General features: G+C 38.5%; 6 protein-coding genes and 1 long non-coding RNA gene across 8 annotated transcripts in view; 4 read left to right on the forward strand and 3 right to left on the reverse strand.

The window, feature by feature from the left end:
* Window positions 1-7,345: 7,345 nt before the first annotated feature.
* Window positions 7,346-10,423, forward strand: baalcb (BAALC binder of MAP3K1 and KLF4 b; the record flags this gene model as incomplete). The annotated part of the gene is made up of 3 exons (XM_079255393.1): window positions 7,346-7,529; window positions 9,884-10,083; window positions 10,259-10,423. The coding sequence occupies exons 1-3, from the start codon at window positions 7,349-7,351 to the stop codon at window positions 10,421-10,423; spliced, it is 546 nt and encodes a 181-aa protein (XP_079111519.1). The 5' UTR covers window positions 7,346-7,348.
* A 600-nt stretch (window positions 10,424-11,023) lies between these two features.
* On the reverse strand, window positions 11,024-14,088 carry nme6 (NME/NM23 nucleoside diphosphate kinase 6). The gene is made up of 6 exons (XM_079255057.1): window positions 13,998-14,088; window positions 13,656-13,748; window positions 12,986-13,088; window positions 12,615-12,654; window positions 11,687-11,847; window positions 11,024-11,211 (listed from the first exon to the last, which is right to left on the reverse strand). Exons 2-6 carry the CDS (start codon window positions 13,746-13,748, stop codon window positions 11,060-11,062), a joined length of 549 nt encoding a protein of 182 aa, XP_079111183.1. The 5' UTR covers window positions 13,998-14,088; the 3' UTR covers window positions 11,024-11,059.
* A 6,232-nt stretch (window positions 14,089-20,320) lies between these two features.
* Window positions 20,321-22,492, forward strand: LOC306767864. The gene is made up of 2 exons (XR_013771645.1): window positions 20,321-20,977; window positions 22,057-22,492. It is a non-coding gene; the product is annotated as an uncharacterized lncRNA (long non-coding RNA).
* Window positions 22,493-24,482: 1,990 nt separating this feature from the next.
* Window positions 24,483-29,751, forward strand: eif2b4 (eukaryotic translation initiation factor 2B, subunit 4 delta). 2 transcript variants are annotated; one of them, XM_079255949.1, is made up of 14 exons: window positions 24,483-24,512; window positions 24,940-24,977; window positions 25,095-25,266; window positions 25,448-25,663; window positions 26,178-26,260; window positions 26,477-26,503; window positions 26,896-26,987; window positions 27,107-27,221; window positions 28,056-28,132; window positions 28,275-28,377; window positions 28,476-28,603; window positions 28,869-29,046; window positions 29,146-29,326; window positions 29,455-29,751. In XM_079255949.1, the coding sequence occupies exons 1-14, from the start codon at window positions 24,491-24,493 to the stop codon at window positions 29,652-29,654; spliced, it is 1,632 nt and encodes a 543-aa protein (XP_079112075.1). In that variant the 5' UTR covers window positions 24,483-24,490; the 3' UTR covers window positions 29,655-29,751. The 2 variants fall into 2 exon arrangements, with proteins under 2 accessions (XP_079112075.1, XP_079112076.1); XM_079255950.1 differs by lacking the exon at window positions 26,477-26,503.
* Window positions 29,752-30,832: 1,081 nt separating this feature from the next.
* atraid (all-trans retinoic acid-induced differentiation factor) lies at window positions 30,833-32,987 on the reverse strand. The gene is made up of 7 exons (XM_079255967.1): window positions 32,866-32,987; window positions 32,596-32,726; window positions 32,196-32,264; window positions 31,652-31,723; window positions 31,442-31,563; window positions 31,260-31,360; window positions 30,833-31,170 (listed from the first exon to the last, which is right to left on the reverse strand). Exons 1-7 carry the CDS (start codon window positions 32,962-32,964, stop codon window positions 31,066-31,068), a joined length of 699 nt encoding a protein of 232 aa, XP_079112093.1. The 5' UTR covers window positions 32,965-32,987; the 3' UTR covers window positions 30,833-31,065.
* A 1,188-nt stretch (window positions 32,988-34,175) lies between these two features.
* On the forward strand, window positions 34,176-59,349 carry snx17 (sorting nexin 17). The gene is made up of 15 exons (XM_079255785.1): window positions 34,176-34,330; window positions 38,871-38,945; window positions 40,746-40,863; window positions 41,989-42,053; window positions 43,521-43,631; window positions 44,746-44,836; window positions 46,223-46,310; window positions 49,088-49,157; window positions 49,719-49,811; window positions 50,083-50,286; window positions 56,870-56,998; window positions 57,353-57,430; window positions 57,728-57,802; window positions 57,912-57,953; window positions 58,091-59,349. Exons 1-15 carry the CDS (start codon window positions 34,271-34,273, stop codon window positions 58,208-58,210), a joined length of 1,419 nt encoding a protein of 472 aa, XP_079111911.1. The 5' UTR covers window positions 34,176-34,270; the 3' UTR covers window positions 58,211-59,349.
* Window positions 59,350-61,063: 1,714 nt separating this feature from the next.
* znf513a (zinc finger protein 513a) overlaps window positions 61,064-70,299 on the reverse strand; it is a 10,435-nt gene continuing 1,199 nt past the window's right edge. The window contains exons 2-5 of the mRNA XM_079255646.1: window positions 68,988-69,100; window positions 67,602-67,733; window positions 63,606-64,385; window positions 61,064-63,480 (exon numbers count right to left, since the gene is read on the reverse strand). Coding sequence (XP_079111772.1) covers window positions 62,522-63,480; window positions 63,606-64,385; window positions 67,602-67,733; window positions 68,988-69,027 — 1,911 coding nt within the window. The 5' untranslated portion in view covers window positions 69,028-69,100 and the 3' untranslated portion in view covers window positions 61,064-62,521. The remainder of the gene's footprint in view (window positions 63,481-63,605; window positions 64,386-67,601; window positions 67,734-68,987; window positions 69,101-70,299) is intronic.

The following is a 70,299-nucleotide window of genomic DNA, read 5'->3' on the forward strand; positions in this document are numbered from 1 at the left end:
GCCATGCTTACTGAATGATTCTGTATTTCTTGTCCCAGGTTTAATTAAACCAATCCTTGCCTCATTACGACATTGACAAAGTAAATACAGTTATCTTAACCCCACTTACTTATTCAGGGCAGTCATCTGTTTCCCTGGAGCACTTTGCACTAATGAAAAGGTGTCATGTTCGCTGAGACCATGATGGATTGAAAGAACACAACCCCTGAAGAGATCTCTGGCACTGCTACGCTTGAGAGAGAGAGGCTGCCCGCTGCCAGTCCGAGGAACGGAGCCGTTTTTCTGCCAGGAAAAGGACTAGAGATGTGATTGATGCCGCTGAACCACAACCTACAAGCTCTATCTGGATGAGCCGTTCTTTGTGGTTCTGGCAGTGCCACTACCAACAATTTGCTGATAGAATGCAGACAAGTAGATAATCTCTTACAATCAGTCCCACTTTTTTAAGAGATGGCTATTTAAAGAGTAAAACAATAAATAGCAGGTAGCTATCAGTTGTAAATAACACGGGTCACTTTCAGCCGGTGTTGTTAGTTTGATGAGTAAATCAGACACTGACAGCAGCTTTTTTGTTTCCAATGAGTCAAGCATCCTTATTAGTTTCCCAGTGCTGTAACTCATTGACTGTCCTGTTCAAATCCCAGAGAAAGTTAGAATTTGACTGCTTCAGTGCAGCACAGCACTCCCTCTCCAAAGAGAAACTGCCAGAAATAAGCTCCCTTACTCTCACAAAAAACTTTGCAAATCAATAGTAAGTACATATTCTCCAGCTGTCAGTCCCTTCTAGCTTTTTTTTTTAATGAAGGGGTTCAGCACACCCCGCTCATGAATTTAAAGCTCATGTAAAAAAGTTTCATTACCTTGAAGGATGGGTATAAAGTTACAGTTTATATACTATGGTAGTACAGTATAGTGTGGTTAGTATAGTATTTGTTATATTTGCTTGTTTGTTTGTTTAGAGGCCCTGTGATGGACTGGCGAGCTGTCCAGGTTGTACCCTTTTGCCCAAAGACTGCTGGGATAGGCTCCAGCTTCCCCGTAACTCTTCATTGGACTAAGCGTTTGGGGTAATAAATGAATGAATGAATGTTTGTTTAGAAATTGCAGAAAGCCAAAACAGTTCAAAAGCAAAAACAGACCAGTAGCAGTAATTTATTTCCAATCAACCGTTCTTGCCTCCATGTTAGATCATATCAGGGGTCCTACAGGTCTGCCATCCTGTGGATGCTTCACTGCTACAATACAATTGACTTAAATCAATGAGTGACAGTCAGGTGTTTTGTAATGAGGAAACATCTAAAACCTGCAGGATGGCAGCCCTCAAGGATCAGAGCTGGTGACCATTATATTAGATAAAGTAAGTTGCTGGTGTTACACCATTCTGCACCTTCACTGGATCTGCAGTGGAAATAGGGATGTGAAACCAAAGCCTTGTAAAGAACTGAATCACCTTGACTTGTCCACCATCAAAATTGACTCATTGCTTCGGAGGCTCAAAGTAAACTACTGATATCTGCTGGCTGTGCATACATGATGCATTTGAAGGGAAGCGTTGAGGTTAAGCTTAATTTTATTTAGGTAACATTTTAAGATTTTGGTGTCAATTAAATCAAAGTAACTTATCTCTAATAGGAAGAGCTTTACTAGCTAAATCATTGTTCTGAATGAGGAAAATTAGGAGAAAAAAACTAGTTCTTCTGTAACAAAGGGTAACGTGCAAATGTACTTTTAAGTTGTAATGTGAGGGATTGAAATTCATTTTAAAACCTTCAGACACTGACGAGTTTAGACTTTTTAAATCCCTGTGAAGCAGCCTAACACATGTCAGATGTGTGTCTAATGTAACTAAGCTTCAGCTGGCCAGATCATGTGACTTTCGGCAGGCTAAAACAATGTATCAAATCAGTTACAACACTGCTTCTTAAGATTCATACAAAACTGAGCAGAGGCATTTGATCATATTACTTTGTGGCTGTGCAGAGGTCTTTGGATAATGGACAGGATCATATGTTCTGATTGGCACAAGTAAAGGTGTGCATAAAGCACACCTGCAGGCTGCAGTAAGTGGCCTGCAAGTAGATCACCACCTTTCTGGCCTTCATAAAATCGTTTGCTCTCTTGTCCTCCTATTTACAGTAACATCATATCAGTCTAAATTACAGTAGACAAATACAGTCAAGTGTTAGGAAAATAGGTATGTTGCTGCTGCCAATATTTTACTTTAATCAACAGAAAACACTTGAGTGTGGCTTCAGATTTATGTATGTTTAATTTTGCTGACTTTTACAGGAGAATATATGGAATTTTGACATATCTGTGAAAAGGTTTTTTAGAAAAATCTCAGTAATGTTGCACTTTATTACCAAGTCAAAAAGTGTGCTGAGACTGAGCAGACCTAAAGTTAGGACTGAGTGACAATAAGTGAGAGTTTACTTGAACTTGAGTATCATAGACTCACAGTTAAGAGAATGCTGTCACATGCATTAAAAAGCAGATTTTTAATATAATTCACTGGCATGAAGCCAAAACCACTGAGAGCGTCATGTTAAACCATGATTCACTCCAGTGTCGAATTTGGCGGTGCACCACATTAATCGCCAGGGTAATGGGAAGACGGGCTTATTGACCAGCGGTCCGATAGGACATGAGGGCAGGACATACAAATCAAAGCAGTCCAGCCTCATATTGACCAGACTGTCCACAGGAAGCAAGATTCATTAGCCAGGTGATGGGCGAATGAGGTGAGGGCAGAGCACAGGAAGTCACAGGGATTTGATTCAACTCAGGACCCCGCTTGAAGCCGCACTAAATAATAGTAGAGTCTGTTTTTAGAGTTTTTTGCATTTCTCTTTCTTTTCTTTTTTTTTTCCTTTTTTTTTTAGGTAATTTTCTGCTTAAATTTGTGTCCATTGAAATGAAGCGCAGTTGTACTATTTAGCCCTTGAATTTTTTAACAGGTTAAGGTTTAGTGATGCAGCAAAGGGAAAAGGGTAACACTACAATAATTGTACATATACTTAAGTAATGTGTAACTCATGATGAACTAATGCATTCATTAATGAAGAATTTATCATTAATTCCTGTTGATCATCATGAACTAATGATGATCTCAATGTTGATTCATGTGTTTACTTGATCTTTAATTGATCATCAATTAATGAACATTAGTTCACTGGAAATCCATCAATATGTTGACATATTTGGCAGTTTAAATAGAAACATATTACTTAATTCCCTTTTACTACTTTTCTTTTTATTTTTATTTATCTAAGACACACCTAAAAGAAGTTCATTTGGGTGAACATGGACATAAAAGCGCCTATTAATTAAAAGTGACTTTTAATAAAGACTGATTGTAGGTTTATTTATTTATTTATTTGTTTAGTTGTTTCTAAAGCAACTATGTATTTGAAATAAAGCATTTCCATATATGCCAGTGTCATATCTTTGTTAAATGTACTGCATTATTACAGTGATTTTAAAACCCTAACAATCATTCTAAGTGCTTTTACATATCCATGTTCACCCAAGTGAACTTCCCCAAGTGTGTCTTGCTTTAAATAAAAATGAAAAAAAAGAAGTAGCAGGGAATTAAATTGTATGTTTGTATCTAAACTGGCAAATTTGTTGACATATTGATGAATTAACATTCATTCATTCGCTATACAAGTACAAGTACTTGTATTTACCATTTAACATTTTACCATTAATTGATGTTCAATTAGGGGTCAAGTAATCAATCAACATTGAGATCATCATTAGTTCATGATAAGCAACAGGAATTCATAATAAAGTCTTCATTAATAAATGCATTAGTTCATCATGAGTTAAGCATTACTTAATATATGATTTGTACCATTATTGTAAAGTGTTACAGAAAAAAGAACCACAAAGTGATGGTGTTAAATCTGCTCATGGTTTGCTGAGTTGTATTCTGTCTTTTTCTTGCCAGTCTCCATTATAGATGATACATTTGGTTTTTGCAAATGATCTGTTTTTATGTGTATCTGAAGAGTTTTGTGCATCGGCTCTTGGCAACATGACAGATCCCTGAGGAAAGTGGTACAGTTAAAGTGGTCATCACTAATCAGCCAAGGCGTACTGTAGCACATTTAAAATTCTTCTCTGAGTGCTTGGTGACAAGAACAAGCTCAGAGCTTCCACATTAGAGAATTGATCCTACAATCTGACCTCCATACTTCCTGCTTTGCTTTGTTTTTGTTGTGATGTGTTTCGTGTCAGAAAACAATGACCATGATTTACAGGAACGGACCTCTCCATCAAAGCAGCTGAACTTTTTACATGCTATCTGCAATAAAGCCCAGAGAGGGATGTGGTTTATTGTTCCCTCAGTACATTGAAGAAATCACACTGACTGCAGCAGAGAACTGTGATGAATGTGCACTTTGCTGGCAAGTGAGGAAGTTCCACGAGCAATCAATAAAATGCAGTTTTGAGAAAGAAGCAGCTGCTTTGTGGTGATGTGAGTTTTACCACCGGATGACAGAATACAAATAGGATTTTCAATGGATAAAAAGCTTTATATATTTATTTTTCCAAAGAGGTTCTCATTAAACAGTGCTAAAAATGAAATCAGTTGACACAATTTTCAGTGTGCGTTCATTATTCACTGGTATTTCATGTTTCACTTTTTCTCTATTATTTGTTCACTTACCAACTCTGAAAGAAGGCAAAAATAAAACAGGGTTTTAAACAAGAGAAACACATTTGCTTGTGCTTGTATGCTGCCCAAAACCCAAATAATTACAGTTTACATTCTTATTTGGTCTCTCGAAATCTCAACAACTAATGACACAATATCTCTATGTGGTCAGTTGGGATGATAACCAACTCTGGTGAGTGTGAACTGGGTAAAAATGGTACAGAGTTTTGATTGATGAACTAATTTGCCAGTGTTGTTGTAAAGAAATGAGCTGGTAGTGTCCCCTGCTGGACAAAGGAGTGAACATTTTTGTAGAAGTACTTCAGAGCATTGGACCCAGGAACATTTCCAGATAACATGTCAGCAAGACATTAACATTACAAAATGGAATAGTTTGTATATTTTGTAATTAAAGCACTATTAAACAAATATGTTTAAGCTTACAAGACTGGGGTGTCCAGTTTGGTTGGGGTACGAAGCAGCAGGTGCCACTATCAGACCGAACAACCTCCTGTCCCAACTACACAAGTTTCTTACTCACAATGCATTATGTGTTTCAGACAGCGTGTCATGTGACAGTTGCATTTTGCTTTACGGCACCTTGTTGCCCACAACTAGGTATTAACACACCAGCTGTTTTGAAAACACATCATGGCTGATACAGCCAAAAATAAATAAATAAATAAAATAACAAGATGACAATCATGAAACAAGAGAGTAAAAAAATTAAAAAGAACAAAATACAAAAATCAACATCAGTCTGACTTTTACTTGTTTGATAGAAGACAAAGAAGAGACTAAATGCCAGATGATGAATTGGTTCTTTTAGGGATGTCAAAATGCTAGAATCTGCCAAAGTCAAGGGGTTTAAAGTAGGGTTTAAACATGTAAACGGTCTCTTTTCACTGCTGCTTTACCAACACATCATTCAGACCTGTTGTCACATTTATGATAAATAGCTTGGGATCATAAACATTGTAAGTACAGCAAAAACATTTTTGCTTATAAATAAAAGATATAATGCCATGGATTAACAAACTGCTGTAACTTTTAATGTAGCAACATGTAAGGGACATTAATCTGATTCCAGCTTCAGGATCAGTTGTTAGCAAATATCTGCAGTTTTAAGACTCTAGTTAATCCACGGTAAATATAAAGAAATGTGTTGAACTCCAAAATGGCACCTGTTTTAGAGAGCTTTTTCTTTTCTTTTGCTCTTCTTTTTTTTTTTTTTAAATTTGAACGTGAGTTGGTTCTTTTGAACTGGTTAGACTGGCCACGCACCAGCACTTCATCGGGTGAAAAAAAAAACCTTCAGAGGGATCACTATATAGTTGTTCAAATTCTACCTAGCAACAGCTGAGGTAATCCTTTTTTTTATCCTTAAATTTAAACCCAGAGAGAAACCCCCCTATTCTTCGTGACATTGAGGGGGATTATTTCTTTTCCTTCCGGATGCCTCGGACTGGGAGAGGATGACTGGTGCTGAAGCTGCTGTGTGTGATGTGTTGTAGATTGGGGGTGTGTCTGTTCTACAATATGTTGGAGTTGTGAGAGGCAGACAAGCAGGCTGGAGCATCCGCGCCGAGGCATCACAGAAACACGGACTTTTCCACCATCTGTAAGCCTCCTTTTCTTCATTTTCAGCTCCCCGTTGGATTTCTCCGCATTGTTATTGTTTTTATTTATTTCACACTGCCACTGATGGGTTTTTATTTCTTATGGCCTATGTAGACGACAGATTTACTGCGCTGTAACAGTGGCGTGCATCGTGCTGGGGGTCATTTTGGCTCTGCAGCAAACTGATGCCACCCATTTGGATCCATCCAAGCATAATCGTCCTGTTTGAGGCAATCAAAGAAGTGAATCAGGCATTATAATCTAATCTTTATAAGAGGCCTGCCAGAGCAGATCAGCGTCAGTATTATCAATAAAAGTCATTTGTCTCTTATTTAAAAGAAACCTGCTTCACTTGAGCTCAATTACTTCTGTTGAACAGATATTAAATTGTGTTAAAAGGGGGATTGATTCATTTATGGCTGCAGGAGCATCTGTATCTGGATGGATGCACAGATTAAATAAACTGGAGTCTCACATTTAGCAGAATAATAAAGCTCAGATGGGGTTAGTCATGATCCTACCAGTTAAACTGTGGTATTAAAATGGCACAAATACTGGGTTTCCATCATTTCTCTAACCCTAACCCTATCTTTCTCTCTTCATTTAAGGTGACTACTTAATCGGTGATTATTGACTGGCTCATGTGTAATATGGTCTCCCTGGCCTGCTCAGAATATGTATTTTAATCCTCCTGAGGAAACATAACTAAATTAACACCAAAAGGACTACTTAATCTGCTCGCTGAAGGACAGAAAATCACCTTATGAGGCCTCTCAAGTTCCGCCGGCTAAGCTGTGAGTATTACACCATTGCGTTAATGTCATCTGAGTGAATAAAGTAAAGATTTAAAGGCAAAAAGTTAATGATAGGAGTGTCTAGCTTGAGTAACTACACTCTATGCAAGTATTATTTTCCACCCTGTGTTGTGCAAAGGTCAACCGAATCCCTCCATCCACACTTTAGCTTGCTGTGATTCACAGCGTTATATGGTGGAACTAAAAATAAACTGTTGTCTCTGTCTGCTCTGAAGAATCTAGCTTGGAGGTGAAGGCACCTTGCAGAGCTATGGGCTGTGGGGGGAGCAGGACTGATGCTCTGGAGCCTCGCTACTTGGAGAGCTGGACCAAAGAGACAGAATCGACGTGGCTGACGAGCACAGACACCGATATCCCCTTGTCATCCATCCAAAGCATTCAGTCTGAGAACTCTGAGGCTGGTTTCGCCTCGGAGAAAACAATCATCCCCGGTAAGGAGACTGGGTCATGCTTGAGTGGATACATGAGTGACTACTTGAATCTCCTAAGGAGCGAGTACTGATGAGATTATTAATGCTTAGGTTCCCTCCACATAATATTTTATACAGGCATCCTAAAGGTGTCCATTATTCGCTTTTATTTACACCAGGTAGAAAACATTTAAACTTGGTGTCCCTCACAATGTAGCTAGTGACAGAGCGAGGTATGCTACAGAGAACGCTGTGGAAATAGGTGTTCTTCCAGTGTCAACTAATACGCTTTGTCCATATTGTCACGCGTTAACGTGAACTGTGGGTGTGTTTTCTTTGAAGCTAGCAGAAGATGAATCAATAAAAGAGCATAATAGACTGCTTCAAAAGCCACTGTGCTCAAACAGGACTTTGCTCTCATGGCAACAGATGGAACTGGTGCTGAACGCAGGTGGAGGAGCCTTGATGTAATTGTGAAGACAAATTGAGCTTGGCTTCACGATGAAGGCATAAAACATATCCAGTACTGAGCAGATTAATTAGCGGCTGTTTTGAATAGAGGCTCCACTTAAACAATAACAAGCTTGTGATTTAAGAGAATATTAATTAAAAAGGCTTTGTGTTTGTACTGGCTTTGCCCTCCCAACAGGTTTTTTTTTTTTAATATCCTGGCACATATGGACACATTGCTGAGATGATACGACGACATATGTTTATCTGTCTGGGAAAACTATATGATATTTCTTGTAAAGACTTTATTCGAAGGAATTTAGGCTATCCAGCATCTTCAATGTTTTCACTGCATTATTTAAACAACTTTTCACTGAATAACAAAAGAAAGTCATTGAATGAAATCTCCACGCATTCACAGATGGTGATTGAGTCATAATCGGGTCATCAGACTGGGATAAAAAAAAAAAAAATATATATATATATATATATATATATATATATATATATATATATATATATATATATATATATATAAAAATTCAGACAGCAAGTTATGTGAGCTGGATTGGCGGTGGCTCAGGTGGTAGAGCCAGTAGTCCTGTGACCTGAAGGTCCTGCTCCCCTCCGCTGCAGCCCTGAGGGAGGACACAAATGTTCCTCTAAGGGTCGGTACCATGACCTGATAGAAGCAGAGGCCTGCATTAGGAAGAGTGTCTGGTGTAAAACATGTGCCAAAGTGCAACCATCCAAACAGGGCTTGTGTACCGGCTTGGTAGATGGAAGTCAGTGATTTGCTGAGACGACTCCTTCAGGGGGATGAGCCGAAAGGAAAAAGCAAGTTATGTGTTATTTTCACACTGTGTTTGAAACCAAAAATGTAAAAATTAACACTTAAAAATAAAAGAATAAGCGGTAATCTAAAAAGAAGTCATTATTTAGCTTATCATAAAAATAGGAGCCAAAAAATTAAAATTTTATGTTTAACTTTAAAAACAAAAAATGTAAAGGCCTGCAAGCTATTGTTTTGTTTTGTTTTTTATTTAAGAGGCAGGGTGATCGACGCTGGTCCTTGGGGGTCAGTCTTCGAAGAGTTAGTGGTTTTTCTTCAACAACACACCTGAGTCAAATCAGCAGGTAATTATAGGACAGGTGCAGAGTTAATTAGGTCTTATATGTGTCAGGTGTGTTGCAGCAGGGCAACTCCCAACACCTGCGGAACTGTGGCCCTCGCTGACCAGAGTGATGAACAGCCAGCCATATGCATTTGCTTTTATTATTAAGACCGATCCAGTGAAAAGAGAAGGCGAACATTTTAATAGCTTTTCAGTCCTCTGGGATTCTGTTTGTTAGAAATAACTTGACATGGATGTCTTCAGTTGGCTGGTTTGTTATACATCCCACCCACCTGGTAGAAAAACCAAACTAACTTCTACAAATGTTTAAATGAAGTCTTCCTTCAGTCTTTAATGGAGTTTTAAAAGCAAATTAATGCAATCTGGCTGTGTGAAGTTATTTCTGTATTTGATCACACACATGTGATCAAATACAAGTTTACCATCCTGCACTGAAACATATCTCCCATTTGAAATCTCTTGCTTTTGCATTTCAAAGTATATATGAGTTTAATGGTCTGCTTTTGGTTATTTATTAGAGTATTTTTGATGTGCTTCCATCTTGTGGCTTTACATCCTTTTCAAGAATTAATTCCACCTCTAAAAGCACATCTCTCACTGGGAAAAATTACGAATTCTGCTTCTTCTGCTTGAGCTGCTCGCACTGAAGTAATTTAAAGCTTTTTCTGCACGTCTTTAAATCAGAAACATTCAAATGTACATTTTCTGCTGTAATGACTTCAGTTTATTCAAGGCTTTATGGAGAAGCTGAGTGATTTGGTTTCTCTGAAACAAAGTTTTGGATGTTAGTTCCAGATTTCTTTGAAGATGGCCTCCCTCCTCCAGCTCAGGCGTACCTGAAGGTCTGCTCGGCTGTGTCTGAAGTCAGCCTGAATGACGTGAAACACAGCAGCCCGCCGTCAATCACGGCCTCTCCACAGCAGGATGTGGTCCTGTCTTCATCTGGAACCACAGTGCAGCGCAGGAGCGTGCTGCACACTGAAGAGATTGTAAGGATGAATTGTGGGAGGCATTTTATATTTATTCAGTTTGAAAACTGAAAAGTTTTTACCGATTGTTGAGGAAATTAATTAAAGTTGCACAGTTATTCACTATTTTTAAAGCCACGTCATACACTGCTGTGTTTGCTTTATTGTCCAATGTGTGACTCTTCTTTATTTCCAGACCAAATGGCAGGATAACCGGATGTCGACCAAGCAGGTGACCATTACTGTTACACAAAGTATCCACCAGGTAGACAAGAACGGGAAGGTGAAAAAGTCCCTCACCACCTACGAGGTCATGAAACCTGTGGAGACTCTCAAACAGGTGGCCAAACAAAACACTTGAGAGCAACAAAGACAATTTTTCTGAAGGATTCCTTTTATCCCCCTGAAAGCCGATGGATGTGAAACGAGTTCAGACGGAGACCAAGGGGGGGGGGGTATCATATTTTACCAGAATTGTACTTTACACAGCATAATGGTTGTGACACTGTTCACCTCAGATGGGTTATCATGTAAATATTGTTTTGATGAGGACAAAAATACAAAGGATGACATTTCACAGTAACGACACCAAAATGAGTATTTTTCTCACAGCAGGCAAGACGTTTTTAAAACAAATCCATTTAAATGTCATAACTATAGTATTTTACATTATGTAAATGTACAGTTCTGCTATTTGGCATTGATAAATGGCATGTGTTTGCTGTTCTACAAGCTGTGTGGCTCAGGAAGCTGAAAATGATCGTCGTGACGACAGTGTTTACTGTGACGGCAGGGCAAGAGTTGTGAAGACAAAAGCTGGCTCGCTGCATTGTCTCGTTTTTACACATTGATGTATGTTTTTTAATAAATAAAAAGCCATATGATCCTTGTTTCGAATTACTTTATGTGATGTGTCGAAGGAAAATCAGGTTTAAAGACATCATACGAACAGGATGGCACATGCGTTAACAGTCTTTCATGGAGAACTGCTCTGAGATCAGCTCGGTGTCGAGAGCGTGTGGGTCTGGTTTTGGTGGTCATAGTGAATCTGTCCTGATCTGAACAATGGTTCATCTTTCTCCATCCATTCCTCCACATGGAAATCTGGGAAGAAGAAACTGATCTCTCTTCGAGATGACTCGGGAGAATCTGGGAAAAAAAAAAAAAAAAGAACACAAATCATAATTGTCTGAGTGAGAAGTAAACACACAACCATTTTCCAGTATGTTACACACACACACACACACACACACACACACACACACACACACACTTCAATAATGGATTTAAATGTAGTCTGTGCATAGTTTGAATGTTGTACTGCTGTTGAACAGATGTTCAGTTAGTTTTGGCTTTAAACAAATAAGCTGCTTTTTAAAAGCTGCAATATTGATGTAATAAGATTAAATAAGTATTACAAAGAAGGATGAATATTTCTGGATTAATTACAAGGTAACAAGTCAGCATTATGACTGCAGAAAAGCTGTGTGAAGCTGACTTCCTTTTAAACAGAGGGAACATCTGTGGAAATGAATTCATCAGGTGTGTGAGGATTACAATCTCAGCTTTTCATGATGACGCCCACCCCAAGCCGTCTAAAAAAATCTCCCACCAGAACATTTACCTGAACCGTGAGTTGTGTTCCTTGTGTCTGTGAGGCCAAACTGAGCCCTGATGGATGCAGGAGACGTGTATCTTGCTCGGAACACTTTGGTTGGCCCCATCAGTTCCCTCCAGTGTCGTATCGCATCTTCTCTGGCTAAAATGTACGCTCGCATAGGCCCGCTGTGGCAAAATGTCAGCAGAAGACTGATTACAGGTTGCTTTCAAATAAAAGAGAGAAAAAGATTAAATTTTCTTGCCAAACTGTTCGGTTCACTTTAACACCTCCTAACAAGAAATTTCAACCAGCTAAGCTAAAAACCAACAGGAGCTGCATCAAGCTTGAATGTCTAATATGATGAGAACGCTCCCCAAGTTCCCAGAACGGCTTCACCACACAGTATAAGGTTGCCGTAGCAACTGTTGTCTCTCTGCTGTGACCACAGAAAAATTAAATGTAATTACAAACACCTTTTCAGACCCAGTGGGAGCTTCTTGCAGGAACTATTGTGAGCAAGCTAAATGGAGATGTTTAGACAAAAGCTCCAGAGATGCTGTGCTAAACGTGGCAGTTTAGCCATGTTTAGCACAACATCCCTGCCGTTTCTTTCTGGTCCCATCATACAGGACAAAAGTCAACAAAACACAAACTGTGGTGCTTAAAACATTACGATTCCATTAAAAATGTTCTAATACTTTGACTATTCGTGACCTAAAACTTGCTGTTACACCTACTCATACCTTTCCACATAGTTTTGTTTTTTTTTCATACAATGAAATGATTACATTTAATTCTTTAGGTTCTGTGAAATCTAGTGTTTTAGGTCACATTTTGGCAAAAAAAAAAAAAAAAGACTACAAGTTCAGAACGTTGAGGAGCTTTTAAGCATAAAAACATACATAGTTCATCTTATGACCTTGCCATCGGTGATGACTTTGAGGATGTTTACCTTGACATGAATTCAACAAGCCTCTGATAGAAGAATCGTTCTAAGAAGAAAACATAAAGGAAGTGAACATTTTTGGCATTTTTTAAACATTAAAGTAATAAAGACACACTCTTCCTCCCTGTTCGACTTACTAGGCTTTTTTTTTTTTTTTTACCCAATTATCCTACTCTTGGTAGCACTCTTTTGTCCTCAATCAGAAACACTTTATACTTTAGCAGCATAATGTGTCACTAATGAGTCACATCTCACACACTTTAAATAGTGTTCAATGTGTCACACAGTATGTGCGACTCAGTTTTGGTCTGGAGGAGAAATTGTGAAAAGACTTCGCTTGCATTTGTAAAATCTTTACAGATGATTTGCATACGCACCTGCATGTTCAGCATAAAACCTCTCCGAGTCCTGTCTTCTCCACACCAGGTTTTTGCATCTGACAATAACAAAGTTATTGTCCAAAATTCTCTGGTGAAGAGCCTAAAAGAGATGAAAATTATTATTTTTTAAATCAGATTTTTGTTCTGCCGCTTATCTACATGGTGCACTGTTCACAGTGTTGAACACAAGCTATAGTGAAGCACAGTGGGAGGGTTCAGAGGAAGGTGGCTGCCCTCTTTCCTCCCTGAGGGGTCCACCTGTATAACCTGCTGTCATACAAACTAACACACAAAGAAACTATTTATTTGGAGCCATATCTATGTTGAAATCCACCACCTCATGCGCATGTACTTTCATTGTTAAACAGTGCAACTTTGTGAAATCATTATCCACTACACCACACACATTCACAGCACTTATGTAACATATGACATTAGGTGCATCATATAACACAACATCACACTGTTTTCTGTCAAATATGCTGATTTTTCTTTGCTTTTTATCTCAAAGTTAGTTCTTATAATACTTTCATTATGTTTAATATGTTGAATAATACTAGTACATAGCTGAATGGCTTTGTTACAGCATCTTACAGAAGACTAGAGTATATCCGCATGGTTTGGGAAGGAAGTGAAAGTGTTGTGAGTCACAGTAAGAGGAGCTGACCTCCAACATCACGGGATGAGCCACAGCATCGGGTTTGATGACCGCCAGGGTGAGCTGCAGCGCTCTGGACAGGCGACAGCTCGTCACTAACATCTGATGAGGGACAGGGATGAGGGACACCATCAAGTTCTTCACCCGATTTAAATGGTTGAAACAACACCAATAAGTAAAATATGATTATACGAGTTCCCGATTAGTCGAATAAACAACAAAGATACACTGCCTGTAATCCCACAACAGTCTCTTGTGATTTGACCGCTGATTCACAACGGAAATAAAGCAAATTCTGACAAGAAACATTGATACTATAAAGTCAGAGCTATGTTTGTGTGTATCACCGACCTCTGTTATGGCTGGTGTCCAGATCGGAGGTAAGCTTGTAAAAAAAACAGAAAGACAAACGACCCCCACAGCCGTGTGTTTATCACCCTGTTCTCGCGAAACAAATGCAACTTGTGCTTCCTATGTAAAATGGGTTGAAGTTATATCGATGTGGACAAAGTAAAAATGGTAAAGTCACATTAAAATGCCATTTAAAGGCTTAACAGCTGTACATTCTGGCTAGTCCGTCCGTTAAAACGGTCCGCAGCAACTTAACGTCTGCAATAAAGTTCCACCAGCCATAGCTAGCTAGACAGACAAACAGACAGACAGACAAACCTATAGATAGATAGATAGATAGATAGATAGATAGATAGATAGATAGATAGATAGATAGATAGATAGATAGATAGATAGTTTTATAATAATGCTTCATTATTACAAGAAAATATATGGCAGAATAACAGTATACTACAGCAGTCACCTAATATTTTTTTCTGTACTTAATACTTTTACTACTACAATCAGCTTGTTCATATAAGGTACTTTCATTGGTATAACAATTAAAATGTAGAAACTTCAATGGTAACAGTTATACTTATAGAACTTTTGCATTTTCATTCCATGCTGTGATATTTTGTCTCAAACACTCATTTACTTATTTTCTTAGCTTCAATGTTGAAGCAATACCTATTTCCAAATAAGGTTTCTAGTAAAAAAAACAAAAAACAGTACTTTGTTTCTTTGGGTTGTTTAATGATTTTAAAAGAAGTGTACCCTGGAGTCAGATGAGTTTAACCAATTATGAGAACAGCAAGTAATGTGGACTGTTTTAAAAGTTGCATCTTTTAAACATATATGGTTGGAAATGCTGTACAGATCAGCAGCTGAGCGTGTCTGGGGGAGAGGAACGGCAGTGACAACAAGCAGGAACTGGGGCAACAGAGATTTATGTCTGTGGCATTTCATCACTGTAGTACACATCAGACGCTACAGTGTGAGACACAAACACAGAGCACATACCAGCAATACAGAAAAAATGACCACACCCTTGAACATAAGAGACCTCTCCAAAAGTGTGTATGCATGTGTGTGTGTGTAGTTTGACATTCAGAGAGACAGAAGAGGGAAGAAAGTGTGTGCATATGTGTGTGTGGAAGGGGGAGTCCATCCTAGGTCTCTCCCACCTGCCCATGTCATGTGACTCAGGGTGAAACCACAGCTGTTACCTCCCATGAGGGGGATGGAGAGAACGAGAAGAGGTATTGGGTGTTTGCAGGGTTAAAGGGGACACATTTTTGGGCATGTATTTCCACCAAGTATAAAACTTTTTTACATTTCTATCTGTTTTTACAACTAATACATAATGTTTATCCTTATTTCATTTACTTGCAGATGTTTATTTGCAAGTAAAATTGAGGAAGAAAGTAACATAAATGTGTTTTCTTTTTATTATCTCACGCTCTGTGGTAAACAAGCTGCTGCATGCGAGTGATAGAGATGAACAAATGGCAGCAGTAATGATCGTAACCAGAGTTACTCACTCAGTTTTTCAAAAAGCCATTGTTCTCCTTTAACTCAGCACAGCAGAGGGATGGATACACACAATAACTTAATATAACTCAGTGACATAGACTTATGACATCTTGTACACAGTTCAGACATGCAAGCCTGAATGGCAGTTAGAAGCAGTAATTACCAGCAGGACAAGGCCATGTGACCACAAAAGAAAAGAGAGAAATAGATTATTAGATGACTTAAAAAACACTTATTGGCACAACTTATGAGCTGAACAGAACACAGTCTATAAATTACTGCTGACTCGAGCTTCAGACATCTTTAGCTGGTTCAGCTCATTCGCCACTCTTTGACCACAATGAACCCTATCTCTGTTGTACCTCTGTGCTGCCATTGCTGCCTCTGCTGCAGTTGTCATTCCCTTCTGGTATAGCAACTGGCTGACTCACAACCCCCCACAGGTACTTGGTGCTTCTGTTCAAAGGCCACTCATTCATAAGTAAGGAGTGAAGGATTGTGTGAAAAGATGTCACATGAGCAGCAGGGAGAAACATTCACTGTGATATCTTTTAACTTTTCAATAAGCTGCAATAAAAAAACAAACAAACCACATCCCCAAATATGCTGGAAAACTGTTTAAAATTTAATAGAATCAGAATAAATGATTATCAATCTCATAAATGAACATTTTATTCACAGAATTAGAAAAACATAATAAAGTTGTAATGAAGACATTTACTATTTCATGAAAAACATTGGCTGATTCTCTTGCTGACCAACAGTCTCAGCACTGTTTTGTCATATTTTGTGTTTAATGATGTACCAAATGTTTCCAGTTGGTCTGGAAGACTGCTGCATTTTTTGCAACAACCTGTCCATGGTGGACCCTCCCTCCTTCTCGCCTGCTAATTGCTGGGAGAGGCTCCACCTTCCCTGCAGTCCTGAACTGCATTAAGTAGTATAGAAAATGTATAATTGAATGAATGTTCACATGTATTCTTCTCTTTGCATAATAGAGCTTTAAACCACCTTTGTGAATGGCACAGAGAAACGTGTTTACAGATGATGGTTTCTGGAAGTGTCCTTGAGTCCATGCAGTGATTTCCATCACAGAATCCTGCCTGTTCTTCCAGGATTACCATCTTAAAAGCAGATTTCCACAAGATTCTCTGGCTGTTTCTGTTTTGTGTTCCTATTTTTTTTTTTCCTTCTGAGAGGTATATAAATGTAGGCGAAATTATATTATTACCACAGAAGCAACAGTGTGTGCATGTTAGTGTAGCTGTTAGAGGTGGTGATGGGTTTATATACAGAGATAACCAGCAAACCTAAATCACGATGTGCTGATTTATGGACTAATATATTTTTGAAGGAGCTGTTGGAAAAATCATTCATTTCCTAAATATAACCCATTAAACTGATTGTTTTTTATGAGGTAAAACATGAGAAACCAAAAAGGCTGATACCAGTTTTAAAAAAAGTAATGCATAAAAAGGAAATGTTTGAGTAAACTGTCTTAAAAGTACTTTCCAAACCACTTAATGAGCCATCTAGCTGACATCTTTGCAGAAAAAAAGCTCCAGTGGGGAACAATCTAACTCATAACTCGTCACCATTACAGCTGTAATTTAGTATGCAGTTTTTGTAGTTTTTATGCCCTGACTGCATGCAGGTGAGAAAAGTCCAGGATGAGTCCTGTTTTAACACCGTTTGGGGTTTCATTATCAGACTAAAGCTTAATAGGAGTACACAGTCAAATGTAGGCCTAATCTTTACAAAAACAGGTCACAGAAAACCGTAACCACTTTTTTTAAACAGATTTGTTGTGTATGTATTATTATGTCATGCTAGTGTTCATTCCCTCTGGGGTGTTTGTGTATATATCTTTTTGTATCTATTCATGCACGTTTTGTGGCCTGCTTATGATTAATTTGCTCATTTTGACAATTTTGTTTACAATTCTCTTTCTTATTTTGTATCTGTTTATCACACCTATAAAATTCTTATCTGATTATCGTTTTGTTTGTTTTTTTCATTTTATCTGACTTCTCCTATTAAATATCTGTTCTGTTGTATCATATTCTTGATGTTTTGTTGTCATTAGGGTCTTATAAAGGTCAGATTTGTTAAGTCTCACTTGTTTTCATCTTGACATTCGGGGATTTATTTATGTAATTTCACATTTGAGTAGCCATTCTTCATCATCTTGTGGTCTTTTTATGTCATTAGGCCATTTTTCTTGTTTGTCTCCTTCTTTTCCATTTCATTTTGGGTTGCTTGTTTTATGAGTTTTTGAAATATATATATGTAGTACTTCTGGGAAAAGACCCTTGTCTCCAATTAAAATCAGCCCACCTCCTCCTCTGAGCTGTGAATCAGTGTGTCGTAGGCTCCTTCCATAATCTGCCCATGTTCATCCCCAAATCTAATGACCTCAGTGCATCCGTCTGATTCCCTTTGTCCCTCTCCGTGAATCAAGTGAGTGAGTTCACTTCACCTCACCATCAGCTGTTCTCTCTGTTCGCCTAAATGCTGCTGACCCTTGACCTTTCTGCTCCATTGCTTCACCACACATGACTGCGCTGCCTTCAACAGCTGTGTCAACCTCGGTCCTGGCAACTGGTGTGCCAAGGGAAGGACAGAGAGTGGCATTAAAGTCAGATCACGTAATGATTCAGCAACATGGCGCTGTCTTGTTCAAAATCAGCTGCTCATGTTTTTCCTTCTGAATGCCAGTATCCTTCTAACATTTAGTCACGAAGAAATCAATAACATTTTGAGCAGATCATCTTCCCTTTTAACAACTTAAACCCTCATATAATCTAAATAGTTAATTTTCCACCACATGCTGTTTCCTGTTAACATGGGGTTAATCTGTGAGCGCTTTCCTGTGCATGTTCAGGACCTGATCTGATATCAGCTGCTAGTTTATTTATACCAATAGCTTTTCACGCCATCTACTTGTGCAGAAACTGTTCTGAGGTGAGTCTTTCTACTTCTACCTGCAGTCTCAAGGGACATCGTTTCACCCTGCCAAGACAAGCATGTTGTGACCTCCCCAGAAGCAGTGGGACAGGGCAGATGGGCATGACAGAGAGGGAACAAAGTGATTAGCAAACGGTGGCCCCAGTATGCAAAAACAGGCTTAAAATAACCCCACTGGCCAAAATGCAGAGATTGAGCAGCTGAGTTGTTCAATCGCTGTGATGTCTTGGTCCCATTTTGGCTCAATTGCTCTTTAGAAGTACTTATGTATTTAAAGGGCATGTTAGGGGTTTGATTCAAATCTTTAAATGATAACCAGACCTTAAAGAAAACAACAAAGTAGAGGCTGTACAAATGAGAAAAGAAGCAGTGAGTAAGATGAGCTCTTTCGTGATGAAGGGGGAAACAGATGATCAGATGAGACGCCTACAAGTGAGTGAATGTGTGACAGTAATCAGCTGTCCAACCAGGAGGAACAGCAGGGTTGCGATTTGAGACTTTACCAGTGTGTCCCACTGTGATGACCAAGAAACCACTCAACAACAATATTCATCGGATACTCCCAGTCCCCAGATATCACCGGCGAAGCCTCGGCGCATAGCTGACATTAATGGATATGTCGCATTTGTGATACACCCTGGCTCTGTGCCACGGGAAATATTGGAACAACTGTCGAATTTAGACAACATCCTGTGGCGTAGAGAAACGGGAGCTACAATGATACGGTCCGGGGATGCTATTTGTGGGTGGTGAGCGCCTCGAAAATAGCGAGAGCATTAGGTTTCAATATAAGCCCCCCTCTCTGAGCTCCAGCTTTCTGTGAATGAGGCCTGGGTTCCTATCACACCCAACCCCTGTGCTGATTTTAGAACACAGGTGTTGACCTTAGTGGAGCGGCTTGTGCTTGCTGCAGAGGAAAATGAACCCCTGAGCTCGGCCCATTTGCCTCTACAGCATTGGTAATTACTGTATGGTCACACAGATGCCTCTAAGTGGTCATACACTCAAAAATGCTCTTCTATATTTTTACTGGATAGATATAGACATACATATTCACCTTTTTGCATTCATTCTTGGGTAATCATGAGTCTTTTCAGTAAAACACACTCTCTCTCTTTCATATTCATTGTAGTTTTGTGAGCGTCATGTTGAAGTGGTCACCTTGACTACTTGAGACGACTTGAGAATTTATTGCTGGTACCAGAAGAACACACATAGCTACTCCCGCTCCTCAGGTATCAATGCTTGTGCTTTGTGGACAGAAGTTTATGCAGTTTATGAGTGACTTTGCTGTATTTAGTGGATTGTGTTATAACCATCACCTGATTACATACAATAAGTCCACTTTTATGCATCTGAAAACAGCAAGCCTCCCTTTTTCTCTGAACGATACAATTAGGCTGAAGTAAAGCCTAGAGACCAAACTGGGATGAAACCCAACCTTAGCTTCTGCTGTGACTCCCAGCCTGCTGTGATTTCTGCTCGGACGACACCCCCAAAACCCAGTAAAACACACCCATCTTGCAGTTGCTTCCTTGTTTCTTCTCTGTCTCCTCTTTTTCTTTTTCTTTTTTTTTTTTTGACTCCAAAAAGGAGCCATTGACTTTCAGTGTAAAATAGAGGCAGTGTGAGTTGGGGCGGGGGCTTATCAGAGAACCACAGGGGTGTTGGGTGTCTCAAGTCCAGTGTGAACAGCTGAGAGGTGTGATTTCACAGGCTGGCTCCCCCCTGTCAGGGCCCTGATTGGGCCGGACAGGAGGCGCAGGAGAGGTCCGGGGCTTCTAAAGGACACCAACAGGTGGGAGGCCGCATCAGAGGGGGGCTGCTCCTGGTGGGGATAGAAAAGGCCAGTCTGCAAGGCCTCTTCTGGGCACAAATCACCGGTCAGATACTGAGGAGGATGGTTGATCGCAGGAGAACTGAGGTGAAGGGAAAGATTAAAATGAGCTGGGTGGATAGAAAGCAAGAGGGCAGCTTCAGGTACAAGGACCAGAGCTGGTCAGAGTTTAACTATTATATTAATAATTTATTTTAATCACAGCTTTTAGAATTTAAATCTAAAGTACAAAGATTTTTTTTTTTTAACCTAGGTAAAGTTATCTGTAGTTATCTCATAGTTCATGTCACTGATTTGGCAGCACAGTGTGAGTACAACAAGGTGTGCATTCAGTTGCTTTATTCCAAAAACAACCATACGTGGCAAAGCCTGACACCTCTGTCAGCTGAGGGGAAACTGAGGTGCGACACAGGAAAGAATCAGGAAATTTCTGTGCCTTGAAGTGTGTTTCTTAGAGGAACAGTCACTATCCGGTCAAAGCAGAAGCGTTTAGCTTTTCAAATGGCCATTTGCTTTGGAGCTGGTTGACATGACAGCGGTTAGATTTATCTAGAAAGTCACCACTAGATAAGCTTAAAAGAGAGGCACGCTCAGCCTCCATCTCAATCTCAACTATTCCCTGCAAGAAAATCACAATAGGAAGGAGAAGAGTCCAGTGAAAGTGAGTAAAAAGTTTTTGTTTTAAAGTACATCACATATTTATTGTTTAGATTATGTTCTCTGAGGAGTTTTTTTTAAAAAAAAAAATCAGTAATCAGATCAAGTTAGTTTGACAGGCCTCTTGGAGTTACTTAAACCAGCTCAGCATCCCCATATTGGCATTGCTCATCAGAGAGATCACTTCCATGCTGTTCAGCAGTATATTAAATTACTTTTATGTATGTTTACATGTAGAATACTATTTACTTGCCACAAAAATTAAACTTTTTCCTAACTTCTTCTGGTTGAAGTTGCAATCACGTGTTTCTATAGCTCTGTTCCTCTCTGTCACAGTTAACCATTATTTAGCCAGTTGTTCCCGCTCCTCTTCATCTACGGCTATGAAAGGGTGCTTTGTGTCCACGAAGCAATGGATCCAGTTGTTGCCCCTTGTGAGGACATGCTTCCTTATATCCCCATATTAATACACCACTTATGGAATGTAAGGAAGTGTGTGGTTTCAGGGGGATATGAGCATCAACCACACTGGAGAGATTCACCTTTTCTGGTTATCCTCTTCTATTTTTTTTAGGCTCTCTGTGCATGTGCATGACTTTCATTCATCATTGTAGCCTTTGTCTGTTTTATGAGATGGGAGGGGGTTGACAGAGTTCATGAGCGTGTGTGTGTGTGCGTATGTGTGTGTGGCAGGACAACAGGTGAAAGGCCTACCCTCTACTTCAGCTCAGGCACGTGTACAGTTAGCATTACTCCCAGGGCCACTGATCGGGTCTCAGGGACTTCTTGAAAAAATTCCTGCCCTGCCCCAACTGCTGACAGTCAAGGAGGATTGACAGACCACAGATGTCACCCATTATAGCAACCACAGAACTCAAAAAAGGAAGAAAGGAGGGAGGGCAGAGATGTGAAGCTGTCACTGAGGGTGAAAGTTCGCTCCTGTAGGCTGGGTTTGGAAGGAAGTGGGGACATGTCACCAGCTGTCAGGGTTCCCAAACCTCTAAATAGGAACTTTCTGCTTGGTAACACAGCGGCACTCCAACTGACTCCTTTATAATCTTCTTTTTCTCTGTGTTTCATCAGGTATCACTGCAGAGGACATGACAACTTACCCACACATGAGGTCCACCTTCTATTTCCTCCCCCCCTCCATTTTCTTACTCCTCTTCCTCTCTGCATGCCCACTCCTCTTCTTTCAGTCTTTTAGTTTTATCCTTTGCTCAGTCTCTCACAGCCGAAGCAACACGCCTTGCTGTGGCTGGTCAAACGGAACCAAGTCAGGTGTTTCAGTGAGGTTTGGTCCCCTTCAACCAGCTACTGCGTCGTGAATTCTGTCAGCGTGGAAATAAAGACACAGCGGCATTGTGGCGAATCCCTGCTTTTTTCCAGAGGTGCTAGTTCCATTAAAATTTACAGATAATTTATACAATATATTTTATTATTTTTAGTCTGTTGTTGGTTGTTTCCAGTATAACAATGTGTTTTTCTATTAAAAATGAATAAAGGATTACTGACAGTGCTGATTTCAATATATTTTATTTATTTAATCTTGTCCATCCATGAAGGTCAGTTTTTTTCTTTTTAATCATTTTGCTCAAAGTATTCAAATCATATTGCAATACAAACTGGTATCAACCTTCATTACCTTCAAATCTAAACAAACTTTGCCACTGGTTTGGTGAGGCCAGAAGTGAGGTTTGGTCATCATGGGTCACATACTGAAATAAAGGGTCATCCTTAATTTCTTTGTAATTTGCTTCCAAGCAGTTGAACCTTGTTGCAGTCCTTTAAAGTCTCCAGAGCTACAGTCTTCCAGTTTTTCTGAAGGTCTTTCAAAGTTTTTCTGTAGGCAACAGCTGCTTTGTCACCCATTATCATTTCAGTCCTTGTAGCATTTTTTGTATAATGCACTTGAAATTAGAATAACTTAAGAGCATAATTTACAGTAGTCTAAGAGATGCATCTGCTAGTTTGGTTTTTCCACATGCTGTCAGCTGAAGCCTAATCTGAAATGATCTCACTGAAAATGTGGCTGTCAAATTGCCATTTAATAACACAAGAAGCAGTGGCAACAGGAATTAAGGAGCCATGAGCCTCAACATCAACATGACTGAAGAGGTGAGGGTTAATGTAGACAGAGACTGCAACAAAAGACAGTCAACATCCTAACAGAGAGTGAGAATCCTGTAGAACTATGACTAAAGTCTACCAAAAGAAATTACAAGATGACTAGTTTTAGAGCGTTTACTGAACCTTTTTCCTCTATGCTGGGAAATGCAGCAAGGAGACAGAGATGATTGACACTGTATGAGGCGTACATTGGCCATGTCTTACACTTAGAAAATGACTAAACAGTCTTGAGTGCTTACAACTGTATTAATTAATTTATCCACAGAGAAAACAGCAGAGCATCGTGGCAAGAGTCAGGCAGAATTTATCCACACTGGGTCCAGTGTGGATAAATTAGTACAATGATAGCAACCATTACATTGATAATAACAAGTTATGTTATTGGTAACGGTGTTTTGTGTTGCAGTAGATGTCACAGCATACAATAAGATGTTCCGGGCATGGGAACAACATGAAAAAAAGACTATCTTGTAGCCTATGTTAAGTTCTAATGTGAATCCTAATTCAAATAGAGAGAATATATTATTCTATTCTATTCTATTCTATTCTATTCTACAGTCATTTAGTAGACACTTTATCCATTATCCAAAGTGAAAGAGTAAGAAACAGACATGTACAAATCAAACAGTAGAGGATATTATACGTGCTAGCTGGACTGCAGGCGTTGCCTACAGGCTTTTTGTGTGTGTGTGTGTGTGTGTGTGTGTGTGTGTGTGTGTGTGTGTGTGTGTCCCAACTTTCCCTTTGTTAAAATTATAAGAATAAACCCCATGATATTTGTTGCAAAGCACTGGTCCAAGTTCTCCAACTCCATTACATGGTAGCTTTGACTACATAGTAGTTTTGCTCAAAGCCAAACTAGCAAAGTTTGTGTCCACATTTCTCACTTGGGAATTTTCTAAAGCCAAACTAGCAATCACTTACATGAGAAAATAACTGAGGAAAAAAAATCTGCATTTATTATTTTTACTTTTAAAACATTTAATTTAATTGGGATTTTTATAAGACTATCTTTCCAATTTACAACACTGATGTGGTTGTAATAGATTTATACTTTTTCTGCATGGTACTTACTTTTAATGGAAAGGGAATGCTGAATTGAAGATAAAGGTTTCATGAAAACAGATACACAAGCCCGCATAAAACATGAATCCAGATATAGAGTTTATTTTATTTTATTTTATTTTATTTTATTTTATTTTATTTTATTTTATTTTATTTTATTTTATTATCTAAGCTGATAAGTTAACTTAGTCTTGACAATAATCTCCTGATTTTGTAGCCACTACGGCGGTACACTGTACTATCACTTCCACCAGGGGGCGATGTGACTTTTGCTGGACTGTAGTTTCTGTAGCAGCCAAGGAAGTGAAGTGGTATCGTAAAGATGGCTGACAGTGAAGTGACAGGTGAGTTTGTGAGCATGTAACATCTGGGATTTAAACCAGTTTCTAAGTTTTTAGGCTTTTTAAGAATTGATTGTAACAAAGAGCAATCTTTTTACGTATAGACATTTTGTGGTGGTTTCAGTTCAGGCTTGAAGTAGGCTTTAATTTTTAGATGCAGCACTGCTAACGTTAGCATTTACTGTAGTTTAAACAAGCACGTCGTGGTGGTGTTGCATCATTTTTACTAGTAGGTTTTAAAGTTAGTAAATCGGTATTTTTAAGAGATATGTATGCTTTGAAGAAGTTATGGAATTCTTATTGGTGTAAGCGCTTTTTAAACAGTGCAAATATATGGCTATAAACAGTCAACATCATCATCTGAAAGGATTTTGCTAGCTCATCCATCATCACTTTATCCATGTGTTCATGTTTTTTGCTCGTGTTACAGATGGACCGGACAGAAAAGATGACATTGAACGTGCAAAGGTTGGCAAATGCTTAACTTGAATTTCTTTTAATGTCTTGCATTAGCCTGTTTTTTTTTTTTTTTACAGTAATAGTCATTATTGTTCTTACTTTCTTACATATGATCTGACTCAACAGAGTGAAGGGAAAGAGCTGACTAAAGAGGAGAAGCAGCGGCTAAGGAAAGAGAAGAAACAACAGAAGAAAAACAAAGAGAAAAAAGAGGACCGGGCTTCACAGGAAAGTGAGAAAGAAAAGAAACCAGTTGCTGCTACACCCCAGCCTCCAGCTCAGTCCTCAACACATAAAGGTGCATATTGACAGCTAAGAATGGTTTTGTTTTTGGATCCATGTCACAAAACAATTCAAATTACATTGTCATAAGAATAAGATTGCAGTATGGATCAAATCCAGGCAAATTTGTATTGACTACCTTTTGGATTTTTAACAATTGAAATGTTCTGATTATGTGTGTAATTGGTCTTTTGCAGCTCCTCCAGCAGTGCCTGCACCTGTGTCAGTTTCTGTGCCTGCCTCAGAGGCTCCTGCCCCAGCAGACAAACCTGCCAAGAGTAAAGCTGAGCTGAAAGCTGAAAGGAGAGCTCGGCAAGAGGCTGAGAGGGCCAGCAAACAGAACAAGAAAGGGGAGACCGGACAGCAGGCTGCCACAAGCAAATCAAAAGTTCCACCCAGTGAGCTGCAGCCAGGTATGGTTTATAGTTTACTACATTTTTAAGTATTTGTTTATTTATGTATTTATTTATTTATTATTTGGTTTTATCTCTGCCCAGCATGTTGATCCACTGTGGATGTTGTAAAGTGCTTTTTAAATAAAATGTTATTGATTAATTTGACACACTTTCAGCAATCTGTGCTTACCTATCATATTTTAGTGATTCAAAGCATTATTTTTTTCTTACAACTTACGCAATAAATACTGTTCAGTATCTTGAAACAGCAGATTAAGTCCAGGTCTAAGTTATAGTACTGCTAAACTACACAACTGGGGTCCAACAGAGTTAAACTATGAACCAGTAACAACAAGGTGCTGATGTGTGTTGCTCCTACTTGCAGCATTTTAGATGCCAGAGCACTTTCAGAGTCTTGTTGACTCCACACTTCAGCCCATCTCAGTTATTTTGCCAGCTCCTGAGGCATTATTGTCGTAATGTTGGTAATGATGCTCTACTGTAAGGAAAATTACCATGTTTGTGTGTCCAGTGGTGAAGAGGCTCCCAGAACACATTCAGGTGGACAACCCAGATGTTTTAAAGAAGCTGGCCAAGAAATTGGAAAGACAACAGGTTGGACATGATTTCTAAAACCCATAACACAGAGGGATTTTTTTTTCTGATTGATGGCATGCTTTCAATATAGTCTTATAGTTTTTTGTCAAATTTATTTGCCGTCCTTTTTTTAAAAAAAATAATAATATAATAATTAAAAAATAATCCCTGCAGCGTTGCACTAAGTTACCATCTGTTAGAACAGCATGTGATTATTCCTAACATTTCTTACAGACACCAATGTACAATGCTGCTAAAAAGGTATAAGCCGTTGAGGCTAGGTTTTATAAAATGTGTGCCGTGAACATAGTTATTTTGTTTTGATTTTTTTACTCTTTGTTTGTTTGCTAACTGTTTGCTTGTTTTCCTAAACCAACTAAAAAATTATTGAGAGGCTTGTTATTGTTTTTTTAATAAAGACAGACTGGTACTGCATGTATGACAAACTGCATGTGTAATGTTTTTATTGTATACGTTTGTCTATGTTTGGAGAGTAGTCATAGTTTGGTTATATATTTTTGTTTGACTGTGAGTTTTCCCTTGTGGTTAGTTATTTAATGTTTTGTGTCATTCAGTGTCCAGGCTGTGCCTCATCAGTCAAAACTGTTTTAATCCATGAAATATTCTAATTTCTCTATCTGTGTGTGCTTCAGATCCCACTTCGCTCAGACTACGGCTACAAAGTCAGCCTGTTTTCTCATCTCCATCAGTACAGTCGCAAAACCCCTCTAACACAGCAACTCAGGTTCGAGGCTTGTTTGGTTTGAAAAGGATTGGATTAATTTACTGACAAGAAATTGCCTTCATCCACCAAATCCTCTTTCAGCGTTGTTACGACTGAGCTTTGTTTTTGTTTTTTTGCAGCATTCCTTCCACAGTGATTCATCCTGCTATTGTACGACTGGGCCTCCAGTATTCACAGGGTATTGTGGCAGGATCCAATGCTCGCTCGGTTGCCTTGTTACATGCATTCAATCAGGTACTGTCTCATTAAGTGTACGCCATTCAGTCTTACTCCCTTATAATCTTGTTCTTCCTCCTGTATGTTTAAACTGTAAAGGAAGTTTAAAAAAAAAAGTGTATTTGGTTGCATTTGTTTTTTTTATCTGAACAGGGAAGAAGTCTTGTTTCATTTTCACTGTTCAATATTTAAGGCATTAGCACAAAGAATTTCAATATTCCATAATGTAAAGTCTAATGAAAAGATTATTTGTCCTAATTTGTGTGTCCCTAAAATTTTTCTTTTTATCCAGACACTGTGAGCATGCGTTAGTTTTCATACTTTTTTTTAAATTTATTTATTTTTATCCTAATTCGATGGTGAAAGCAGATTCTTTAAACACTAGTACGCATGTTAAAGTAAGCCAATGAAATCCTTTTGCATTCTCAGTAGTAACATGTTTACTGTTTGTGCACCGGGGGCTACAATATGTGGCAGATCTGTAACTATGACAACTTGAAGGAATGACATTACACAGTCCAGCAACCTCATGTTTTGAGGTCATGCAAAGTTTTTCTTTTTTTCTTCTGAATATTCATATGAGATGTGATCTATAAATGTTTATTTTAAAACAAAAAGTGAGCTCTGCAGCACCCGTATTGAAAATGATTGCCATCTGTGACTACTGCTTACCATTGTACTCAAAGGCCAAATGTTGTGTGCTTTTAACAAATGTGAGAAAAGGGGGAACAGGTTTGAGTTTTGATACATAAATCTTAAATGACAATTGTGTAAACATCTGTTTTTTATTTTATAGATTGTGGACAAATTTGCTGTTCTATAAAGTGAACTTATGATGTTTTTCTTCTTCAGGTAATAAGGGACTATACTACACCTCCAAATGAAGAGCTGTCAAGAGACTTGGTGAACAAGCTGAAACCTTATATCAGGTATTCCCAGAAAAAAAGACTACTGTTAATCGTGACACACTATTACATTTTCTCAGAATTTATAAATTTGTAAACTGGACAATTTACCTGTTAGGTCATTTTTGGTTAAACTCTGTACTTAGTGTCGCCTTTCCTCTTTTAGTTTTTTGAATCAGTGTCGCCCCCTATCAGCCAGCATGGGCAATGCAATCAAATACATAAAGAAAGAGATCTCCAATATTCCCAGTCAGTTCAAGGAAGAAGAGGTTAGTGTGACCCATTAAAGATGTATAACTGAACCTTACACACACACACACACACACACACAGTATTGTTAATCTCGCTTTGTGTTGTAACTTCACAGGCAAAGGGGAAACTGCTGAGCTCTATTGAGTGGTACATTAATGAGAAGATCATTCTTGCTGCTACAGCTATTGCTGAATACTCCATAGAAAAGATCAGTAATGGAGATGTCATCCTGGTTTATGGATGGTAAGCAACTAAAAACTGATATGTTTGTGTGTGATTACTTGTTTCTATTTAACCGTTTCCTTGTTACTAAATATTTCTCACTTGTTTATAATGTTAAAAACACACTAAACGTGCATGTCTGGACACATTTCTCTTTGCATACACTTTCTCTTCCCTGTTTTTTTTTTTTCCTCTTAAACTCTTTTCTTCCCCATTTTGCTCGGACCTTACCCAGTTTAACTTTCCTTTCTTCCGTTTTTTTTCTTTTTTTCTTTTTTTCTGTCAGCTCGTCCCTGGTCAACCACATCCTTTGTGAGGCTTTTGACAAAGGCAGGAAGTTTCGTGTCATAGTGGTGGACAGCAGGCCTCGCCTGGAAGGCAGGGAGGCCCTGAGGCGCCTGGTCCAGAAAGGCATTGGTTGCACCTATGTTCTCATCTCAGCTGTCTCCTACATCCTTCCAGAGGTACTCATTTGGCTCCAATGGATTTAGTGAAACAAATAATGGTATCAAATCATTTTGACCAAAGAATTAAAGTCTGAGTACCTTATTTCCTTATTATAGGTTTCAAAGGTGTTTCTTGGTGCTCATGCTCTCCTGGCCAATGGTTATGTCATGTCTCGAGTGGGGACTTCACAAATAGCTCTGGTGGCCAAAGCCTTTAATGTGCCTGTGCTGGTGTGTTGTGAGACTTACAAGTTCTGTGAGAGGGTACAGACGGATTCCTTCGTATCCAATGAACTTGGTATGCAAATTGTTAAATAGGATTTTATTTAAATGTTTCGATGGAAGGCATTTGTGTTAAACCTTGTCTGTTCAGCGTCTGCTTTTGCTGAGATTCTCCTTTGTTTAATCCTCATCTTTTGTTTCCAGATGACCCTGATGACCTTATTGTGACCCGTAAAGGTAAGACCCAGCTAGAGAACTGGCAGCAAGTTCCCTCTCTGGGCTTGCTTAACCTAGTATATGATGTCACGCCGCCGGACTTTGTGGATCTAGTCATCACAGAACTGGGAATGATCCCGTGTACCTCAGTTCCTGTGGTGCTGCGAGTCAAAAACGTGGACCAGTGATTGATCTCCATTTCACATCAGTTTGTGTGCATGAAGGCTTGCACACAACACACAATATCGTGCTTTTAGCATGCAATAAATGTATATCTGAAATGGCATAAGCTTTTTTCTTTAATGGTGTCTGTGTGTGTTTTTAAAGAGTGTTTGTATTCTTAATAAAAGGTAAAATGTTGTATGTTAATGGATCATCTCAAAAATGTTATTTTGAAAGAGCTACGGATTGTTTGAAAAGTACTGCTGAAATTTATGCTCAAGGGGAGTTTTATGACTCCTGTAAAATACCTTTTTTTTTTTTTTCTTTAAATTACCTGAGCACACAAAAAGTGGAGACATGAACCAGTAAGTTTATAGTTTCAGTCCACATTGTGTACTGCATGGAGAAAAGGAAATGCTTGAGGAATTTGTATAAACTTGAACAGGGATTACTTCATTATTACTGCAACAATTACATTTATTTCCTGCTATTTAAGGGAAATTAAAGTATTTAGCTATGTATTCAACATAACTGCAACTAACCAACTTCATTAAGTTTTTCAAATGCAGGACCGAGATGGTCATAAATTATGTCTTATTTAATACACAATGGCAATTCATGCACAGTATGATGGCCATAAAGTAATAAAAGCAGATCTCCATTTGTTTAAAATATTTATTGGAACCTTGAATCTCATTGAAAACAGAAACAGTACACAAAAAGGCACATTTCCACATTCTGAATTGAAACAACAGTATTTATAATGTAGTTCTGAAAATCAGCAATTTTTTTTTATTAGACTCTGCATTCAACTGTTTTCCCTCTCTTCCTTTTTTTGTGGTCAGTTTAAATATCCTTCAATTAAAAACAAAAACATAATATGCTACAGCAGAGAAACCCTATAAACCAGGGGGGAAAAAAGTACTTTGATATTAACATGACTATAATCACTATTAAAGCACAGTTCAACTTGCAGTTTTGTGGGTTGGTAACTGGAATTGTGATTTATTCTGTCTATAAAAACACATGTTCAACATGCAATAACTGTTGCTCAAATCTTCTCAAGCACACTGTACAAGATAGTATTTATGTAAACTCAAACTGTATTCAGTGCATGTTTGACCATGTTAGCCTCACTGATCAGATTTTTTTTTGTCAGTCAACTGATTGTAGAAATAATATTAAAAATGTCATTTGTGGAAATCTAAAATGTAAGAGAATGCCTCCCACCACCCCCTTCCCCAGCTAAAATACCATTGATAAGAAAAAAAAAAAAAAAGAATTGTCAGTTTCAAAATGTCCTTAAATAAGATTCAGCTGCCCCTCAAAGTATATAACATCTATAAAATTTTTAAGAACACTGTCTTTGCCTTGACCTTTGTCAGCATTGTCCCTTTCAGGAGAGTCAGTTTAAAAGCAGTTGGCTGCAGCTGAGCCTCAGACTGATTTGGCTTTACGTCTCTGGGTGGCCCACAGCAGGAAGGAAACCACAACTGTAGATGCAGCAAGAGGTCCGAACACCTGGAGAACTGGAAACTCCCCCTGGTGGCATTTTTTACAGATGCTTAACTTCACTGTATTAGTTATAAACTTAATAATAAAAGTTAACAATCTAAAAGTAACATACTGACCTCTCGAAGACACTTGTATCCGTGGTAGTTGTCAGCACAGCTGCATTCATAGAACCCAGGGCCGTCAGGGGCACAGAGGGAGTTCTCTGGACAGTTCATGGCTGTGGATTTCCAATAATTGTCAATAAAAGCCATGAAAATAAGTATCTTTAGATGTTATGAAAGCTTTAAAATAGACTCACACAGCTGTCCAGTCTGGTTGCACATATTTATTTGATCTTCACAAAGGCGATTTCCCTCTCTGACTTCTATCTTTTGCCAAGAAGTATTCCCTCCCGGGCAAACTATCTCCTGTGGCAAAATGCTGTATGACAATGAGATAAAGATGTAATAAATGAAGCTTGAACTTAAAAGATTTGGTTATAATTAAGGTAAATAAGCAAAATATTTACATGAAATTAAGGTCACGAAATCCCTGAAATGTTGTGTCAGTTAAGTTGACAATGGGATTGAGTGAGAGGTCTCTGGAAAATAAACAGGTCACAGAAGACACAAAAATAGTAAAAGTAATCACCGTATATGTTCAGAATTGGGTGGAAGTGTGGGCTTAATTTCCCATGAAGACAGTGCTTTTCAGTGGAATAGATAAAAGTTAAGCTGCACAAAATTTCGCCTTCTCAAGAATGTTCATATCTTGTCTAAGATCTTTCTTGGCAATACATAATTGTTTTCCGGTGTGCATCAAGACAGAATGAATTATTTAGTTAGACAGGTTCATGCAGTTGTGCAGAATCACAATCTACTTTAGTGATAAGAACCATTCTTTTTTTTTTTGGTTTTTTTTTAAAATAGATTTGTAATTAAAATTCACTGATGAACTATGCAGGTAGGGGACTCCTGTCCCACTCAGGTTGTTTATTTGGTTATATTATGCAACAAAGGTCTGACAGTGTTAATGGTGTAAAAAGGGTGTGATAGTGCATTTTGTGTAACTACATTATTAATGCTGTCTCTGCTTCCTGGAGATCTTCCATGTGAGTTAGTGAACAATTGGATAGGTCCAATCTGGCGGAACAAAGAGAGAACAGAGAAAAACAAAGTTCATGTTGTGCAGAACAGACTTGTCCTAATACATGTTCTGTTAAATATGAACAAAGATCATGACTCATATATTTACATAGGCAAATAAACGGTTCATCTTAACCTTTCAGCACTGCAAGTTCTCACTTAAATTATGTCTTTCATATCGGTTTACATACAGGTCAAGTTAAATCCGATCTATACAACAAAATTCAAGACCACACTATACAATGTTCATGTTCAAACCTAACTGTCATGTTTCCGACAGAACTTGAAGGCAACATTACCCTCTTTTGTATACTGTCTATGGTCTTACCCTATGACATAATCAGGGTCGCCAGTGTTATTCTTTAAGCAGCAGCGGCCGTCTATCCGTCCAAAGGATGAGGAACAAAACCGACCCACCATAGTGTTGTTGAGGATTGTCCCACCGCAGAGCGAACATACCTGCGAAAAAAACGGTGGTGGTAAACAATAATAAGGACACTGCACTGTCCATCAAAACATGTTGTTTTTCAGGTTGTGTTTAACCACCTACCCACTGTAGAAAACCCTACACGGTATAACAGTTACATCACAGTCTTACCTCTTGGTTAGTCAGTGTATAAGTTGCGTTAAAACATGTTTTAAAGATCAAAACAAGCAGTACAGATTTTATCCAGCAGCATGCAGCTTTCATTTTCATTGACTGAGGTCATATGATCTTACTGTAGGCAGCATGTGACAGGAAGCTGCCGCCAAATATTTTGCGCTGCAGTTGCGCATACAGCCAAATATTGTGGCATTGAAACCGACATAAGGGTTATATTGTGACTAAACTAAAAGTATTTAAAAATGTATTTTAAAGTGAAAATGAAAAACAATGATGATAATATACTGACAAAGTAACCATCTTCTTTAGTAATTAAAACGACATAAAAAAAAAAAAAAAAAAGCCAGGCGTTTAAAGGAGGCAAACAATGTAACATCTTTGTCTATTTAATTTATGTAGATTAAATTCAGAGCACATTTTGCTATTGAATTTTTATAGCGCTTTCGGTGTTATTTTGGGTTGTACCAAATAGAGTGGGTTTTCACACATTAATATAATTAAGTGGAATTTAATATGAAAAGTTGCAAACGTTTTTGGTATTATTTAGAAAAATATTGTTAAAAATGTAAAAGGAAAATATGACACAATTGTTGTATGTAAACCTACACATTACACTATGCTTTGCGGGTGTGAGGAGTAGTCCCCCCGCGATTATGATGGAATGGTTCAGTCGAGAAGGGTTGTTGCAATGTTTTTTGATGGACCAGTAGGTACACTAGCTGAACACAGAACGGCTAGGCTGGAGCGACACATTGCGTTTTCAACCAAACGGCCCGCATTTAATCTATGGGTAAACTCTGTCGCCGCGTAGACTTTAGTGCAGTAAATTTAGGAGACTAGGAAAAACCTGCAACTGTCTCCGTCACATTTGAAAGGGTTCACCAGCGGCTTTGCGACGCTCTAGGGATACACAGGAACCAACTGCACCCTTCATCCAGAAACTTCATGTGGTTGCGTTAATCAGCTGAATTACTTAAAACTCGGTTCGCAACAGTAGGTGGTTTTAAGTTTGTATAAATTGCATATGGTGAAGGAAAAGGTTATTTTAATGCTAACAGTTAAGGTGTAATTACTTAACACTTGCAACATGGCTGCTGTGGGAACGACAGAGAGAAAAGTTTAACACTGACGTGGGAGAAGTTTAGTTCAAATTCGAGTTAGTACATTAGCTGCTCCATATAGTGAGGTGGTAAACAGTCACCCGTCGCCTGGCACTGCTTTCACCGGACTTACAAACCAGTGGAGGAACCGTGTCAGAGCCTCCTCCTCCTCCTCCATTGGCACCTCTGGTAGTCACTGCAGTGGACTTTCTGGGAGAACTGGTGTCTCGCTCTTCGCGGGCACTGCTGCTGGCGTTGAAGGACTTGTCGACTGGCTGCAAGCTGTGTTTTGAGTTAAAATGCATTTTTCTATTCCCGAAACTGAGGTTCGTTCGGGGGAAAATGGCTCAACCTATGTGGTGAGTATGTTAATATTTGATTTGGTTTCACGCGCTTTCTTAATGTGTTATAGCTTCATGTGGTATCAGGCCAGGTCAACGTCAATGCAGCATGAGTTTCAGTGTTTACTGTCGCACATTATTTGATCTGAGAGCCAATGCATCACCTTACTGCAGATGGCTTCTCAACGCAATAAAACTAGAAAAAAACAAAAACTGCCTGGCCAAAAAAAAAAAAAAAAAAAATTTCTACAACAATAAACGATTGGTGTTTGCATATTAAACATGGAACATATCTGCACATATGAAGTTGGGAAGTTAGGCAAAAGTAATTTGAACTACTAGTTCATCTTACTTGTATTCTGATTTACAGCTTGATATCATAGGTTTGATATCGTGGTCCTGAAATCCTTCACTGTTATGGGGCATCTAAAGTTTAGCATGTTGTCATTTACTATCTAAAACCAGCTGAAGAAACTTGAGCGTGGCACTGGTTCTTATTTCTCACTACCCATAACAAAGTTCCTTTTGTTTTAAAGGTTTGAGTTAGTACTTAAATACTTACTGAGATTTGAGGCTTGCCGCCATGGAATTGCAGTCCACCTAGTTATTTAGAGAAAACACATCCAGCATTGCTTTCCCTTTAGACTCTTAACAAACAGCTGGATAAACAAGTCTACACTGAGGCAGGAATCGTGGTTATTACTTAACTAGGTATTGCTGATATTGCTGAATGATTTTGGTCTTTTGTTTTTTGTGTTTTAATAGTCTTTTAGACCATGTTGAACTCCAGGCTAAAGCATTATGAACTTACCTGATGCCATGACTCATGCTGACACAATGATATTCACTATAAACTATAACTTCTATTTGCATTGGTCCTGACTTTTATATGATATGATTATGATTGGATGAGTTTGAAATGATTTCTTATGTCAGACAGATGTTTTACTAATCTGAATGTATTAATTGTGAAGTGTGGTCAAAAACCAGTGTAGAGAACCAATCAGAAATTTTGTACAGGCCTCACAAAGCTTTCCTGGGGATCCATGAAAGCAGGCACTGAAACGGTCTGGAAATAATGCACTCATGTCTGTCATGTATTTATTTTGCCAACATCCACACCCCCCCAAAGTTAATTCCTTTCTTTGTTTTGTTGGGTGATTTCAGCTGCACAGTGTACTAAAGTCAGTCATCATTTTTGGGTTGCATGCTTTGAAGAAAACATACATGTGATGTCATCGTTGAATATTGCTGTGATAAAATGGCTTGTGATATGTTAAGGTAGCTTTGTTCCTCTTTTGTACCTGTGCATGCTTTTAAGTTGCTAAACGTGGATAAAATGTAATAAGCTGATTATCCATTAATGCAACTCACTTATTTGTCTCTAATGTAAAATAGCAGAAAGGGACAACAGCTGCAATTTTGTTGTTATATCTTTAGTGTTTGCTTTATAGTTTTACTGAAATGCATTTCTTTTTAATAGCTGACTTTATATATTCCAGATGCTGTGAGATGACAGCTGCAGCATCTGCTTGCCATGTGACATGACACTGGCAGTTCTCAATTTCTTACACTTGTGAATCTTCCACGTTGACTCCATGTGCTCCAAAGTAGGAGGAGGGGAAAAACATGGGAATGAACTTATTCACTTTTGTGCTCACTGTTCCTGCTGCAGAGAATTGCTTTGAATCTGAGCTGAGATGCATTTAGTGGCGTAGTGAGATGCTAATTCAGCTGGTTGGAAATGGTATTCAGTCTAATGCCAGTTGTTCCCCACCTTCACATTGTTCTTCAAACACTGTGGGCACTTTGGCTCTGATCTCTGACTTGTGCTTACCTGGCTGAGAGCATTTTAAGCCTGTCCCGCTGTGAGAACTTTAACAGTAGCGTTTCACCTCTCAGCTGGCAGTCCTGCAGCTGTCATTATGACCTTCCTGTAACCAGCCTACAGGAAAGGACTTTGCTTGATTATAACACCAAGAGGTGGGCTGCGTGAAGACTTCAGAATCTCGAGATTGCAGTTGAGAGTGATGTTTTTTTATGTTTGGTTTTCTGTTCACACTTCCTGTTATCTGATAGACTCGTCGTGTCATCTCTCTTTTTATTAGCTGTTTGTATTGAAGTCTTTGTATAAAACAAGAGATGAACCGGGCTGCTGAAGTAAAAGTTGGTGACTCATTTACCTGGCATTGAACGTAGATTCAGACAGAGATATACACTACCGGTCAAAAGTTTGGACACATAGCCTTTTTGGATTTAACAGGAAAGTGTGTTCAGCTTTTGACTGGTACTGTTAAAGTTTTACAAACAGCTGCTAGCGCAACCAAATGCATAAACACTGAGACAAAGAGGATTGTTAAAAACATATTTTAGCACTGATAATGGAACAATTCTGTCAAACTGGAACATAATTTATCCACCATGTTTAAGATGTGGGCTACAAAAGACACTTCTTCATTCATTGCCAGTGTCTCAGTAGCAGCTGAAACTATTAAGACAATGTTTTGATCTTTCCATGATCTTCTTCATAACAATAAATTCCTCATTTCAGTTCCAGTTGGTTCTTGATCAGGCTAAAGAAAATAGAAAACATGCTCAGAATGGTAAATCTCAGTTGGAAGTGATTTCAATATGGCAAAAATGTGAAATGGTGTGAATTTTGATTAGTTTTTGGACTGGAGTTAAGAGTGTGGAATTGTGATCTCTGTGAAAGGAAACACATGTGGCCCTTTGAACTGCCCTGGAATTGAACTGCTTGCACTTCACGAAAAAAGGAGTATAGTTTTTTTGTGTTTTCAACAGGACCCAAAACATTCTGCACACTCATTCTTCCTTCCTGCTTGGATAATGCTTGCCTGCTCAAATTTTAGTATATGTGTTGGCCTTCTCCCGACTTGTTCAGTTTTCCATGTAGGAGTTTTGGTTTGTACCGTTTCTGTATCTCTACTGATCGATAGTGGTTTTAGCGAAAGCAAAAACAACAGCTTGCATCGCTGCTCAGAAGTCCTTAGAGCTTCTTTTGTTTTGACAGGTGACCCACAATGTTTACTATAAATGTTAATACTGAACAGGGGAGGAAGGAGTTAGTGTCTTGATATCCTAAAGAGAAATTTATTCAATTGGAGCTGCTGGCAAGGCTGCTTGGATGAGCTAATATGTCCTACATAATATAGATGCATGTATTTTTTTGTTAATACTAAATCATTTGTAAATAGTTGAGTTTATTTCTGGCAATAAGTTCTCATTTTTTCTTTTCCTTTTAGATAAGCATTTTCCCCTTGTTTTTTTTTTGTTTTTTTTGATAATTATTAGACAGCGTGAGGTATTCAACAAGGAAAGGCTATTTTGCTAGAAACATGTATACAAACAGACATTTTTTGGTTACTAATTCCAAATGGTGATTTTTGGGGAAGAGAATCGAGTGATATCTCCTTTCCAAGTATATCTGAGACAGATGGGATTCTACTTTCTGTGTTTGCCAATGTATATTTATTGCTTTTGTCCCGATTTGATTCCAATTTTTTTGGGTGCCGATTCGATTTAAATTGCGATTCTCACGATTCTTTGATATTGCTGATTTTTGTAGACTAAAAACAACAACAAAAAAAAAAGTACAAAACTTTTTTTCCTACTCATTTTTCTGAATTTCAATCAGGAAAAAACAACACAGTAGCCAGACCATCATTCTGCTGCTATAATGCCCAACAATACAAGTAAAAAGATCAATAAAAATGACAAAAATGTTACAATGCATTAATTGTATTTATTTTGAAAAAATAGATTGTTTATTGTAAAATTATGAAGGAAAAAAACCCGATATTTGTTTTTTTTCTATTCGACTTCCCATACCTAGAAAACAGAGTGAGGAAACGAACTGGTATGATAGCATGAGATGGGTAGGGACTGAGATGTTGGATGTTGTGAGGAAGATCAGTTGTGAAACCTCAGGGGCAGGATGTCAACTGCGGTTTGTTTCTAGTCCTTGAGCAGTCTTGGTTTAAGTTCTAGACTAGAGTTATAACTTAGTGATGCGTCTGTTCTGAAGAGGTTTGATGCATTTATAAAAACAAAAGGTTTTCTTTATAAACATTTCTGTTTAAACTGTTAAAGGTGGAGTATGTAAGATTTTCAATATTTTTTAAATAAATTAACTAATAAAATAACTACAATCATAATTAGAAAGTTTTTTGAACATGTAGGTTCCAGTCTGTCCATATTTGATGCGTTATTAAATTACAAGTTTAATTAATGACAAATGACAAAAAGCACTTTTTTTTTCTTTTACTGGTAGGCAAACATTTAAGAAGGGTCTTTGTCATTAATTAAACTTGTAATTTAATAACACATCAAATATGGACAGACTGGAACCTACATGTTTAAAAAAAAAAACTATCTAATTATGATTGTAGTTATTTTTTGGTAATTTATTTTAAAAAATATTGAAAATCTTACATACTCCACTTTTAAAGCTTAAGATAATGTGTGAAATTCTCTGTTTTTCAGACCTTCAAACATTCTTTTTCCTCGCTTCATAATTTGTTCTCCCTTTTACCTGCAGGCCTACAACATCCATGTCAATGGGGTGCTCCACTGTCGGGTGCGCTACAGCCAGCTTCTGGGGCTCCATGAACAAGTGAGGCTTCAACTAATCATAATATACTCTGTAGAAAAAGTACAGGCGACTGTGTGTGGTCCTCTAAATGTTGTATAAATGCCACTGCATCCACACAGCGTGACCTTTCATGCATCCCTGTGTTTAACGGTCAATACACCAGCCTCCCGTCACTGTAAATCAGGACCCTCATGGCTTCAAGTTTTGTGCCGTTTTTCCTTCCAGAAAACTTTTGCCTGTAAAATAACAGAATTACAGGGGAGGAGGGGGGGGCATGGAAGGAATGTTCTTGGCCTTTGTTAGACTTCACCTGCTGAGGAAAGCAACTTAATCTGAAAAAGAAATGTTGTTGGAAAGTGTTGAATTGCCTGCTCCTAAGTGTTTTTTTGGTGCTTCTCTCTTAGTGAAGATTTATTCAGGGTCAGGGCTGTTTTGTTTTAGAGCCACTGGTAATCAATTACTGCATTAGTCAGCATTTGTTTTTTTTCTGCAGTGTTGTGGTTGAAAATTAACATACAAGAAAATGCTTCTTGTACCTGACTTTATATATTTATTTTCTTTTAAGTATAGTAATGTTTTAAAGAGATGGATCCCCTTGTTGGCTAGTGCTCTTCTTGTGAGCCCCCCCCCCCCTCCCTTTTTTTCTTTCTTTTTTTGATAAAAGGCTTTGCATAAAACCTTAAATGCCCAACAAAAACATCATATATTTACATATTAATAAATAAGCAGGCAAGAACCAAACTTTGTGATCTTTATCCTCAAGCCTGTGTTATCCACTCTGACAGTCAGTGTTGCCTGGCAACAGGGTGTGGGAGAGATGTACTCAAATCTTTAAGCATCCAACTGAAAAGGTTGTTCTGTGATGCACGCATGACCCCCAAAACACTTAAGTTGTTGTGGGGCCACAGACTGCAAAGTTACCGCTGAGAAAATGTGAATATTAATTGCTTTTCTGGTTTTCTCTCACATAAATATCTGCAAGTAAACCTCTCCTCAGCTATAAAGCCAGCAGGGAAAAAAAAATTGGACACATTTTGCTGTCAAACGAAGCTGCTTGAGCTCACATTTATGTCAGATTTTGGAGAGTTTTATTCTCTAACCTGCACTCACCATGAGAGCTGATTCATATGTGTAACAAGTGCTGTCTATGTCAAACTGAGAATACCAAAGGGCAGTATGCTGAGGTGAATATTATCTCACTTCCTCCAGCCCTCTCTGTGCTCTACCTTCATTATGCCATACTTGCAGGATCTGAGTGTTTTTATAGTGTGAAAAAATGTGCCGGTGAAATCCTAATGATGAGTGTGATGTACTTTTGCCTGAAGCGGCACACAGATTAAAATTAAGCCACATTTTACATGCAAGTCTGGATTTGTGGGGTTTGAGTTTAAGACTTCCACAGTTCAAAGCAACAGCTCTCCAATGACAGAAAATGGAAAGAAATGAGTCAAAAAAGCTGGAAGACAAAGTACACTTGGACTGACTAGACATTCAGAGTTCCAGATGTGTAGATGTGTGTGTGTCTGTGTGTGGTATGCACGGAAACTCCACCAGCTAGCTTTTGCAAGGGGGCTGAAAATAAATCTGTGATTCATCTCAAACAGTCTGAATGTACCGCTTAGAAAATAAAGAATCCGTAACTATTTGATTGAAGACACCAACACTGTGTTCTGAAGTCAGATGAAGCCACATACAGATTCAGGTGTATTTTATGGCTTCATAAAATTTCCGTCATCATCTTCTTAAATAGGTTTTGGTAGTTTTCAGGATGTCGGTGTCTCATTCTGTCTGAGCTTTACAAGTTGTCCTTTGCACCAACAGATCAAGAAAGAATATGGCAGCAATGTGGTGCCTGCCTTCCCCCCAAAGAAAATCTTCACACTGACCCCTGCCGAAGTTGAACAGAGACGAGAGCAGCTTGAGAAATATATGCAGGCTGGTGAGTTATTTGCTCCAAAAGGAACAATTTAGAAATGGCTTGGTTGTGATTTTTTTTCTTAAAAGTAAATGGCGTAAATATTGTTAATAAAATGTACATGTTCTGGAAAATTTACTGCAATTTCTTAAGCGCGAAGGCTCAGAGGAAAATAAATTGTACATTAAACTGTACATTTTTAAAATGTGTAATTCCACTGCACATTTACACATAGAAAAAAGTCTTTTCATGTCAGTTTAAATGGTTAATAAAAGTGATGATCTGTGCATAAAGTGATCACTGAGGGTCACCTGACAAGTCTTTCAAAATTTTCGAAATTATTCATTTTCTTGTCATGAACATATCCATGCCTCGTTTTGCTTTCCTTATGTATTGAAACTGACTGTTGAGGGCTGCACTTTGGGTGGTTTTAAGCATATTATCCAAATTCTGTAGCCAGGTTAAGGGTGAAATCATTGCATACACAGATGAAGGGGAACTGGCAGCAATGCTGAGAGGTTGTTTCAATCCTCTCAAGCACCGGCAGTAATAGCAGAACAAGGAAGCGTTGTTTGAGAGTGTATTTGCTCATAGTCTGGGAGCATACGCACACAGGGCGTTCTTAGCCACAAGTTCACTTGGTTACATCATGACTTTTTACGTGTTGTAGAAAATCAGCTGGCACAAACACAGCCTACTACAGATAGTTATGTTTTAGTAAACTGACTGATTTGTAAAAGGACAAAAGTCACACACACACACATACACAGTCCCACTGTAATCATAAAAGTTGTTCCATCAAATAATCATTGCACTACTTTAGATATAAAGACTGCTATAGAAGAATACAAGAAGTCCACACAAAATAAAAGTGTTTATCTTATATTGACTAATTCTGGGAGCAGAATTGTGATGAAACTGTTAGTTGAAACTTTGCTTGGTTAAACTTTAACTAGCCCTGAAAGGTCAAACCCAATTCACAAGTACTAAATCAAACCACATGATTACAAATAGAACACAAAAATGAAATGGCTCCTCCTAAAGATACTGTGGCAACAAAACGTCTTCAACAAGACTGTTAATTGGTTTCATAGTTATCCAGTGTTGCTTATTTGGTTTCTTTCATTGGTCTTAAATATATTTTTACAGTTCGTCAGCATCCCATGCTCGGAACCAGTGAGATGTTCAACAGCTTCTTAAGGAAAGCACAGCAGGTTGGTTGTTGTTTCTTCTGCTTTTCAGTGCTGTTTTCCTCACCAGCCTGACTAACAGGCTGGTGAGGAGGCGTGGATCACTTTTCAGGAAAAAAAAAAAAAATGCTGAAGCAGTTGTTCCTGTTTGACAAGTAATTACTTTAGTGTTGTGGTAGGGTTAAAAAACTGCAGCCTGACTGTTCATCAGCCTGTATCAACACTTCTAGTGTTTTCTCAGTTTATAAGCTGCCGATTCAATGTGTTAGATTAAGTTTGGATCTCATGCTGCAAAAATATGAGTACGTTGATTATCAGTGAGGTGAAAGCAACCTTGTGGCAAAAGTGACAGCAAACATGTTGCTTCATGTGTAGGAGCTGGATCCTTCCAAGGCGTTATGTCATAGAAAAGGAAAGGGTGAGCCTTCTGATGATTCATCCCCCACTTGATCTGCCAAATAAACCTTTTGTGCAGCATCAAAAATGCAGGCACATTCTGAGCTGAGGGGAATGAAGCTGAATGAACACACACTTCTCTCAAATGGATTCTGTGTCAATGACTTATTGGCATACGGAGTTGATTGGTCAGTCCCTCGGCATGTAACCTGTATTGCCAGGAGGACTGTAAATTACTTTCATGGACAGACTCATCAATTGGCAGCACACCAGTACTGCTCTCTCCTCTCACATTAGCACATCAGAATCTGTTTGTTCACATCCCCAAACACACTGGAAGGACCGCAGGTGCAGAATAAGAGATGACTTACCACCCACCGTAGGCGTTTCATCTGCACTTTTAGTGAAGAGGCTGTTCTTGGAGAACTCCCACTGAGAGAACAGGGAGGATGAGGTGACTTACAGGAGGTGATGAGAGACTGCCTGTGGACGCGAAAAGCAGGAATTATCCATTCCATAGCTTTTACCAACATCTTTAGTGTTTACTGTTCCAACTTTTGTTCATTTGTAATTGTTTGGCAGTTTATTTTCTTGAATTGTTAGTAACAGATTTTGTGGGGTTTTGTTTATTAAATTGAGACACAATAAGTTTTATCAATCAAAGGAAGAAATCCATGTTATTTTTAATTAATTTAATGAATAGTTTACTTGATGTTGACTGCGGATTAATTGATTTGGAGATTTTATTGTGGTTTCAGGTATTTATTTTTTTATTTATTTATTTATGATAGTTTGTTCTGCTTTTTGCTTCAAATTAGTCTTTAGTGTCTCCTCTGACCAAAGTGTGGCACTTTGTTTTTATTAGATTTTGTATGCTAGTTTTATGAACTGTACAATGAAATATGTTGTCATTGAGAGGGCTATGTGTATCATTTTTAATTTTCTTTATTTTGCATGATTTGTTCATCTAGAAATTTACCTCAGTTCTCATATGCCTGTTTTGTTTCGATTCCTTCTCACTCACTATAGTTTGAAAACCAGAACTTGTCCATGAAGCTGAGTTTGAGCTTGATTTAGTTTGTGTTTTTCCCACAGGAGACTCAACAGATTCCCACAGAAGAAGCTGTTCTTGACATCTCCCTTTCAAACGGTCAGAAGGTTACAGTCAACATTTTGACCTCAGACCAGACAGAGGATGTTCTTGATGTGAGTGCATAAGTATTCTCTGATCCTGAAAATATACTGTCATCCAGTATAAATATAAATATAAATATTTGTCAAATATTCGATTATATTTTAAGAACTCAAAATATAAAAAATAAATAAAAACAATTTTTTTTTTGTTTTATTTTTTTTTTTAAACAAAAATTTAATCTGAAACCTTAAACAGTTGTCTTCCTGATAGTTTTTAATCTCAGCCGTATTTGTGACACTTTAACTGGAACAATCAGAGCTTTGCTCTTCATGACAGACGTCTGGGATTTGACTCAGGTGACAAATTGCTGTAGACTCCTTTGAGCTCTAAATCATTATACACAGTAATCTGATTATGTCATGTTTACGTATGTAGAATTTTCTTGCCAAAGCAAAACTTAAAGGATTTTATGTGGTCTGCTGCTCTGATCTAACTGAACTGAAATTATGAGATGATGCACAAGATGCAAAAAATATCATAAGCATACACAACAAAAACACAATTAATTCATCACACCTTCTGAACAACCCTAGTATTTGTATTTTCTTTTCTTGACAAAGCCTTTGCTAAATCTGTAATAGCACACACTTTAAAAAGTCCCTGTAAAAACTGGTGATTCATCACAAACTGTTGAAATTGGCTTCCACTGTGCTTTTATGGTTTAACCCCATTTAACCTCTGCTTACATCAGCAGGTCTCAGAGAGCAGAATTTTGTCTCACATGCAGATTTTTTTTTCCATTGTGCTTGTTGCATATTTTTCCTGATAAGAAATGACAATCCTTCATCATTTCAATATATGTTGGTAGCGTTTGTTCTGTTATGGTAAAATGACATGCATTGGGGAAAAAAAGAGAATAATTTTGTAAGCACAAGAGAAAGAAACTGATTTTTACCATTTTCATGTGTAACATTTCAGTGTCACAGAACACAATATGTTTTTGCAGTTATTTTTTTTCTTTTTAATCTGGTATTCATGTCTGAATTTGTGCCTATAGCTTACACTGAAAATGCTTCTGTTTAATTATAAAAATGGCGATGGTAGAAAAAAAAGAAAAAATCCTATTAATCTTTTTAGTTCAAGTTAACAATCAAACGGAACTCTCACTCTTATATTTTTATGCAGGCTGTTGCAACAAAACTCGACCTCCCAGACGATCTTGTTGGATATTTTAGTCTCTTCTTGGTCCGTGAAGGTCTGGATGGAAGTTTAACATGTAAGTTCCAAATCACAGGGTTTCAGGACATGCTGTTGGTTGGATTCTCACAGTGATTTTATCCTGTTTGAACTAAATATGAAGTTAAATTAGTGGAAAGCAGAGGTTTAGTTTATTTGTTATTTTTAATCAGGTCAGAAAAACACCATGGTAAAATACAAAAATCTTGACAGATTTCTTTTAGAAGCTGAGAAAAGGAAACAAATCAAAGTAATCAACATGAACCACTAGAACGTCAAATCAAGAGGGTTAGGATCTATAATATCAAGGTTTTTATAGTCTAATTAAAAGATTTTAAGTGTAAAGTTGGGCCGTATCTAAAGTTTCTTGTATAACTTGCTAAAATGCAGAAATGATTTATTAGTTGTTTAGCTGCTTAGTTTGGTATAAACTCCAGTAACTGAAATTTGTGTTGGCAGCAACGTGACAACTAAGGACATTATTGTTTGGGGATTTTTAAAAAAATTTTTTTTATTATTATTATTATTAAATAGTTTATCTTCTTGACAAAGCAAACCACAGGATAAGTGTATACTTTATGTAGATAAGACTTTATTTTGTCTTTAAACTGACTCTGGGCACAAAAGGCTGGCAAGTGGTAACTCTGAGTGCTACAATGATCCATTCATTTCTGTAGGAAAAGTTGTCTACATAAATTTTATGTATAAAGGTAACATGAACCACATTTTCCATATTATGCAGTTTTTCCCTTCTACTATGTGTGTGTGGCAAGTTAATGAGTTTATTGCAAACGGATGCTCTTTTAAATGCGATGCACTGTCTGAATCTGTGTAGAAGGGAAGAAAAGCTAAATATGACTAGACTGGGAAACACAGAACGGATTTAACTGTATTAATCTAAAACTTTAGTTTCTCTTTGACTTGCAGCAGAGCGTAAAGGTGTGTTGGCAGATATTTAGCTTGTAGTTGTTTTGTTGCTCCACTAATTTACTACTTTCTGACTGAAAATGTTCCAAAGCTTTTTAAGTGTTCAGTTTGTTTTCCTTGCTGTGTATGAGCGTTTTAAACATTAAAGTAACCAGGATTTGTTTAAAAAAATTGTTTTGGAACCTAAAACTTTAACCTTAATACTGTTAATTCATCTGGTTATTAGCAGGAGCAGGTACCTCAGATCTGCTTTCCCCATCAGGGTTGGGGCTAAAATAAAACTGCTGCAGATTAAAGAGGCACATTCTGAATACATAATTATTTAATTAGCTATAATCATATTTCAAGTTATTTAAATACTGAACTTTACCCTGCTGGGGATAAAAGTGGTGTCTTCCCATCTCTGAATGTTTGTTCTTGCTTAATTTTTGTTCATGATACACAAGCTGGACCTGTTTCTTACTTTGTTTTTTTTTTTTTTCCTTTGTGTCTCTCTTAGTTGTGCGGAAGCTGCAGGAGTTTGAGCTGCCATACGTTTCCATTACCAGCTTACAGAGCACTGAGTTTCACATAGTCTTACGGAAAAGGTACCCTTCCTCCACCTGATCACTAGATAACTTTGAGTTTGATCCTCGTCTTTCTGAAGTTCTTTTCACCACATTGCTTATTAATTCCATAGACGAATAAGGCAAGTCTGTTTTTTTCCCCCTTCAATTTAAGACTGTTTTAAAATGTTATTATCTGTTAAAAAAAAAAAAAAAAAAAAAGGAGGGAGATAGTTTGTAAATGAAACTTGTTTTTGCAAAGAAAATGTTTATCAATGTCAGCCAGTAAGTGTGTTGGGCTGGAGTCCCAGAAACCTTCGAGATTAGATGGTGACCCGAATCAGATGCCCAGTGTCACAAAACACTTTCTCTTTCAGAATGTGCTTCAGCTACCCTTACGAAGTCTATACTGTTGTGTGTGTTGTGCGTCTTTTATGGGCCCATTAATTATTTAAAATGTTGCAACTTGAAATTTGACACTGTCTTATATCCTTTGCTGCTGTTGATGCAAAGTTTAAAGCAAGAGGAGTAGAAGAATTTGGGATGCAGGGTGTCCATGCCATGAGCTTATTTATGCTCAAGGAAAACAAGTAAAGAATCTTCAGTAGTGCAGAGTGATGAGCGTGGGGAGGAGAATGACCAAATATGCCTTTTAGCTGTAAATCTTAACAAGATATTGTTAGATGTCTTATTTCACTACATTTAAAATGGTACAATATATTGGACTGTTATTATTGCATTTTAACCTATCTTTTATCCAACTGCATTTCCTCAGAAAACCTGTCTTAAAACAATATTGACTGTAGCTATAGCAACCAGGCGATTGACCAACCTTTGATCTGATTATCTGACATCTTTTATTTTGGCTTTAATCTGACCTGACAAGAAAGAAAACCAAGCCAGGAGAATTGTTACATAATGTTAAAACACAAATATTGATCATTAATAAAGCAGCACTTATAAACTGAAGGAACAAAAGGCCTCACACAAACAATCTACAGCAGACCCCCCACATCACTCCGCCATGCTGTTTTATCCAAGTTAGAACCTCCTCAGCTGTTGTAATTTGGCCGTGGTTTATTTAATCTTGTCAGAGGTTGGAAGTAAATGTCATCAAGTGCTGTTTGTTCCAAAAGTATAAAAACATGAAAAACTTTCCTTGAATGGGATCAGATTTTGCTTCACAAGAGATACTGATTTTTCCTGCAAAGAGAAATATTTCCCATTTAGCTTGAAGTCTCACTACTACTCCGATCAAGACAACATTTTTCTACTTCCTTGCATCTGTTCTTTCGTCACCCAGCCTCCTGCTGACTCTAGAGGTACACAGGATGTTTACTTTCTTTCTCCCTGAAGGAGGGTCTCAGTCTTGCTGACCTAGTTTCACTGTGGAGTGTAGGGGAGCAGGGGAAGAAGGATTGTAGAACTAACAAGTTGAGGAGGAGGAAAAACAGACCCCCAGTGTATGAGATTACAGGGAAGGATGAGATGAAAATGAATCAAGAAGCCGTGTTGGGGAGAAGTGAAAACTAACATTGGAAGGAATTTATCTTGGTACCGAAAGTATTTGTTAGGAAAAGGAAAAGTTTTGTTTTGAGTGACATTTTTCTAAAGCATATCTGTAGCATTAACCACCAGCACTTGAAGTTTATGGCAAATTAACAGCAAAGTTTGTATAAGTCAGGAGAGTTAAATGTGATATGGCAAAATGGGAGCACTTACAGAAATAAACTTTAGATTCCTGTGCTCATATGTGGTTACTCTCCTTTTTCCTTCTTTCTCTTTCACTGTCTTTTCACTTCTCCTTTGTTGCATGTATTGCATGAGGATGTGGCCAAAAGGATTGCATGTATCTCAACAATTTCTCCATCCACTAATCCCATCATGTTAAATTTCATACCTGCAACAGAGTGTTGGAAAAGATGAAGGCAGCGAGGATTTAGCTGAATCCCAAAAGTGGATAAAGTATTCACTGCTTTGTTTACTTGGGCAACATAGCTCTCTATTCCAAAGTGGTAGGAGTTATATAAAGACATTTCTCTTCCAATGGCTGCAAGTTGATACATTTGGAGTTGAAATATCTGAATTACAAACACAAAGGGTTTTTGTTTCCTATTATTTCCTCATTTTCTTCTTTAGTAATCAGAGTTTGTGCCGTTTTCATTTATGGTCGAAGAGTGGATTTTTCGCTGTGAATGTTCAGAACAGCTCCATGCTTTTCTTTTTAACATCATTATCTACTTTTCCTTTTTTTTGTGTGCAGAGTTTCCTTCAATGCTTCCACATAGGTACATAAATCTGTCATTTTAACAGACTCAGCGTTTGAGATGCAATGAGAATACTGCAGACTTCACTGTCTTTTAAAGTCACAAGGCCTCCTTGTGGTCTTTTACTAGCTTGGCGCCACAATCATCTTCTTCCTTTAGCAAAAAATTGCCATCCTCTTGGAATAGTGAACAATTTCCATTGTTATTCTAGATGATTGGTAAACTACTTTGTTATCCATGTTTAGGAGCTCGGCTCAGTCAAATAAAATGAGTTAAGCACTATTATCTGCCTCTCCATCTCATCATGAACACAGATCTGCGATGACATTGTTTAAAACTCCATACCATATGCTGAGACCAAAGAACCAAATATCCTGCCTGCAAGTTTTGTATTGTCATCTGGTCTCGCTCAGCCATATCTAATTGAATACTAACGCTGCAACATTTCAAGTATTTTACAATAGAAGCTGAAATTGTGTTGATTTAAATGTATGTTGAAGTCTCAATGCGTTGAATGTTTGTGCTTTTTCTTTTCTTTCTTTCTTTCTCTAGCTACTGGGACATGGCATATGACAGCGATGTGATGGACAACAGAATTGGTCTGAATTTGTTATATGCCCAGGTGAGAAATTTTTATGAGTTAGACAAAAACAACCTTTTAAATAAAATTCTTGATATGTACTAAAACTAAAACTCCAAAAACTAACTTGCTTACTTTAATTTTTTTTTCCCCTAATGTGAACTTGCGTTGTCCCAAGCTCAAATGAAGGACATCAAATTACCAATTCTTTCGTTTGGCCACTTTATCCTCTTGCTCCGTCTCCTCTATTATCCGACAGCAACATCAGCTTCGTTTGACTTTGCAGCACCTTGAATCCCTTACTGCTCTGTATTCCCTTTATCTTGTTTGTAGCAGATTGCTTTTGCTTCAGCATCCATAATCTGTTGTGTTCAGCAATTTTTGAGAGTGTAGGTTTGATTAAAATCTGGAGCTGCTGAGTGTTGCCTCTACGGCAAAATGTTCTCAAGCATTTCTGCATATTTCTGTGGAATTACCTGATTTGACTGTTAACTTGAAGTCCTAATGGGGTGATGTCTTCCACCAAAAGGAGGCACAGCCTTGTTTATTTTGTTCATCTGTGCAGAAAGATGAACCTCACTTCCTCTTTTTTTGCTTCACCAGACAGTGTCTGACATTGAGCGAGGCTGGATACTCGTCAACAAAGACCAGCACAGGCAGCTTAAATCACTGCAAGAGAAAGGCTCCAAGAAAGAAGTAAGCAAGGACATCTCTTTTATATCATTCTGCCATCATAGTGTGTCACTTGAATCCACTGGTGATACAGATGTCTAATTCCAAGGATAAATCTGTAGCTTAGAGAGACTTCTGTCTCTAGTGCATTCTGTTACGCAATTAGCCCAGTTTTCCCATGGTATAAATGTTTAATTACATCAATGCAAGACAGGTTTAAAGCTTGTTTTGAGTTGTTTTTTTTGTTTCAAGGGAAGTTCTGCATCTTTAAATTTCCTTTTGTTTGTTTCCCCAGTTCATCCATCTAGGTCAGACGCTCAAATATTACGGATATATCAAGTTTGACCCGTGCATTACTGACTTCCCTGAGAAGGGCTGCCAAGTCATTGTCAGCGCCGGCAACAATGAACTCAATTTCCATGTCAAGCTACCCAATGAACAGATGAAAGAGGGAAGTTTCAAGGTCACACGCATGAGGTGTTGGCGAGTCACATCCTCTGTAAGTGGAGAAGTGTGTTTGCTTAGTGAATTTAACTTGTATTTCTGAAGTAATCATAAAGGATTCTAAGCCAGCTGCTGAAGCTGCTGTAACCGTAAGATGACCCATGTTAGAACGTCATCTCACCGCTGAAACAAAGACAATGTCTCATGCGTTGCCAAACCGTTTTTTTTTCCTTTTGTGCTTCACTTTCTTACCAAAAGTGCTGACCTCTAAACAATCGATTCACAACAGTCCAGTTACACAAACACACAACCCACAAGAGGATGATGCCATATTGATGAGCTAAACGTAAAACATCCTCTATCTAAATTAGGGAAATCTTCTGGAAAGAAGAAAATTCAGTGGTTTCTATTCAGTAAAAAGTAAAATTAACTTTATATAAAGCCCAGATCGGTCTTTGGTACGGCGCCTTTAGAAGACTGCTTAATTTAACAGGATGCATCCAGAGGCGATTTGGCTTTCAATGTTCAACATCAAGTAGACTGATACACGAGATGTCAAACAAAATCACCTCAGTGTTTAGGAACCTTTGCAGACCGTATCTGCCAGAGATGTAGACCTTTAATGAGGCCTTTTGTTAACTTTGGGTTTTTGGTCTCTGCTTTTATTCAAGTGTTCAGCAAGAGGAATGCAAGAACTGAAGTGAGATGAGTGATTTTTAAAAAAAAATTTTTTTAGTCCCAGAATATTTGTTTCGAGTTTAGACTGTTCTGTTCAGTGGAATGTGGTCTAGTTGAAACTGATGTTGAATCGGAGCACACTCCCCTTCATATTTCCATCACTTATAAAACGACCAGTTTAAGCCAGTGGGCCAGTTAAATATGATGACCACCATGATGAGGTAATGCTTTTAGACGTGAGCCATTTCACCGTTTTTATTGTTTCATCAGTGCATAGAACTTTGTCCTACTTTCCTGACCCGTTCTTTTGCAAACTGAAACCTGATCGGTTTGATTTGGGGCCCATCATGGTTTCTTATCTTGTAATAAATCCTCTGAGATTCTAGTCATAAAATACTTATGTGATTGTTGATAAGAAACATGTACACCTGCATCCCGGAGAGCATTGTTAACTTTCTTTGCTGTCTTTTTTTTTTTTAACTCCGTATGGAAGTAATTTGCACTCTTTCAAGCAGCTTGTCTATCAGGTCATTTTCTTTTTTTTTTCCTGTTTGGGTTGATTTTAGAAACCAGCTATTTCTCTGAGCAGTTTTACTCTGTCAGCTCCTGAGCACTGTTGAAATGACACACATCATACAAAGCAACAATAACTCCTACAGTTTGGGCATTGTTTGTTTAACTTGGTATTTTCATATCGGATCCTTTATGTAACTTCTTAATAAGCACACACACAAAGCCAGAGGAGGCGAGATGTGATTTTCACATGCTACACAGAGCAAATGGTTCAAGCCACGCCATACGTAATTCAGAATCTTTTAACTTCTTAACTGATGCAGACAGGAAAGGTAAAGGTGCTATTCCACACCACATGTCTGAAGCTACTGGTAGAACTGGATCTATTGATCAACATGACATCTATCAAGGGTGCATCACGACAGCAGATTAATCAGGCTGAAACAACGCAAGTTTGGTTACCTGTGACGTATCGGTGATGCATTGTGCTTTCTGTGGTGATAAATAATATCTATATCATTTATTTTGTCTGAAATATGAATAAAAGATTCAGTCACAGTGAAATGAAGAACATACAAAATAATAATGTGTTTAAAAGGAGGATGGTCAGACAGTTTAGTTACAGTGTGTGTAGCATTAAATGTCTGAGCAGCTCAGTATTGTGTGTGTGTGTGTGTGTGTGTGTGTGTGTGTGTGTGTGTGTGTGTGTGTGTGTGTGTGTGTGTGTGTGTGTGTGTGTGTGTGTGTGTGTGTGTGTGTGTGTGTGTGTGTGTGTGTCACACAGAAGCTTTCATAATTATCCAAAAGTTAATTTGCACAGAGATCTGGACACATGGCAACACATACAATTAAAATGAGTCTTAGCCCGTCTGATTACAGAGTGAGCTCCAATGCTGCCCAGCAGGGTGATGAATTTCTTCGCTCACTCTGAGGTCAGTCATTTTAATGAGGCCTTTCCTGTCCAACAAAATATTCAAAGCAAGTCATTTAGGGCAGAGCAGAAACCCCCCTCAAAGCTGAATCTCAGATTACATCCGGAAGAACTTGTCTAAACAGTATGTGGTTGTGTGTCAGACCTTTTGTTTTTGTGTGTGTGTGTGTGTTTTTTTTGTTGTTTTTTTTTTTTTTTTTTTAGTATGCTGTCTTTGTGTGTGGTTAGCATGGAAGGTACAGCTATTTTCTGGCTCAGAGGAAATGGTCGTTGTGAGGAGGACAGCCTCCAAAAATGAGTATAAAAAAAAAAAGCTTGTTTCCAGGGAGGTGTGTGTGTGTGTGTGTGTGTGTGTGTGTGTGTGTGTGTGTGTGTGTGTGTGTGTGTGTGTGTGTGTGTGTGTGTGTGTGTGTGTGTGTGTGTGTGTGTGTGTGTGTGTCAGAGTTGAACACATTTCTGAAGGCATTTAAAATTCCCTACTTGTGTTTTTCTTTCTTCTCTCACTTTAATCTGTTCATATGTGTCAAGTTAAGATTTGGCTGTCAGTCATTTTTGATGCAGCAGCTCAGGAATTGCAGCCTCCAGAGACAAAATTAGTAAATGTGATTTAGCAGCATATGCTGACCTCCAGTCATGTAAAAGGATAAAAAGCTTATCCGCTGCATAAGAATGTACGTTGGATCCTGGTCAGAAGATTGGGAAATCTCTTTATTTTGGGTGCACTCACACAAAGAGACTAATTTAACTCAACAACGGAAGGAGGAAAAACATGCAAGACAGAATAAACACATGAGACGGCTCCATTCAGAAGTTTAAATACACTTATCATCATCATTATTAAACTCTGGATCAAACTGTTGGCAAGTTTTAGTTGTTTTCAAAGTAAACACAATAAATGAAATATACATTCACAAACCGATATAAAGGTGGATATCGATTTTTAAACCAACATTTAGTATTTTGTTGAATCTTTCTGGATGAAAAACATCTTCATCTATAATAGCTGACTGAGATGTTTAGAACATATAGTCCCTTTTTACCAGTTTAATCAGCAGCAGACCAGTTCCAGATCATCACTGGTCTTCATATTTGCCTCTGTTAAACCTCTGTTTCCTTGTGAACTGTAAACAAATGTTTCTTTAGATTTAGTTTGACAACAACACGTTCCTACATAAAGTTTTCTTGTTTCTATGAGGAACCAGCTGCAGACTTGTAACAGCTGCTTATTGCTGAGAGCTGGAAATTTTTCCAGCTGCAAGTGGTCACAGGTAACCAAGGGTTTATCTGGGGGCAAATACAGAGATCAACAACTAAGCTTAGTCATTGCCACGATCAACTTCAGTTTACTAATTAACATGCATGTTTCTGATGAGAAAACCAATGAAGTGGCAGTAAAACCCCCTAAACCCTCTGAACTCAGCACAATGGCTACGTCCCAAACAACCTGCATTTGTGTTGAATTGACAGATAATTTTTTAATCTGCAGCAGATTAGAAATTATTTCAAGATGCATTCCCGATTTCTTTCTGTAAATTTGCAATCCTCACTTTTTCCCTGGCGCTTCTTGGACTTTTTACATGGTGCTTTGTACTGTTCAGTCCAGTAAACACTGCCAGACATGTTTGTTTTATGTCGGCACAAAGAAGCTACCACCTGCAGTTAATCATTCACAAACATGAAGAAGCCTCAACAAGCTTGAAGATTTTTTTAATTTTATTTTAATGTTAAGCATGTTTGTAGGTCTGTATGTATAATTTGAAACTGTGTATTGAGTTTAGAATTGCAACATTAAATTAAAACCGCAGGCGGTGATATAGGCCCTCGCACCATGGCGCCGCTCGGCATCATGCCACCGCCTCCCCTGGCAACATCCTTCCCATGCCTCTCTCAACCTAAAGTGCAGCCAGACTGCACTTCAGACCATTTAGGTTTTATGAAGGGTCACTTCCTGTCACCAAGGGGCGGGGCTAACTTATCATCTAATTATTGACATGCACAAATGTGAAGGATATGACTGGCATCATCTGTAGCAAATTTGGTACAGGTTGGTTGTTATTTGGGGGATTTATGTCAGTTTTTCTTTTTGTTGCATCACATCTGCTTTGCTGCCCCGCCTCTCCTAAACGATATCCCCTATTAAAAGAAATAGCACAACTTCTAATCACACATGCCTCTTGAGCATCCTGACTCATTTGGGTTAAAGTTGGAAAAAATTCTTAGGAGAAGTTCCTCAAAATGCATGGCAAAGAAAATGACAGAAATGACCCCAAAAATGGCACCTTTTTCAAAATGGCCGACTCCCTGTTTGATTTAGCCCATATGTCCAAGAGACTTTTTTGAAGGTACTGGGAGCGTCTACAAGTTTCCCGAATCATAACCATGTCAGTCAATGTAGTGGGCGGGGCTAATTAATTAAAATATTGTAGGGGGCGCTATGGAGCCATTTACTATCTTCTCCACTATATTGTAATTTTACTCTATTAAGGACTTTACTGTCATAAGTCATGGCAAGTATGGTGAAGATCAAAGGTTTCATGGCTTTGTTACAGGTACTTCCTGGTTCACGATATCAGACACTTGTTGTTGCCAAGGGGTGGGGCTAATTCATAGTCCCATTATTGCATTGTAGATTTTGTTCATCATGGAACTGGCATCAAATGTGGCGATTCCTGTGCTGATATGTTGTTTTATGTGGGAGGTTTAGCAATAAGTCTTTGTTAATAAGACATCAAACTTTGAGGGCCCGCCCCTCCTAAACTAAATCTTCTATTAGAAGAAATAACACAACTTTAAATCACACATGCCTCCTGAGCATCCTGTGCAAGTTGGGTGTCAGTTGGACAATATCCCTAGGAGGAGTTTAAAATGCATGGCAAAGAAATGACCCCAAAAATGGCGCCTTTTTCAAAATGGCCGACTTCCTGTTGAATTTAGCCCATATGTCCAAGAGACTTTTTTGAAGGTACTGGAAGGTTCTCCAACTGTGCTGAATTTTATCCATGTCGGTCCATGTAGTGGGCGGGGCTGATTGATTGAAATTTTGTAGGGGGCGCTATAGAGACATGCTCCATGTATTCCATTATGTTTCAATGGGGCTTAGTTCAGGGCCTTACTGTCATCAGTCATGGCAAGTATGGTTGCGGTCCAAGGTTCCATGGCTTGGTCACAGGTACTTCCTGTTTCATGGCGTTGGACCGCCATTCGCCATGTCCCGTTTAGCGTAGCGACTTGAGGTTTTTATTGTGGCATCATGAAAGGGTTTGACATGTTTTGGAGGAGGCTCAAGTGTTTTGGACCATTTGCTTAGAAGCATGACCCTCAAACGTGGAAAAAAACACTTCCTGTTGTAAGTGGGCGGGGCTTAGGTCTACACCAGCAATGGTCACATTAATCTGTTCAGGACTGATCCCTTATTAATCCCTATAAGTTTTAGGGTGATCAGATCAAAATTGACAATTTTATAGTGATTTATGATGTCACGCCGCCGCATGGAACTTCGCCATGGCGTCACGGGCACGCCGTGCAGCGTAGAGCAACGTCCTTTATAAGATCTCTTCACCAACATGTTTTGTGATGCCTGAGTGAATTTGGGCCATGTGGTGTCCACCAAGCCAGAGTTATGGGTGTGTGAGCAAAAAACAACACTTTTGACCTCCAGGGGGCGTGGCTATTTCATAATCAAAATATTGACATATAGAACTCTGTAGGAGGGGACTGCCATCATATCTAGCAAATTTGGTGCAGAAATGTTGCTTTATGTGGGAGTTATATCCGTTTAATTTTTCCTGGCGAGACATCAAACTTTGAGGCCCCGCCCCTCGTAAACTAAGTCTCCTATTAGAAGAAATAACACAACATTTAATCACACATGTCTCCTGAACATCCTGAGCAATTTGTGGCTCAGTGGGATAAAAGCTCTAGGACGAGTTCGTTAAAATGCGAGGTGCTAAAACGCCAAAATATTGACTTTGACCTAAAATGGCCGCCTTCCTGTCGACATTTCACCATGACATTAAGAGGATTTTTTGTTCGCCCTAGCATGTAGATCATGTGTATGAATTTTCATAAAGCCTAACGACATGCAGTGGCGGGGCACCTAAAATAGGTGGCGCTCTCGTTCAGTTTCGCCCAAACATTCTGGAGCACCTCAAAATATCAAATTTTTCGTATTCCCTTGGGGGGGTCCGCAAAATTTGGTGAGTTTTCGAGCACGTTCAGGCCTCCAAAAAAGCACGCAAAGTGTCCGAATAAAAATAATAAACACTGCAATTACAATAGGCCTTCGCACCGCCAAGGTGCTCGAGCCTAATTACATGTATGTTTAAAAACGTATGCTTTATAGTAATAACTTGAAACTCCAACATTGCCATGACATTAATGTCTATGATAGAGTATAAACTCTGGTGTGTGTGTGTTCTAATCTAACAGCTATTGCAGAAGACATTGCACCATTTTAAGGATGCTCATGAGAATCAAATGATAAAACACTCTCCTCTTTTTCTGTCCAACACTTCAGCAAGTTCCCATATCCAATGGTACAACTAATCCCTGCAGCTCGGCCAAGTGTGAGGTCAAGCTAGAGCTCGCCTTTGAGTATCTGATGGGCAAAGACCGTCTCCAGTGGGTCACCATCACCAGCCAGCAGGTAAGTCCACTGATAAGTTCAGTGGGGAGGCTACATATATTATAGAAAAGGTGTCATTCCCTGGATGAAACATCTCAATCATTTTATTTGGATGAGTTTAAACAGGTTGTGTATTCACTGTGTTGAGAAAAGTACTTTGTAAAATGTCTACATAAGCCCATTGGATTTCCTCATAAATGCATTGCTCCAAAGCTGAAAACAAGGTGACAGCAATGGGCGTGTCATTTGAAGCAATATGTTAAAGTAATTGCATTAATTAATCATTCTAAATTATTTTTAAATATATCAGACTAGGTAAAGCTATACTAATTATAATTGACATGCCACATGTCTCTGTCTTCCTTCTTGTTTCAGGCCATCATGATGAGTATCTGTCTTCAGTCCATGGTGGATGAATTGATGGTAAAGAAGTCAGGTGGCAGCATAAAAAAGGTATGTCCTAAAAACAAACAAAAAAACCCCAAAGCATCACTTTTTTTGTTTATAATTCATACTTTTATTTTGGAGGAAATAAACGTACTTCGGTTTGACACGACAGTTTAAATTCCAATTTCGTGTTAGAAAGTTGCAGCTTCTTTTTCTTTCTGCATGAATTGTTTACCACACCCATTTAATTTATCTTGATTACCAAGATGTTAGTTGGTACTTGTTAAGTCACTAAAAACTTAAATGGAAAGAGAAAAAGAATCTGTTAAAAAATACGGTTTGTTTCGTTGTCCTCTGTTTCAGTTGCTGAGGAAGCGACACAATGGCTCCATTCACCGGGCTGACAATCAGCAAGCTGTGAAATCACCCCCTCTACTGGTGAGCAGTGGCATAGCACACCAAATGTTTCTGACTTGAGTTTTGGCGCAGATCTCAGCTGCATTTTTATTTGTTTTTGTTGTTTGTTTTTTTTTTGTTGTTGTTGCAGGACTCTCCTGATCCAAACCGTGAACAAACTGTCAAACTCTCAGTAAGTAGTTTTCTCTCTTTCTTTTTCTGTTCCTTCTGACATGTCGCTGAACAGTGAGTTGAGACGGTGCTCTCTAGACATGTTCTCATAACCTGCGTCAGTCTGGTGTTAATTATGTCATTGATTATCTCATTTAGACCAAGCTGAACTCGGTGTCTCTCAGAGGGATTAGCGCCTCCAACTCGGCTAACGACATCAGCGGCAATGATTTCCACGGCAACTACGCTTTCGAGGGAATCGGAGATGATGACCTGTAACCCACAAGTCATCTTCGTCCCATTTTCATTCCATGGTTGACAAATAAGATGACTTAGTTAACGAGCTGAGCTGAGCCGAGCCAAGCCGAGTGGCGTGATCTTCACATGTGTCCACTTCTGCAAGATTGTAGCTTCTCCCTGGAGAAATTGCTGCCTTATGCTGCGTCTATTGTTTTATTTCATTGGGTTTTTTTTTAGACTTTAAAGGTTAATTTCAGTTTGTATTTTAGTTACAATCTCTATGTTAAAAGTTTGTCCCTGTAATGTTGAACCACAGGAAGAAAAGGCTGGATTCTTCTGTGAGTGGTTGCATGTTCGTCTCCAACCAGAGAGCCAAACGTTTGGTCAGACCTGCCACTAGTGATTTAAAAAAAAAAAAAAAAAAAAAAAAAAAAGGAGAACTGGGCAAAATGCAAAGAATGATCTGGTGATTTCCAGCAAATTTAGCTCACAGCTGTAAATAATTCATGACAAGTGCTTGGTTATGTGGATGTTCGGCTTGGCTAAATACCAAAACTTGTTTTTATAATGTCAGTGGTACTGTGTGAATTGTGCTACTCGTGTGCCAAGTTAGTAAATTTCTTCAGCTGAGGAGGTGTCACTCATACTGCCTTCAGAAGTAGTCTGATGCCTTAACTTTGACTTTTTTGCCTCATGGGGGGGTTGTCTCCTCATTTAGCATGGGTTGAAACTAAAACAGTTGAATCTTTCGGCATTAACTAGAATCTTGCAGAACTTGATGGAAGGTTGATTTGGTTGAGCTGCTTGCACTTGCTGAACCCATCATTTTGCACAGTATTTCAGATAGAGATGAATATTTGAGTGGAAGCTCAAGCATGACTTTTAAATTTGTGTGGAGACTTTTATTTTTCCCCAGGGGGCTCTGTAAATCAATCTATGGTTTTCTTTCTTTTTCTTTTTTTTTTTAAAACAAGTTTAAGGTTCTCATTAATGCCAAATTATAGTTTACTAAAGCATTTTGCACAAACTAAACATTAAAATTATGAAAATGTCACTTTTTTATATTCTGTACATGAAATTAAGCATTCTGAACATTTACTAATATCTTTATTATCATAGCTTATTGTAATCAAATAGATCAAATATAATCTAAGCTGTATGGAACAAAGTTTAAATGGACCAACATTTATCATGTTTACATAATGCTTAGGGGACTTGGTTCAAAAGGAAGGTGTTTACAAAATTCTGCATCAGATTTTCTTTATCTGTGTGTTTTCTGGACTAGTGACCATGTAGTTGGGAGCGTTCTTTGGGGGTTCAGTTCATTGTAATTTGTTTGTATATTGTGCCAATCATCTCAGAGGATTTAGCTAAAAGGTGCTTTGAAGTGGCTTATGTGATTCTAACTGTTGGAGTGAACATTTAATGAGTACAGGCAACAAAAATGAACATATCTCACTGTTTTTAGAAAGACATTCCATTTTATTGTCAGCTAATTTCAAAAAGCTGTTTCTCAACACGTCACGACGCCTCTTAATGTAAATCTGTGCCAATCTATCAGCAGCTTTATGCTCAGTTGCCAGAGCAACGTAAATGTTAATGTAAATTTCTCGTTCTTTCACTGCTGTGACTCGTCTTAATTCATTCGCTTTTACAGTAAGAAGGTAGATGTGGACGCAACTAGTTAATTTTTTATTTTCTTAGTTAATGTCAGTACAGAAATACACAATGCTGCAGGTTTGAGGTGTTAGTAGATGCGTAGGTGCCAAATCACACCTAAAAGTGCAGTTTTTCCATCAGCATCAATTTGAAACACTTTGAAAGTAAATGTCATTTAATGAACATTGTACTGACTTGATTCATCCCACTAATGTTCACTTTGATTTTAGTGGTAAAGTCAGCGTCTGCTCTGTTTATCATGATGCTAAAATAAACTCCGACATTCAAATGACTGTGTTGTTTTTCATTTAATGCTTAATTCCAGTCAGCGTTTAGTTGTGCTCCCACTGCTGCAGCAGCTTTAGAGCTCAGGCTGCACTGAACAACCACAGATTTGTGATGGAATATTGTTAGATGAACTTTCAAAGCTCCGGCATTTCTGCTAAATATCACAGTTATGACTAATGAACATAAATAGAGGAGCTTTTGTTGATGACGGACATTGTGTTCTTTGAAAAGTTACCCCTGCATGTTAAGTAAAATCTTTTAGCCTGGAGGAAAAGAAGTGGCCACCTGACCTCTCCTTTGGGTTTTTAGCTGAATATATATTTTAAATAAAAGTACCAATCACATGACACACCTTACAAAGCCTTAATTGTTTACATATCAACTGGTTATCAGTTTGTCAACACACAATGCTCAGCATGACTTGCACATCTGTGCTGAGTCAATATACTATTAGAAAATCGATCCAACTTTGCTGTTGTATTGTGATATATTCAGTCACCTCTGTGACACTCCAAAACATTTTTTAAACAACTATCCCCTTTATATTATCCAGAAACCATGCTGTTTAGTTAAGTGTACAGCAGAGGTAATATCACATGTAAATAACGTGGCTTTCAGTCAGATCTCCAGACAATTTGAACATCGATTGAAGATTTTAGTCAGATTTTCTGGCATCTTGTCTGTCAAGTTTCAGACTTTTCCAATTAAGGTCAGGACAGCACACGGTGGCTTTACCAAAAGATTTCACGCTGGTTTGGTCATGTTTCTTCGAATCAGTTGGTTTACTGTTGATCTGTACGGGAAAATGTCACAAATGTACGACTCCTTACATCCCCTGAAATCAATTCCATGTGTTTATTTCAACCTCCTCACTTAAGGCATTTATTAGAAACTGCATAAAGACACAAATGGCAACTTGCAGGATGGCTGTACCAGTTTGTGGGATGGATGCTCCATGGTGACAGCAAGTTGGCAACCTGGAAAATGTCTAACTTGCATATAATAGTCTTTTCACAAAGAGTCAATTTACATTAGTTACTTTTCTCACCATGGCAACTAAATGACACTTCACACATAAAATGCAATCCAAGCAGTGTATTACAGCCACATTTGAGGAAAAAAAACAAAAAACAAAAAAAACAACCATTACACACTGACATGCTATAGTGATACATTTTTCCCCCCCAAGTTAGAAAAAAGGGCCAATTTCACAGTAAACAGGATTAAAAACAGAAGTGGTTCAACAGTCTCCCTTTAAAATGCTTCAGAAAAAAAGCCAAAAGGTATACGAGATGCAAAACGTTAAAAATGACTGATAAGTGGGGAGTACAAGTTTATGTAGGGACGTTTCATTACAGACATCAAGTCTCTCCTGAATCACAAACAAGAAGCATTTTGCTGTTTTCCATTTGTTAAACCTCCCAACATACAGCTGTGCATGACTGTGCTTATATTTTTCAAAACCAAAATACCACTCTTAAGACTGCAGATGGACCAGGAACTTGCTTTTACATGCAAATTCAGTGTTGAACAATTTCCTTTCCAACATGTAACCATTACAAATCCAAGAGTTCAGAGTAGTCTGACAAAAAGAACAATATAGGTTAAACACAGTTTTTTTCTTCTTAAATGAAGTTAATGTTGATTAATTTACTCATATTTTTAGTCTGTCAAAGTCTACAAACAATTCCGGTACTATTAAATAACACTTTTATAGTAATACATACATTAATCGGAAGGCATTACCAGAGCTTGCGTTCTGGAGTTAACAGAGCACAATACGGCTCTGTCAAGGACCAAACGCTGTTTAAAGATGCACTGTGTAGTTGTAAAAAAAATAAAAATTATATTCAAAGCCCAATAGAGCAAATCACAGGTAAAGTGGTAAATGTGTGTGTGAGGGAAAAATATTGTTTTTTAAGTATAAAATAAAAAGATTTGATGTGTGATTAAAAACAATATATCTTTGTTGTGTATTACAAAACTGTCGCTGATCTACACAGTGTAGCTTTAAAAGTTGGGATATATGAAATTAGGATTATTTGGCAGCATCTTTCCTGACACATAGTGCGACTGTGAAATGTGTTACATCAGAGAGAAGATTTTCACAGGAGAACAAATCAGCATGTCCTGAAAAATAAAACTGAGTCAAAGACCAAGTCATCCACTTCACTGAACCTTAAAAAAAAAAAAAAAAGAAAAAAGGCATCAAAATATTCAGAACAAGGTTTATTTTGACTTGTGCCAGATTCTACATCTGAACAATTAGCAGCCTCAGAAGATATCAGACGTAACACTGAAAGAACACACACATTAAAACTAGAAAAAGGCTCTGTGGGGGAAAAAAAACAAACATAAAAAATAAAAGAACGAGTTGCTGGTAGCTTAGATTTGCTCAGTTATTTATGAAATCTCAAGTTTGTAGCACGGGTGTATTGCCTGACCCCCTTCCCTCGGCATGTACTGCATATCAACGCCTGCTTCTTTTCGATGCGACTGAACGCCAGTTCCCATCCCTTTCCTCATGTCCTCCTCTTCGTCGTTACCAGTCATCGGAACCTTCACCCAGCCGTCTGTTGCCAGGCCGTGCTTCTTCTGGTGTCTTTTGTAGTTGTCCCAGTGTCCGGTGGTGTAGCCGCACTCCTGACACTTGTACGGCTTTTCCCCAGTGTGTCGGAGCATGTGCCGCTTCAGGTTCATGCTCTGGTTGCAGCTGTAACTACAGACGGCGCACTGGAAAGGCTTGGCGCCCGAGTGCACGCGCTGATGCCGCTTTAGGTTGGCCAAGTTCCCGCAAGCGTAATCGCACAAATGACACTTGTAAGGTTTCTCTCCAGTGTGCACTCTGTGGTGCCGCTTGAGGTTGTCAAAGTGCGCTGAAGCGTAGTCGCACTGTGGGCACTTGTATGGTTTCTCACCGCTGTGAGTCTTCATGTGGCGTGCCAGGTGGTTAGGGTAGTGTGTGAGGAAGGGGCAGGCGGCGCAAGTGTAAACCTTGTCACTGCGCTCACCGGGGCTGTTGGGAGATGACGACGAGTCTTTCGTCAGCATTTCAAGGGTACACTTGGCACAAATCTGAGCCGAGGAACCGTCCTCGTCCTCCAGCACGACGCCGCACAGCCGGCAGGTAAAAGGAAAGAGTGACGGAGGGAGGGGGGCCCCGTCTGCTGCGCCTCCTCTTGCGGTCCTGCTGCTACTGCTGCCTGACATCTCCAGCAGTGGTGGAGGAGGGTGTCCGGGAGCCGGATTCGAGGCGGGTATGGGTGGCGGCGATGCTCCTTTTAAGCCATTAAAGGCCGATAGGTAGTCACTGTTCTGGCCTCCCAAGCTGAGGTTGGAGGTCGGCCTTGCGATTTCTGAGACTTCAAACGACATTAAAAAGTGAAATATTAAGATCTCAAACTTTGTTTTCCCCCCTCATCTCAGTACAGGGAGTAACGGCAATTTAAAGGCAAAATTTAGACAAAAAACATAGAAGTGGGCTTACCTGCAGCACCAGACACGTCCTCAGTAGGTCTCTGTCCACTCACAGGCCTTCTCAGGTTGTTTTGGCCACTGGAAGGTCGTGGTGAGCCCTCAGGTCCCATGCTAGCAGGAGGAGATACATGCATGCGCTGGTGCCTCTTCAGGTTGCCAAGGGAACTGCAGGCAAAAGTGCAGCTTTCACATTTGTAGGGTTTTTCCCCCGTGTGAATGCGCAGGTGTCTCTGCAGGTTCACCAGCTGGGCCGATGCGTAAGTGCACAGGGGGCAGTTAAAGGGCTTCTCCCCGTTGTGCGTCTTCATGTGACGCTTCACGTGGTTGGCGTAACGTGAAGAGAAGCCGCAGAGGTGACACGAGTGCTGTTTGGCTAACTTGTCCTCAGCTGGCAGTGTCTTCTCGCCCACTCCGTTTCCCAAGCCTTCACAATCAATCTGGGAATCGGGGCAAATCTGCGAACCTGAACGAACCCCACACGTGCTCCCAAAAGGTGAGCAGAAGTCTGTGTTTTTCGCTTCCCTGGAGGCTTTGCAACACCGAAGGCAGTATGGACCAACCAGGTCTATGCCAGGTCCGAGAGGTTCGTCACGGAGCTGTCCGCAGCCCCTGCACGACAGGTAAGGAGGAAAACTGGGTTCAGACTGGGCTGCTCTGCCCTCTTCTTCCCTTCCGTTGTCGGTTGTACTACGTGAGTTATCCGTCTCGCTTTCCATACTGAGCCGGCTGTACGTAGAACTCTCCTCATCAGCCAGAGGATACACAGAGAAACCGATTTCAGCAGCTACTTCTGCGCAGGAAAGACAAACAGAAGCATTATAATGGCTGTGTGAGTGCAGCATCAACGAACGGAAATCCAATAAATTCACAGGCAACAACTAATGCAAAGTTAAAACAGGTAAACAGAGTAAAACATCAAATAATCCAATAAACTGTAGAGCAGCACTGGGATTGGCTGAGAGGAAAGGGCAGGAATTATCACTGGAAAGTACCACGATTAAGTGCCATTTAGAAAAATACCAGCATAAACCTGAGTTTTAGAAAATTACATTAAATATTGATTTACAATGTCAATGATTCAAATTGTTCCTTCACAAACTTGTGATACATACATATACACCCATGTAGAGAGAGAGAAATGCCAGTCAAAACACATCCCAATGTCTTCAATACAAAAAGCCTCTTTTCCTTAAAATATAAAAAAAAAAAATTAAAAAAAAAACCCAGAAAACCCAAATAAAGTGTTCCAGCTGTTACTCACAGTGCTGCCAGTCAGGCCAAGAGACCGTTTCAGATAAAGGAAAGACAAAAAAGTAGAAAGCAAAGCGTTAACACTTTAACAGACAGGAATCGCCGGCTGTGGTTGCTGCTTTTGAGGAGGAAGGAGGAAGATGGAGACCACCTTCCTTCCCACATGCTGACACGGAGTGTGATGAAGACGCGAGTTGAGACTGCCCTTTTATCCTGTCCCATGGAACCCCTCATGGATGATTACCAAGCCTAATGGTAATGATGATGACTATAATGGTGAGGCTGCTGCTTCGGATGATGATGATAATGATGATGAGGGCAGAAGATGATGATGGTGGCAGTGATGATGATGATGATGATGATGATGATGATGATGATGATGGGGAAATGATAATGGTAGTGGGAACAGAGGCAGGAGATGATGATGATGATGATGATGAATAAAGGCCTTCTTATAATGGTGTCCTTGATGGTAATGGTCCTATTTTTATGACCCTCATATAATATTAGTTTCTTGCTTCCTTTTTTTACTTTTCCATTTTTCAGATCACTCAATCTGACAAAGAGCAAGCTGGGAAATACAAGCTGGTTGTTCGATTTCAGTCACTGCGGCATAAGAGGACTACATCTCAGCGCTGACAAAGTAAAAACTTCTGACTTCGGTAAAAAGCTAAGAAAGCTAACGGACACATTTTGTCGAGAAAATAGCAAGATCCCATGAAATGTATGAAGAGAAAGAAGCAAAGAACACAGCATGCTTTGCCTTCGCTTACATCAAGAGGCTGAGGGTTTGTTCTACGGACCAACCACATCAACAAAACTGTGATTGTTGTGTTTACAAGCCCAAAGCCAGTGTAGTGTTTAGTCTGCTTCAGTAAAGAAAGAACAATAAAAACTGAACTTTACTACAGACAATTTGAAGCAGCAATGGAAAAAAGTAGCTCAGTTTTTCTCTCATTTTGTTATTTGTTTGTTTTGTTTTTTTTTTTTCATTTTTTTGGTCAATGTGTTCATGTATTCAGACACATACAAGACATTGTGGTTTACTACAGAAATAGAGTACCAAAACTTAATGGAAGAGACGTTTAAGGTGACGAACTGGCATGGCTTTGTGGTAGTGTACTTGCTTTAAAAGGAAAAAAAAAAAAAAAATCAAACCATATCTAGTTCGTAATGAAACCAATAATATATAATCTGCTCAAACACCTCTTAAGAACACATATGGACACATATGATGCAGCTCGCCTACACAAACTGAACGCTGTTCTGATCCTAAGTCATTTTAAATTCTGCACACCACTTGAAAGGAAATTCTTGGCTTTGCTCCATCAGATGACAGGACACCACCTGCTATTTCTAGCTTCCTGCCTCTTCTACATACAGTCTATGGTTACTGCATGTGTCAAAGCAGATGCAGTCCTTCACCTGTAATAGCAATTCAAACTATTTCATCATAGAGGCCATTTTTCTCCTAAATCAAGAACACTACTTAACACATCATGAAGACATGGAGGGGTTCTAGAGTAGCTGCTCAAACTGCTTTACTTCTACTTCTGCCTACAACTGATGCGCACTGGGCTGAAAACCACCCAATGACCCTAATACATGCTATCACACAATAAGAAATTACTTTGAAACTGGAATATATTTGAGGTGACAAAAAAAAAGAAAAAAAAGAAGACAAAATGACTCAATCTGAAGCATTTAACATCTATTGTTTAGGAAATCCTAAGCAGGCTTTTTTCATGTGTTGAAGGAGACAGCAGGAAGTAAGAGCTGGAACAGTGGGAATCACAATAAGGATCAAAATAAGCATACTGTATCAGCAGAACATTTGCACACATCGTCAGGGAACATTTGGCACAACTGAACCACGTTCATTTAAATGGAAACAAACTGTGTTGTGCTAACTGGATTCAAACCGCTTTCCTGCACACAGGCGATCCACAGATTACCGTGCAGCAGGTAAACCAGCACAGTTCTTTCATTCATTATCTCTGATTCATAGGGGGGGGCGTTCCGCCTCAGTCAACACAACGACATGTTTGATCCACTAACCTTCAGGCAGGCCTTCATAATTTACTCTCCTAAACAAATTATAGTTCCGACTTAAAATGCTAAATTTCTTCGTGGCCGCTTCCCCTGACTTGGCAGAGTATTTCTGCAGTGTTTGTCTATGCTCAAAGGCGAGTGAATCCTCTTGAGATTCACACAAATGCCGCACGGGTGGATGGAGGGACAAACATTCACGAGATCTGACTATAAAAAAGATGAATCTAAGCCATTTCCAGACACTCAGAGATCTTTTCCAGAGGAAAGACTTCTATTGGTGGAATTCTTCAGGAGTCGAATCAATGCCAAGAGAGGAAGGTTGTTATTTAATGCCTTTTCTGCCTCTGCTATGAATCAAAGACGGCAAGGCTTTCATTCAGAAGCAACAACAAGAATCACAGTGTATCTGCCAGGCTGAAGTGAATAATGTCAAATAAAAATGTATCCCTGGGACAAAAGGAGGCAGCCACAGTGAAGAGCCATAAATAAGCTTCACACTTAAAGCATAAAATCAGACCACTACGGTGCATGTTACTCGCTATTTCATTAAAGCATTGATTGTGTTAGCTGCATTTTATAACACACACCCCTTTTTCTTCTTCTGTTGCACTTTGTAAACAAAAAAAAAAGGGTCACTGAAATATCCAGGACTGAAATATCATTGCCTTTGACATTTATTTACTAAAAATGTTTAATTACAAACCTGAGAACTTTTCCAGGCCTAGAATCTTGTCATGATCAGGATCACCAAACTCAAGGTCGTGTCCTAGAAGGAAGTCGGTGTCTAACGGGAGATTTTCAGGAGCTTCAACGGCTACACCATCTTCAGAATCCACTACGGTCACAGACAATCAAAGATTTAATGACTAGTAATTGTATATATTTTTCCCTAAAATGTTGACATTACTGCACCCTTTGGTGCACATTTAGTCCACTTATAAGTAGAAACCACAACCTTATTGTCAGACTGACTGCACACATTTACACTAATGAAGATGCTGCCTTAAAACACTGAAAAAGTGCAACATGAAGTATTTTAGTCAACGTAACTCTTCAACTGGTGGTTGTGATATTGTTTTTGGAGATTAGTTTAGAGGTTGCAACATAGGTTAAAAAAATAAAGGTGATTTGAATTTCTGACAAACAAAAATGAACTGCTAACAGCTGACAGATGTGATGCTTTCACTGCAGTTTCGGTTAATGATGCCGACAACATGGTCTCTTAAGCTTGATGGAATCCAAACAACCACCAAGCAGCTGCCACGCTTCAGAGAAACCTTCAGACGGATTCAAGGACATGGTACTTAACAGCTCTTGGTAGTCGCTAAAGCATTATACTACCATCTACTGGTAATTTTATATGTGAAAGTAAGACACTGAGGCTTCATCTTTACACAGCAGATACTGATATATAAATGGCTGGAAATTAAGTGCAATTTTAACAAAAGGTCTGGTATGTTAGCAAGGAAATGGGTTTACTGGTCTGTACACATTAACCGCAGGAGAGTAAATACCATTTGGTTTATCGTTTTTATATGCTATTTAACTTTTCAAGTTGCAACATTATAGAAGCTACTTGTAGCTATTACATATCTGCAGCATTTCTGTCTTGTATATGCAGCATTTAACAATCTCTGTAACGAATTAAAATAATAATACAGCCATTATTTCCTCTAAGAAAAAGAATACCAAACCAAAATAAGCTAAGAAAAAAAAAGTATATTCTGCACAACAGTTCATTTATAGCTTTCACAATAGATACACACTTTAAAGTCACACAATTTACTAAAATTTACTTCACAGTGAGAAAATTGCACTTTCACTCTGTGGAACTTTATTATTACTTACAGTGCTGTATTTATGTAAAGCCTTTCAGCTGTTTTTCTTCTTTTTCTTTTTATAGCTCTGTCTGGCATTAAGAAATAAGCACGGGAAAAAAAAAAACAAATATAACAAAAAAGCCAGGGCAACGCTGGCAGACATTTATCATGAATCTGGCAAAAAAAAAAAAAAAAAAAAAAAACAAGGCAAGCAAGTAGCTGAGTCATGTTTGACCTTTTCAATAATATGAAGGTCTCTGAATACCTACACTTCACTGGCTGTGGATTCTGTTGTTTTTTTCTTGGCATCTTCCAGTCAGCCTCTCCGTTTGTCCCAACGTCCTGTTGCAGACTTCCGCAACCATCAGCTCAGTCTCATCTGCTGGAGAGAACTATTTCAGCATCTCTACACATACATGACTGATGCTACACTATTGTTAAAGATCGGTTGTAAAATTGACCAAAATATGTAAAATGCTAGCAGAAGGGACAGCGAGTGTCAACTGATTGACAGGAACTGCAACCGCATACAAGAGCTAAGCAAAATATGGAAAATTATTGTAATTATAGGCTCATCATGTGCAGCATCAAAATTGTAAAGACATTTTGACTTTGAATGGAACAAGCAGAGGGGCATTATTAAATGCTTCCTCTAGAAGAACTTCTATTTTACTGCAAAGTGTTTTACATAAAACATTAAAGGCATTACAGATGGTGCAAAGATAGCATGTATTTGGGAAGGTGAGCATATAATTATAGAAGTAAACAGTTTCAAATATGTAGTATTTCTTTGTCCAATGATTGCAGGAGAAATAATAATGATAAATGATCAAAATCAATATGTGTTAATTAACACTATAAATGTTTAAAATCACAGAAATATTCCTTACAAGTTTTTAAATTTATTTCTTTTTTGATGCTGATTTAATCAAATAAAATAGCAAAAAAAAATACAGAAACCAGGAAGGCCATTCCAAGAAAATGATCTTGGTTCTGTTAATAATAAATCAATAAAATGTATTAACTTGGTATTCATCTCATAGAAAATACATGTAAAAGGCTACAAGACCTATATCTGGACTTGGAAAGGTTGTTTTTGTAAACTACTTTACAAAAATGTTTTTAAACCCCAGTAGAAAATTTTGAAAAACAGGGAAAAAAAAAAAAAAAGAAACGTTGAGCTTTTTTTTTTTTTTTTAACTTCCAGCTGTTGTTTTTAAACAGGATAGCTGCTTTCTTAAAACACAAATAACACTATAAAAAGAAATTAAATAAAGAAAAAGATTATAAATGCTAAATGAAACACTGTTTCTTCTACCTGTTACTGACAAGAAAGGCACTAATTTCACACCAAGATTATTTCGTTTTAACAGCAAAACTATCCGTTAATAAAGTTGGAGTTTTTCAGCTTTCTCATCTTAACAATGTGACTGTAAAGTGAATGCAACCTAAGTCATCACAACTCTGTGGCAAAATTAAACCCAGTTAGTGTGCATATAGCTTTACTTTAACACACAGTATGAAGGTTTTCCCAGCTGATGAAACATACTCCATTTATTTCCTCCTGTTACTGCAATCTTT

This window comes from Telmatherina bonti (genome assembly GCF_933228915.1).
Source record: "Telmatherina bonti genome assembly, chromosome: 16".
In the NCBI taxonomy this organism is placed as follows: Eukaryota; Metazoa; Chordata; class Actinopteri; order Atheriniformes; family Telmatherinidae; genus Telmatherina; species Telmatherina bonti.

Bases quoted from the DNA above. Each gene is read 5' to 3' on its own strand.
- nme6 (XM_079255057.1), bottom strand. From the start codon at position 13,748: ATGTTAGTGACGAGCTGTCGCCTGTCCAGAGCGCTGCAGCTCACCCTG. The intron at 13,089-13,655 runs GTCAGCTCCTCT...CATCTCTTTTAG, and splicing joins CTCATCCCGTGATGTTGGAG to GCTCTTCACCAGAGAATTTT. The intron at 11,212-11,686 runs GTAAATGTTCTG...TTTTTTTCCCAG, and splicing joins GAACACAACTCACGGTTCAG to ATTCTCCCGAGTCATCTCGA.
- eif2b4 (XM_079255949.1), top strand. From the start codon at position 24,491: ATGGCTGACAGTGAAGTGACAG. The intron at 25,267-25,447 runs GTGCATATTGAC...GGTCTTTTGCAG, and splicing joins TCAGTCCTCAACACATAAAG to CTCCTCCAGCAGTGCCTGCA. The intron at 25,664-26,177 runs GTATGGTTTATA...TTGTGTGTCCAG, and splicing joins ACCCAGTGAGCTGCAGCCAG to TGGTGAAGAGGCTCCCAGAA.
- atraid (XM_079255967.1), bottom strand. From the start codon at position 32,964: ATGAAAATGAAAGCTGCATGCTGCTGGATAAAATCTGTACTGCTTGTT. The intron at 31,724-32,195 runs GTAGTTACACAA...TTTATTTTCCAG, and splicing joins GCAGAGACAGCATTAATAAT to AGACCTCTCACTCAATCCCA. The intron at 31,171-31,259 runs GTCAGTATGTTA...AAATGCCACCAG, and splicing joins GATACAAGTGTCTTCGAGAG to GGGGAGTTTCCAGTTCTCCA.
- snx17 (XM_079255785.1), top strand. From the start codon at position 34,271: ATGCATTTTTCTATTCCCGAAACTGAGGTTCGTTCGGGGGAAAATGGC. The intron at 34,331-38,870 runs GTGAGTATGTTA...TTTTACCTGCAG, and splicing joins AAAATGGCTCAACCTATGTG to GCCTACAACATCCATGTCAA. The intron at 42,054-43,520 runs GTTGGTTGTTGT...TTTTTCCCACAG, and splicing joins TCTTAAGGAAAGCACAGCAG to GAGACTCAACAGATTCCCAC.